The 72,089-nt window shown below is 38.1% G+C and overlaps 1 pseudogene; it reads right to left on the bottom strand.

Moving 5' to 3' along the window:
* Positions 1 to 15,989: 15,989 nt before the first annotated feature.
* LOC105035195 (WD repeat-containing protein 26 homolog) lies at positions 15,990 to 45,139 on the bottom strand (annotated as a pseudogene).
* Between the last annotated feature and the right edge of the window lie 26,950 nt (positions 45,140 to 72,089).

Genomic DNA, 72,089 nt, shown 5'->3' on the forward strand with positions numbered 1-72,089 from the left:
TAATTGAAAGTATTCACCGACTCTCAACTGGTAGCTAGACAATCTCGAGGAGAATATAAAGCCCAAGGTCCTGTCCTACTTAGGTATCTTCAGAAACTCCAATCTCTTCAAATGAATTTCGATTATTTTGAGATTTTTCATATCCCTTGCTCAAAAAATACCCGAGCTGATTCTTTATCTTGATTCATGACTTCTGAATGCGACAAGTCGGATAAAATTTTTATTGAGTATATGGACACTCCTTGTATCGATGCTGCAGAAGAAGTTTACCAAGTCCAAGTCAGTCATAAATCAAGTTGGATCGACCAATTCGTCGAGTACCTAACTGATGGAAGTTTGGTGACCAACCTTTCTAAAACACATCAGATAAAGTGATTGATGACTCAGCATGTACTAATCGACAATCAACTTTATGGAAGATCGGCGTCCCTATCCTTGCTCAAATATCTTCATTCTTTCGAGGTTGACTATGCTCTCCAAGAAGTACATGAAGCTATTTGTGGTAATCACTTTGGGGGCAGATCATTATTTTATAAAATTCTTTAATAAAGATATTATTGGCCGACTATGCAAAAGGATGATGGAATGCTGTCAATTTAGTGCAAAAGTGCAACCAATGTCAAAGATTCATCAATATTCAAAGGCTTCCATCAAGTCATCTCAAAACCATTCACCTTAGTTGTTTGATCAATGGGGAGTCAACATACTTAGCCGTTTCCACTCACCAGTGGACAAAGGAAGCTTATCATTGTTGCCATCGACTATTTCACTAAGTGGGTGAAAGTCAAGCCACTGGAACAAATAACAGAAAGAAAAACTACAGACTTCCTATGAAAATCAATCATTTGCCGATTCGGTCTATCTCGAGTAATCATCACCGACAATGGTCAACAATTTAATAACGTCAAGTTTGAAGAGTTCTGTGTGAAATATCAAATTATTTATAAACTTACATTGGCTGAACTTTCACAATCCAATGGAGAAGCCGAGGTGACCAATAGGATGATATTACAAGGCCTAAAGATAAGATTAGGTCAATCCAAAGGTCAATGGGCTGATGAACTCTACAATGTACTTTGGTCTTTTCGAACTACTCCTCGGCTCCCACCCGAAGAAACTCCTTTTAAACTGGAATTGGGACAGAAGCTGTAATCTCAATGAAAATTGGCCTATCGTCGACTTGAGTAGAACAATATGATGAATCGATTAATTCGGACAAGCGACGTGCTGACTTGGATTTGCTCGATGAGATCCAGAGACAAGCTCAACTAAGGATGGCGTCATATCAACAATAGATAGCCCGGTATTATAATTCTTGAGTCAAGCTTAAGATCTTTTGAGCAGAGGATCTTATCCTTAGAAGAGCTGAAGTCTCCAAACCAACTAAGCAAAAAAAATTATCTCCAAATTAGGTGGGCCCTATGAAGTTTTTGAAATACTTCGATTAGAGGTATATAAAATTGAAAACTTGGATGGCACAGAAATCCCTTAGATTTGGAATGCTGAGAATCTATGGATGTATTATCAGTAAGACTATTTAATTTAAATAATTCAAAAATCTATTTTCTATGATGCTGTACCAATGAGTTCATATATTCAAAAATTCACCGAATAACATGGTTGACTAATGTCCAACCATACGATTATATTGTCGGCTGAAACCCGACGAAATATTATTCGGCTGACACCCGACTAATGGAAAAACAAAATAAAAGCTCACATTTGATTAGCTAATTTGAGGATTAAAATACCCAAAAAGTAGTTAGTCGGCCTAGACCTGACTGACTAAGGGTCGAACGATCTTAAATAGAGAAATTCTCTCTCATTGAGTACATTCTGATTCAAAGGATTGGTCTACGATAGGCGACTAGTTGACTTAGAAAAAGTTTTTCAAAGCCAATCTCATCTGTTACAATCTACAACTCTTTGCCAACTAACATACTTAGACATTTCACAAAAGTGGATGAACTTGAAAAGATAGAAGAATCGCACAAGACAAAGTTAAAAAAGGAAATTATTTTTTATTCCGAAAGGGTTTAGTACATGATTAAGCCACAGAAGGAAAATACAAGGAGTCTAAGGAAGATCCTCTAGGTCGCTCGCTTCCTCATCGCTTCCTGGGCCTTCTTCTTCAGGGGCATCATCAAGCTGCAGCCCGCTCAAATCTAGTTTGGACTGAAGACAACTAATGGCCCTCTTTCGATCCTTAAAGCCAACTCAGTAGGCAACTGTGGAACCTTTGATGACTTCATCCTCAAACTCTTGGGATGCTCAAAACACAGCCAGTGCCCGAGAAGCTGCTTCCTGGGTCTGAGTTTCTATCGTCGATAGCTTTTTCTTTGCTTCCTAAGTGGCCTTCTCAACATCCTGTCTTTTGCCCTTTTCCTCATCAAGGGCAGCCTTCACCGACTCCATCTCCTTCTTAAAGTCAGCCTTTAACAAGTTTAACTCTTCAGTATTCTTCTTCAACTAGGACTCTAGGTTGGCAGCTTTATCCTAGGAAGGAGCCAACTCAATCTCCAGTAGAGCAATCTTTTCTTGATATTTCTTCTTCCGCTCCTCGACAGCTTGGAGAAATTCCTTAGTGACCTCGGTCCAAGCATTGGCGGTCTAGGCCTCATCTTCTAGCTAGCGGTTGAGCTGCACAAATGCGGTCCATCTTTCATACAAAATTGTTACGTCATTTGCCAGCCGCAAAAAGGAAGAAGAATTTTACTAAGTCAACAATTCGACAGAGGGAATAATGATCAAACATCAAAAAGATAGTAAACTCATCAATATCAATGATGCATAAGAGCCCAATATGATCTCTTCGACTAGGCAGACCTTCCTTTTTTTTCGGTCAGTGGAAGCATCATCATTTTCATCAACTCCCCAATGAGTCAATGATCTCGGAGTGCCATGTCGATTGCCTTAATGCGCATTTTGAGGGTGATGTATGCCTCTTCGAAAGAATTCGAAGGGCCAAGCTCGGCAGTATGTGTGGGGGGCATTGGAACCTTCCCCCAACCGATGTCTCCATGCACCCCTATTTGGTCGACATCCAACTCACCCCGAGCTAGTAAGGCCTAAACTACACTAATGATCTTTGTCGGAGCCTCAGCAATGATGATGACATCATCATCTTGTTTGGCGGACACGATTGGTGCCAGTGGTGGAGGCGAAATCCATTATGGTGGAGGAATTCGGGGCAACGATGGCGGTTGTGTACTCCTTGGGATTCGGAAGGAGGATCCTTCTCGAGGTTTCTTCGACGAACCCCGAGAAGGTCCGCCAAGCCTAGAACCTGGCCTCTTCTTGATGGCATGGCGAATAGACTCTACCGAAATCCTCATGCCTGAAGTCAATGAAGAAAGTCAGTCCATGAATAAGAAGAAAATTGATAGAAAGTAACTCAGATCCGTACATCAATTAACTCCTCTCATCCGATCATGCTACAGCATCGAACTCAGGAGTTGGGAGACAAGTCTTGGGGTAAATCCTCGTCGCTTAGCCGACTAATATTTATCCTCATCTCTCCACTGACTAAATATGCGACCTTATGAATTAAGCCGACTTAGACCGACGAAATAAGACTAAGTTGGTAGTGACCGACTAAGTTCGACATACTATCGACGTCTGACTGATGACTTCCTCGATGTTTTACCGATTATCTCGATCCCGAAAAACTAGAGATTGAGCAATGGTTATTCGACGAAGGTGCTAACTACCCACGGTCGTGAGACATAATAGTCACCCATAAATGGTCCATTACTCGGCTTTAATGATTGTTAATGAGATAACCACTCAGTAAATGCCATGATCCCCACATCCCGAATTCTAGAGGCGGAAGTTACACAGCAACGGCACTCTCCACCCTATATAAAATGGTAAGTAGGGGGACTAGGTAAGTTTTTCTGATTACAAGTTTTTAGCTCTCGCTCTTTGGCTCTTTCAACTATTTTCTTTCTCCGGCTAACTTAAATATCGGAGGATCCCCCATCGGATAATTTTTGGCAAGCGGACTTCATCTTGCAGGTTCCTGTTATCAAGCACCCAAGCGCTACATTTCGGCTCATGGCTGACCAACTTGCCAGAGATCTACAGCAACAAACCCATAAAATTTTTCCTTCTTATCCTTGGTGAAATCAGTTGATAATCTTGTTGCTCCTAGATTGATTTTGATGATTACAAAGCAGATTGAACGGATACAAATATTTTAAATTGAAAAAGTCTTTATGCTCTTCAGGGGCAAAATCATAATTTTACTAAAATCCTAATTTGATAGTATCATTTGGTAGAACAAATGATTTGTAATCTATTGGTGAAAATTTCATTGTATTTGGACTTATATTTTTGAAGTTATGAAGGTTTGAAGTGCATGAGTCGACTCATGAGTCAACTCATGGCACAATGAGCTGATTGGCACGCAAAAATTTCCCTTGGCATGCTGGATTTTTGGCTTAGCATGACCTGTGAGTCGACTCATGAGTCGACCCACAAGGCATGAGTCGACTCATGAGTCAACCTCTGCTGATTTGGGCCATAAAATCCAGAAACCAAAGTCTCTGGTCTTTGCAACAGAGGTCGACTCATGAGTCGACCCCTGAAGCATGAGTCGACTCATGAGTCGACCCCTGCGACGGAAATCATCCGCAACGGCTAGTTTTTTGCCCGTTTTAATTGCCTTTTATGCTCCCTAAAAATGCTCTAACAGCTCTTTTTCTGCCTAAATTATTTTCTCTTGTTTCTTAATGCTATAAAAGATTTCAAAAGGTGAAAATACAGGACAGAGAAACAGAGGGATCCAAAATCTATACGAGAGAGATTGAGATCAACAAAATACACAAAAGAAAAAGAGAGGGGATCCACAATCCACACAAGAGAGACAAGAGATCTACAATATACACGAGAGATTGTGAAAGAGAAAAGCAAGAGTGTTCAAAAGGGCATTCAAGAGTATTCAAAGAGAGGATTTTTCAAGCCTATTTTTCAACCTTGATCAAGAGCTTTTTCAAAGCCTTCAAGAAGTCTTCAATCAAGTTCATCTTCTTCTCAAGCGTTCATTCAACTCATCATCCACCTTGAGAAAATCCAAAAGGAGATTCTTCATTTGAGTAAAGTGTTTTTATTGTTATATTCGCTCATTTAAGGAGCTACTCTTGTACTTATTTGTGCTCTAAACTGTCTTACTCTTTGTGAGTAATTGTTCTTGTTTTTGAAGGGTTTCCAAAACAAGGAAAGGTTGATCCGAACCTGAAATCGGAGTGTTTTGAGTTGGCTTGTACCCAGGAAACAAGTGGACTAGCTTGGGATAGCTAGTGTCGGAGTTTCCGACGTTTGTATTCGGGTTGAATACAAGTATAGTGGATTAGAATTCCCAAGTAGGAGCTTGGGGAGTGGATGTAGGTGCAAGGTTGGCACCGAACCACTATAAATCCTTGTGTTTGTGGTGTGCTTTATTGTTTCTCTTTATTTCTTTATTATATCCTTGCATTCTTGCTTTAGAAATTTAATCTTGATTTAAAATCTTTCTTCTCATTCATCAAGCTTTTAACAAATACCTTTCATAAGTAATTAGTTGAGCTTAAAATTTTTAGAAACCCAATTCACCCCCCCTCTTGGGTTGCATAGCTGGGCAACAAGTGGTATCAGAGCCCGGTGCTCTAGCCCTTCTTTGATCTAACAATCAAAGAGCCAAAGATCTATGGCAACCCATGTCGGTACTTCTCTAGCCGAGGGGCAATCTACAAACCGACCTCCACTTTTCAATGGGTCAAATTACACCTATTGGAAAGCTCGGATGAAGATATTCATACAAGCACTCGACTATGATATGTGGAGTATCATAGTGAATGGTCCTCACACACTCACCAAGATTATAGATGGTGAGGAGTCAACCAAACCTGAGAAAGAATGGGATGAGGTTGATAAGAAATTGGCACAATTAAATGCTAAAGCTATGAATGTTCTTTATTGTGCACTAGATGCAAATGAATTTAATCGCATTTCTACTTGTGCATCTGCTAAAGAAATATGGGATAGGTTAGAAGTAACCCATGAGGGAACAAATCAAGTAAAAGAGTCTAAAATAAACATGCTTGTGCATAAATATAAATTGTTTAAAATGGAGCATGATGAGTCCATAACTGCTATGTTTACTCATTTTACTGATATAATTAATGGTTTGAAGAGTCTTGGCAAATCTTATACTAACAGTGAGCTTGTAAGGAAGATTCTCAGGTCATTGCCAAGAACTTGGGAAGCCAAGGTGACTGCCATCCAAGAAGCAAAGGACTTGAACACTCTACCTCTAGAAGAGCTTCTTGGATCCTTGATGACTCATGAACTTAACATGAAGCAACATCAAGAGGATGAAGTCAAAAAGAAAAGAACCATTGCCCTCAAATCCACAGCTTCGCCTGATGATGAAACGGATGACACTGAAGATGAAGAACAGGATGAAGAGATGGCACTCATCACCCGAAGATTTAATAAGTTTCTAAGAAAAAAGAAACAGGGGATGAGAAAGAAGTTCACAAAAGGAGAACAAAGCAAAGAGAAAGAGAAAGATCAACCCCTTATATGCTACGAGTGCAAGAAGCCGGGACATTTCAGATCCGAATGTCCACAACTGAAGAAAGGTCCCAAAAAGTTCAAAAAGAAAGCAATGATGGCGACTTGGAGTGCGAGTGATGACTCAAGCTCCGATGAGGAAACCTCAACAGAACAAGCCAACCTGTGCCTTATGGCACACGAAAATGAGGTAACTTCTGAATCCACTAGTGAATTTACTTTTGAAGAATTGCATGAAGCATTCTATGATTTAATTGATGAATTAAAGAAACTAGGGATGAAAAATAAAGAACTAAAATTAGAAAATCAGTCCTTAGTGAAACAAGCTGAAAACTTTTCAATTGAAAAATCCTCCTTGATTCAAGAAAACCAAAGATTAAAGAATGAAATTAACAAGCTGAAACCTATAGTAGATAAGTTCACCTTAAGTTCAAACAAACTAAATATGATTCTCGATAATCAAAAAGCTGTATATGATAAGGCTGGACTTGGCTATAACCCCTTGAAGAAACAAAAATTTCTGAAGAATATTTATGAAAATTATTCAAGCAACAAGGCTACAAATATTACTTGTTTCAAATGTGGTAGAATAGGACATAAATCATATACATGCCTTAATAACAAATATGCAAACACAACTATAAAGAAAATATGGGTTTCAAAAGGAACCATTTTGACTAACCTAAAAGGACCCAAGAAAGCTTGGGTACCTAAGACAGAAACTTGATCTTTGCTTGCAGGTGTGTCTAGCATCCCAAGAAGGAAACAGAAAATGGTATCTTGACAGTGGATGCTCGAGACACATGACTGGTGATGAATCACAATTCATCACGCTTGACGCTAAGGATGGAGGGATGGTCACCTTTGGAGATAATGGCAAAGGAAAAATCATCGGGATAGGTAACATTGGTATCACTCCCTCCAAATACATTGAAAATATTTTGTTAGTTAAAGGTTTAAAGCATAACTTACTTAGCATTAGTCAATTTTGTGATAAAGGGTATAAAGTTGTTTTTGAATCATCTGTTTGCATTGTGACTAGTCCTATTAACGATGGCATTAAATTTATAGGACATAGGCATGGCAATGTTTATATGGTAGATTTGAATGATTTAGCCAAATTAGACATGCAATGCCTAGTATCCTTGAATGCTAAAGTTAATGAGACTAGTTGGCTGTGGCATTATAGACTTGCACATATTAGCATGCATTCTCTTTCAAAATTAATTAAGAAAGAATTAGTTCTTGGTTTGCCAAAACTAAATTTTGAAAAGGATAGAATTTGTGATGCATGCCAATTAGGTAAACAAACTAGAGTTTCATTTAAATCCAAAAATACTGTTTCAACTTCTCGACCTTTAGAGCTCTTGCATATGGACTTATTTGGACCAACTAGAACCACTAGTCTAGCAGAAAAATGATATGGCTTTGTAATTATAGATGATTACTCTCGTTTTACTTGGGTTTTCTTTTTGGCACACAAAAATGAAACTTTTCATATATTCACTAAATTTCACCGAAAAGTCACTAATGAAAAAGGGTTTTCAATTCAAAATATTAGAAGTGATCATGGAACTGAATTTGAAAATCAAAATTTTGAAAATTTTTGTGATGAAAAAAGAATTGGCCATAACTTCTCTGCTCCTAGGACACCCCAACAGAATGGGGTAGTTGAAAGGAAAAACAGAACCTTAGAAGAAATGGCCCGTACCATGCTTTGTGAAAGCAACCTTCCAAGATATTTTTGGGCGGAAGCAATTAACACAGCATGTTACATTTTAAATCGTGCTTTGATTAGACAATTTTTAAAGAAAACCCCCTATGAACTTTGGAAAGGAAGAAAACCAAATATTGCATATTTTCATGTTTTTGGTTGCCGATGTTTTGTATTAAATAATGGCAAAGAAAAACTTGATAAATTTGATGCAAAATCAGATGAAGCAATACTTCTAGGTTACTCCTCCACTAGTAAAGCATTTAGAGTTTTCAACAAAAGAACTTTAGTAGTTGAGGAGTCAATACATGTTGTTTTTGATGAATCTAACGATCTTCCTTCAAGGAAGAATGAGGGTGTTGATGATGCAGATCCACTAATAGAAGGTATGAAGGAGATCAATCTGAAAGATTCAGCAACTCCAGAAGACAAGGATCAAGAAGACGAACAAGATGAGAGAGGTGAAGAAATTCAAGAACAACCTCAAGGTACAAATGACCTACCCAAGGAATGGAGGTATGTTCACAACCACCCTAAGGAGTTAATTATTGGTGATCCTATGCATGGGATAAAAACCCATTCTTCACTTAGAGATGTAGTTAATCATTGTGCTTTTGTATCCCATCTTGAACCTAAAACTTTTGAAGAAGCTGAAAATGATCATAATTGGATTAATGCAATGCAAGAGGAACTTAATCAATTTGAAAGAAATAATGTTTGGACCTTAGTATCAAGACCTAAAAATTATTCAATAATTGGCACAAAATGGGTCTTTAGAAACAAATTAGATGAGCATGGAAATGTAATTAGAAATAAAGCAAGACCGATTGCTAAGGGATATAATCAAGAAGAAGGAATTGATTTTGATGAAACCTTTGCACCTGTTGCTAGATTAGAAGCTATTAGACTTCTACTTGCATATGCTTGCTTTATGAAATTCAAGTTATTTCAAATGGATGTTAAAAGTGCATTTTTAAATGGATATATTGCTGAAGAAGTATATGTAGAACAATCCCCTGGATTTGAAAATCATGCTTTTCCTAATCATGTCTTTAGATTAAATAAAGCTTTATATGGATTAAAACAAGCACCTAGAGCATGGTATGATAGGCTAAGCAAATTTCTACTAAATAATAGTTTTTCAAGAGGTAATATAGATACAACCCTCTTTATTAAAAGAAATCAAAATGATATGCTAGTTATACAAATTTATGTTGATGACATAATTTTTGGGTCTACTAATGAATCCCTTTGTTAAGACTTTGCTAAGCTTATGCAGGAGGAGTTCGAGATGAGCATGATGGAAGAACTCACCTTCTTCCTCGGACTCCAAATCAAACAATCAAAAGAGGGAATCTCCATCACCCAAAGCAAGTACACCAAGGAACTACTCAAAAGATTTGGAATAGAGAACTGCAAACCAATTGGCACACCAATGAGTCCCTCATATAAGCTTGACAAGATGATGAAGGTAAATGTGTAGACTTAAAATACTATAGAGGTATGATTGGCTCATTATTATATTTAACTGCAAGTAGGCCTGATATCATGGTTAGTGTTTGTTTATGTGCTAGATATCAATCTAATCCTAAAGAATCTCATTTGAATGCTGTTAAAAGAATCCTTAAATACTTAAATGGTACTCAAACTCTAGGGTTATGGTACTCTAAGGACTCACAAATTGATTTATTGGGATATTCAGATGCTGATTTTGCTGGATGTAAATTAGATAGAAAAAGCACAAGTGGAACTTGCCAATTTCTTAGAGTTAACCTAATCTCATGGTTTAGCAAGAAACAAAATTCGGTGGCACTGTCTACGGCTGAGGCCGAATACATTGCAGCCAGAAGTTGTTGTGCTCAAATCTTGTGGATTAAGCAACAACAGACTTTGGAATCAAACTTAATGAAACACCAATAAGATGTGACAACACAAGTGCCATAAATCTATCTAAAAATCCAATTCAACACTCAAGATCCAAATATATTGAAATAAGACATCATTTTATAAGAGAACATGTTCAAAACAAAAATATAATTCTTGAATATGTTTGCACTGAAAATCAATTAGCTGATATCTTTACAAAGGCCCTTAGTGAGGATAGATTCTGTGAAATTAGGAGAAATCTAGGAATTCTAGATCCATATGCCTAAATTTTTTTCAATTTCCAAGATTTGATGTCAAAATTCTTAAAACTCAATTTCCAACATCTATCCTGATCCCAAAAGCTCAAATTTATCATTCTAAAAACTTATCTTTGAGCAAAACTCCTTCTCCCAAAATTTCAAATTTTTTTAGAATTTATTCATATTTTTTCTGAATTTCTGAACTTCATGAGTCGACCCCCATGAGTCGACTCAATGGCAAACTTGTTATTTCCTCAAACTTCCCACGGGCTCATTGTTTTTATAAGGACCCTGTTCGTGAGACGACTCATCTTCTCATCTTCTTCCTTCCAAAAGCCGACTTCTCCAAATTTCTTTTGCTCCAAATCCAAGGATTTAGTTCGAGGCACTTCTCCCTCCTCCTCTCCACCAAAAATCGCCACCTTGGAAAGGATTTTTTGTGCTTTCTCCCATTGTTTGGCACGGTTGGAGCGTGCCCTAGCACTCCACCGTTCTTCCCAAATCTACTTCTTTTCTCCACCAAAATCCCTCTTCACTCTCTTGTGATCCCTCCTCCACTCATTCACTTGTTCCTCCAAGTCTTCTTGCCTGCTACTATAGTGAATATGGCTCCAAAGATGAAGCTTCCCCAAAGAAGAAAGTCAATCCGTGAGCCTGAAGAAATTGTCCGAAAGAAAAGGCAAGCTGGTCAGTCTTCCACTGCTCCCACTCCAGCTTCAGTATCTGCTCAAGGTCCCCCTCAATCCTTCCTAAGCCCCAGTAAGAATCCTCTTTCTGATAGAAAAGTCGAAACCGGAAAGAATATAGATTTTCGGTTCTTTGAAAAAGAGGGCTTTACTTTTGCAACTAAGATTAAAAACCAAGGATGGGAATTCTACTGCTCCCTTAAGGAAGTCACCTATGTTGACCTAGTTAGAGAATTCTACCAGAATCTACATTATGGAAATGGGTCGGTGACTTCAACAGTCAAGGGTATTGATATTTGCTTGGATTCAAGTATATTGGGAGAAATACTTCAGTTGCCTAGTGAGGGTTACTCTTATATGGAACTCCCAGTAAAAGAAGAGGGGATCAGAGTTATTTTAGGAGAAACTTATTTAGGAAGTTTAAACAAATTGGAAGCAAAGATTTTGTCCATTGAGATGAGGATCCTGCATCAGATGGTAACGAAGCTCTTCTTTCCTAGGAGTGGTAGACATGATTTACTTTCCAACAGAGATGTATGTATCATGTTTCATGTCATCACTCAGACCCCCCTGAACCTCCCTGCACTTATGATAGAGTCCATGAGAGAGACTTTGAACAGATCCAAGGCACACTTGCCTTATGGTATGGCCCTTACTAGAGTATTTAGGAGGTTTGGAGTCAGCTGTGAGGGGGAGGCTTCTACAAAGCTATCTCATGTGGACACTTTCAACCAACACACCCTACACCGAATGGGATTTACAAAGACTGATGGTGGTTGGATCAAGGGCTCTGAAGAAAGAGCTGAGGAGAGAGCTGAGGAGAGAACTGAAGACAGAGCTGAAGAAGAAGGTCCATCATCTCCTGTCCATGACTTCAGGGCAGCATCACCAAATATCCAGTTCATTCCTGATACAGAGGCTGGCCCTTCAGAGTTTACTAGGATGCCCACACCAGTGTATCAGCCAGAGAGCAGAGCACCTCAATCAGAGTTCAGACTGGCTGACGATCAGATCGAGCAGATATCACAGCGTGTGGCTGCCTTGCTATCTAGTCAGTGGAGCAGTACTACTTTTGCACCAGGAGCCACTTCTTCTGATCAGACCATGACTCCCCACATCTCCACTGTGTTTCAGATGATATCAGATCAGTCCGTCCGGATTCAGCAGCTTGAGGACACAGTCTGGAGACTGACTGGCAGAGTTCTTGACTTGCAGGGGCAAGTCCTTGCTTTGGCCCATCCTAAGCCACAGGAGTCCACTATTGAGGTCACAGACCTCACTGCAGAGGCTGGCAGGCTCAGAGGAGCACTAGAGGGTGGATATGAGTTACTGAGGAAAGAGATCCGAGGATCGAGTGAGCATGCAACCACTCAGTTCACTGCTCTACTACAGTCAGTTTTCAGAGCACTGAACGTACTTGATTCCATCAGACTCATCCTTTCTGTTCAGTCCTTAGCCTCTCAGCGTTCTCAGCCTCCCAGTTCATCTCGCTCTCCTGCTCGTGCCAGAGGCAGATGGGGTAGAGGACGCACTTCTGATCCATTAGCTTCTCATCCCATATCTGATGACTCCGATCCATGACTTCTCATGATCTTTACTAGATCCTAGGTATTAGTGTCTTGTTCTAGGATCTGTATTTTGGGGCCATGTATTGACAATTGGCTGGTTGACTTTTATATTAAGAACTATGTATTGAAACAATTATGGTTTTATGGTATCATCTTTTACTTATATTTCTACCTTTTGTAATGATGACGATCATATTTTGGTTATATATATTCTCCTTATTGAAATATTATCTTCTCTTTGTTATTGTTTGCTGTTAATAATTGCTGTATTAAGGGGGAGCAAACATTTGTGATAAACCCTAAAGGGGGAGAAATTAAAGAATGTTTCAGAAAAAGGAGGAGTTAACCATGTTTGATGATGTCAAAAAGGGGGAGAAATTAAACAAAAATTTGAAAAATTAAACAAAAATTTGAGAAATTAAACAAAAAGCAATCCAACAAAAGCAAAACCATAAATGATGAGCAATTAAAGAAAAAGCAACCCATCAAAAGCAAAACTACAAATTATGAGAAATTAATGAATGAATTGGAAAATTTAAAGAACAATATCAAAAATACAATGCTAAGTACAATGCAAATAAGTAACTTTTAAATTGCTTCTTTACATATGCTCTGATTTGCTTTAAAAATTTTAAATATGCTCTGATACACTTCAAAATTCTAACTTGCTCTGATACATCTTTTGAAATTTTATTTACCTTGATACATCTTAAGAAATTTAACTTACTCTGATACATCTTAAATTTTTTTTTAACTTGCTCTGATACATTATAAAATTTGCTCTGATACATTATAAAATTTGCTCTGATACATTGTAAAATTTTCTCTGATACATTGTAAATTTTTTTCTGATAAAATTGTAAAATTATTTTTCTTGCTCTGATACATTGCAAAATTTATTTTTCTCTTGCTCTGATACATCTTAAACTCAAAATGATCTAATACACATTCCAAATCAACTCTTAAACATGCTTTGGCACACATAATTATTTTTTGTATCAAAAGCAATTAAAGCACATAATTATTTTTTTTTTTTGCTCTGATGCTAAAACTAAAATCAAATGAGAATGAGCAAATTTTCAAAATATAGCTTAATCTGATAACAAAAATAAGTTTTCCGCTCTAACACCAAAATCACATAATCCAATGAGCATATTTTCAAATCTTTAAGAAAATGGACAAACTATTTTTGTATATGACCATTTATATCACATGCCAAAAGAATCATACTCTTTTCAAGCATATACACCTATAATGCATTCTTTTGAAATTATTGATTCACATAAATGCTTTTGTTCAAATGTTTTGTCATCATCAAAAAGGGAGAGATTGTTGCTCCTAGATTGATTTTGATGATTACAAAGCAGATTGAACGGATACAAATATTTTAAATTGAAAAAGTCTTTATGCTCTTCAGGGGCAAAATCATAATTTTATTAAAATCCTGATTTGATAGTATCATTTGGTAGAACAAATGATTTGTAATCTATTGGTGAAAATTTTATTGTATTTGGACTTATATTTTTGAAGTTATGAAGGTTTGAAGTGCATGAGTCGACTCATGAGTCAACTCATGGCACAATGAGCTGATTGGCACGCAAAAATTTCCCTTGGCACGCTGGATTTTTGGCTTGGCACGACCTGTGAGTCGACTCATGAGTCGACCCACAAGGCATGAGTCGACTCATGAGTCGACCTCTGCTGATTTGGGCCATAAAATCCAGAAACCAAAGTCTCTGGTCTTTGCAACAGAGGTCGACTCATGAGTCGACCCCTGAAGCATGAGTCGACTCATGAGTCGACCCCTGCGACGGAAATCATCCGCAACGGCTAATTTTTTGCCCGTTTTAATTGCCTTTTATGCTCCCTAAAAATGCTCTAACGGCTCTTTTTCTGCCTAAATTGTTTTCTCTTGTTTCTTAATGCTATAAAAGGTTTCAAAAGGTGAAAATACAGGACAGAGAAACAGAGGGATCCAAAATCTACACGAGAGAGATTGAGATCAACGAAATACACAAAAGAAAAAGAGAGGGGATCCACAATCCACACAAGAGAGACAAGAGATCTACAATATACACGAGAGATTGTGAAAGAGAAAAGCAAGAGTGTTCAAAAGGGCATTCAAGAGTATTCAAAGAGAGGATTTTTCAAGCCTATTTTTCAACCTTGATCAAGAGCTTTTTCAAAGCCTTCAAGAAGTCTTCAATCAAGTTCATCTTCTTCTCAAGCGTTCATTCAACTCATCATCCACCTTGAGAAAATCCAAAAAGAGATTCTTCATTTGAGTAAAGTGTTTTTATTGTTATATTCGCTCATTTAAGGAGCTACTCTTGTACTTATTTGTGCTCTAAACTGTCTTACTCTTTGTGAGTAATTGTTCTTATTTTTGGAGGGTTTCCAAAACAAGGGAAGGTTGATCCGAACCTGAAATCGGAGTGTTTTGGGTTGGCTTGTACCCGGAAAACAAGTGGACTAGCTTGGGATAGCTAGTGTCGGAGTTTCCGACGTTTGTATTCGGGTTGAATACAAGTATAGTGGATTAGAATTCCCAAGTAGGAGCTTGGGGAGTGGATGTAGGTGCAAGGTTGGCACCGAACCACTATAAATCCTTGTGTTTGTGGTGTGCTTTATTGTTTCTCTTTATTTCTTTATTATATCCTTGCATTCTTGCTTTAGAAATTTAATCTTGATTTAAAGTCTTTCTTCTCATTCATCAAGCTTTTAACAAATACCTTTCATAAGTAATTAGTTGAGCTTAAAATTTTTAGAAACCCAATTCACCCCCCCTCTTGGGTTGCATAGCTGGGCAACAAATCTGAATGAGATGATGATGATCAGAATATCATTTTTGTGGCTTTCCCATTCCTCAATAATTCCAGGCATCGGCAATGTTGATCGTTAAGTCAATGCAAGTAGCAAAATTAGTGCCAAGCACATTACGGATGCTTAAATAGATCAAGCAGCATCTCCTCCAACCCTCTCATTTGCAGATAAGAAATATAAAAGATTTTTGAGCTGCTCCTCTCAATTCTGGTGTTCAATGGTAATTTAGGATGGTCTAGGACTAACAAATGTCCAATGAACCATACCAAAAATCACTTGCATCATTTGGCTCGTAACTCTTTCTGCAAGTAGCAAGCAACAAAGGTACTGAAATCTGATATTGGGCCAGGTCTTACGTCTTCCGCATAATAAGTAAATGAGCATACCGTAGTGATTCAATTGAAAGTCATTATTAAGCTTGATGCAGAAAGCAAAATCTACCTAGAAGACACGAAGACCGATAAAATAACTTAATTTATGTTCTGCTTCAATCAAGAAATGAATGGAAGAACTAGATAATCATATTAGATGGTTTATGAGCTGGTAGCAGCTGTTCACGTTTACAAGATTCTTTGTTATGAGTGCCCACAAAATGGAGAACAAGGAATTTAAACGGTCAATGGACTAATTAAGGAATTTAAGAACCTGACCACTTCAATGTTCTAATATCATTGACAATTGCCATTGCAGTGGTGGGTGACTCCACTGCTGTAAGCTTCTTTGCGTTTCAAGTTAGCCCTGTTTAGTCCCCAGATGCGGATTGTATGGTCATCACTGGCTGAAGCGAGCATATGAAGGTTTGTCGGGTTCCAGTTGACACCACCAGAGTGTCCTGGTAGTGCCTGGATGAGATCTCCAGTTTCCCGATACCATATATACACCTAATATTACGATTATCCCATCATCAGTAAGGACATTGAAATCGTCTACTCTTGGACAGGTTATAAATTCACATGTGCAATACAGGCCACAATTTCCAAACAATTTTTTTTTTTTTTTTTTTGAGCAATGATATAGCCTCCTTTCTTAAGCTATATATGAAAGAATATAGCTTGCAATTAGAATAGAACCAGATAGGTTGTAAAATCATGTATTCAGATCTGTTGGGTTTCTTTGATCATCAATCCTCCACAACTAAATATCCCAGAATGACTGGTTGTACAACAAAGTATGTCATTCAGAAAGGAATTATAGAATTGCGAAATGATCAGTAAGCTTAGTGAAAGAAACATAAAGGAGGAAATTATTGATTGGACTTACTGTGGTAAAGATTATGTAAAACAGGTAGATTTTTTTTCAAGTTTATCCCAGTCATAGAAGCAGGACAAAAAATGAGGCAACAAAACTTTTAACTTTGCCCAAAGTTCATGTTATGAAAACAAATATCTGTCATTCATGACTAGTTTTATAGACATAATTGCATCGAAGAATTCATCTTACTCCATATCCACTAGTAGACAATCACAATATCATCATTCAATAACTCTCTATTGCTGCAACTATTAATGATCACGAAGAAGTCATACAGATCAATTGCAGTTCATGGTTTCCAAAATTAAAGGGCTCCAACTGAAAGGATCAGAAAATAGAAAACTTATGTCTACAGCAGGCTACATTATGTATCTGTGTATTATAATGAGTAAAGATATCATTCATTTTATAAGTCAACCAATTGAACATCCATATCAATCAAAAGATAACTTAAATAGAAACATTTCTCAGAAATTTAAGCAGTGTTGAGAGCTAATAAATGAACTTAAAAATGAACGATTTTGCATCCTCCTTATATGTATGCTAAAAATTCTTTCTACTTTATTGCCTTTTCAAAATCCAAATCTCTGAAAGAATTAATTACACCCGATATGTGAGTATGCCTTATCGAAATATATCCATGCACAGAGGTAAAGGATCAAATTATCAACCGAGACTTTCCAAGAAAGACAACCTGCATCCCATCTCCAGTGGGATAGAAATCCATTAACAACTTACCATGTTCACTTTTCTCAGTATATTGTCTTACTGAGGCATGCATTAGGCCAACATGGAGGACCAGTAATTCAAACCTGTGAATCTTCGGTTCCACTAGCAATGAAAGTCTGCTCATAACCCCCAAAACAAGACCTCATTAGAAATCGGCTGCGCTTGTGACCTCTGTATCTGGTGACAAGTATTGGATCATCCTTGATGCTCCACAAGTGAATCTCCTGGTTCACTAGATTTATGAGCAAAAAATTGTCATCTCCTGATAGTGAAAACGAAGTTACTGTCTTGTACCCCAAAAAAAAAAAAAGGGAAAGAAAGAAAGACACGAAGTAACTGTCTGGTCCTCTTCAATCAGCTTCTCCAGCTTTTCTTCCCGATCAAGCAACAGAAATGTAGTTTCCCTGCATATGCTTATCACCCCCCCTGCCATCTTTCGTGACTGCCATCTCGGTGCTCCTAATTGTTCGCTGCCCTTTCCAAGATTCCAGTTCTTTCCCATCCAAATGCCACAAGCAAGTGCTGTTATCTGCCCATCAGACAAAATTTGTCTTCCATATGGGAAGCAGCCACAAGAAATCAGGCCAAGACGACTTTCGCAGACATGGAGGCAATCTCCAGTATGAACATCTCAACGCCTCACGGCTTCTTCCATCCCGCATGTGAGTGGCTGGACGCGACCATCAGAACAGGTTTCCGATGACCAGTTAGCATGAGCTTCAATGACAGTTCCCTGCCTTCATGGTCATGGACCTAACAAGAAGAGAACTACATCTATCGTATTCCAAATCCGAAACATAACATGGTCATATTATCGAAGAATGAGATCTACAATAACATCAAGCCAATCAATCATAATCAGTTAAAATCTATCAAAAATAAGTTATAACAAAAGATTCAATTCTATTATTCATAAAGTAAATAAATCAATATTGGTTCAAAACATCTAAATCCAAAATCGAATATCAATTCATACCTTACAATTCATAAATAATTCACTACAAGTCCATAATCATCCTATAAATTATGATTCGGCTACAAAATCTTCAAGCTCACTAGTATAGACCCTCAAGCCTGAATCATCCTTCATTCTTAACTTTATTCGTCTGGACAGAAAAAGAAAAAGAAAAAAATATGAGTTATACCAACTCAGTAAGTAAACCTTACACTATCTTATTTTGATCAAGCATAAATTTGTGCATGCATCAATAAATCACTTAAAAAAGATGATGATCATTGTAAAATAAAATTTTCATAATAACTATGTATCATAAATCAATGATGCTCCTGCATATGTATAAATCATAAAATTTTCATAAACATAGTTTTCAATGCATAGTATGAATAAATTCATAAATCATGTTAACTTTGTATATAAAGTCACAAATCATTTATCATTTTGTCATATCTTGATTCTTAATAGTTTTCTCAGACTAAATGCTAAGGTCACTGTTATATCCGCGATAGGCCATAATCATGTATCAACTATTATTATCCGTTGGTAGGGTCGTATACTAACTACTATTACCCATTGATAGGATCGTGTGCCAATTATTATTATCCACTGGCAGGATCATTTGTAGCTACCTAAGTTTTTTATCATGTTTCTTAAAATAAGCATTCTTGAATTACATTTCATCGAATCACATTTTTTTAAATCTTGTATAAATAAAATACTAGATAATTTTATAAAATTCATAGACCATAAATAATTTTTAACAATAAAACAATCATGAAATCATTCTTTTCATAACGAGGCATATATTTCATAAATATAGAGTTCATATTTTATAAAAAGTCATTCATATTAAAATATTCATAAATCACTATTTCATCATGAATCATAAATTTCACAATGCATATACTTGATCCTTAATTTATGAAAATATAAAATATTTTTTTTCATGATAAAATAGTCAATAATTTCAAAAGTAAGTAAGAAGTGTCAGGATTACTCATCTTTTTCATCCTAACCCTTCAAATTTTGATAGATGAATTTATCAACCCTATTTAATATATTAAAAGCATCATTAATTTTTATTTATTAATTCAATCATAAAGAAAGGAGACTATAAATTAGGTGGTCAGTTTGATAGGTAGCCCGGATGCTGGGATAATTCAGGATCTTCTATATGAGGGTCAAATCTAGATGACTCAATTAAGAAATCATGAGGCATAGATGATCAATCATATGGTTAATCAATAGAGATTTTAAGAGTATTTGACATGACCAGGGTGGGGTCCGACATCTTGCTCGAATATTAAAGCAATTTTGAACTTTTTTGGGTACATCATCTCAAGTTCATACGAGGGTCCATGAATCAGATGGAGAGAGAATAGAGGGAGAAAAATCCTAAACAGAGAAAGAGAGAGAAAAGAGAGAGAAAACTATTTTTCTCTCTTTTTCCCTCTCTTTTCTTTTCTTTTCTTTTCTTCTTCTTCTTCTTTCTTTTTTTTCTTCTTCCTTTTTCTTTGGCCAAACAAGGGAGGTGGCTTGGGCTAGTGGCTTGTGCTCCGGTAAGGTGCAGCAGCACCTCTAGAGGTCCGACGATGGATGATGGGTGCGGCTGGCAGTGGATGGTCGACAGTGAGGGCCGAATGATAAGGAAAATCAAGGGAAAAATTTAGAAAAATAAGGGGTTTCTTCATCGTTGGTTTCCAACAAAATTGATGGCTGGCGGTGAGATGTGGGGCCATGGGAAGAAGGGAAAGAAGGAGAGGAAGAGGGGAGAGGTTTTACCTCGGCTTCAGTGGCATCTTTGGCATCGATTTTCGACAGGCACAAGTAAAGGGGGCTACGGCTTCAAAGGAAGAACAGAGGGAGATGGAAGAGGAAAGAGGACTAGGTTCATTGTAGATTGCTTAGGAGGTGGAGAGCGAGATTTATAGATATATCCTAAGGATTTTTTGTAGCCCTTGAGAGTCTGACTCCTAGTTGGCTACGGAGAAGAAGAAGACCTGCATTGGGAGTCTGTGTCTCAATTCTTTTTTTTCATTTCTCTATTTTTTTTTGGATCAGGTTATCACATTTTACCCCCCTTAAATGAGTTTCATCCTTGAAACTCGACGTATCTTCACTCTTTTATAATTAACAATACTTAGTCTTGAACTGATACACCACCATACTTCTGCTGTGCTACTTTGATCTAAACCAATTTTTTTATAGTACTCATCTTTTGTTTAATCCTATAAATCTTAAATTTAAGCTTAAGTTTTATCCATGATCAAACCTATTGCTCTGATACCATAAAATATCACGCCCCAAATTCAAGACATAACATGACCATGCTATCGAGGGATGGGGCTCACAATAATACGAAGCCAATCAATCATAATCAGCTAAAATCTATCAAAAATAAGTTATAATAAAAAATTTAATATCATTATTCATCAAGTAAATAAATCAGTATTGATTCAGAGCATCTAAATCCAAAATCAAATATCAATCCATGTCTTATAATTCATAAATAATTTTCTACAAGTCCATAATCATCCTATAAATTATGATTCAGCCGCAAAATCTCTAAGCTTACTAGCATAGACTCTCAAGCCGAGATCATCCTTCATTCCTAACCTTATTCATCTGGATAGAAAAAAAAGAAAAAGATATAAGCTACACTAGCTCAGTAAGTAAACCTTACACTATCTTATCCAAATCAAGCATAAGTTTATACATGCATCAATAAATCACTTAAAGAAGATGATGATCATTGTAAAATAAAATTTTCGTAATAACTATGTATCATAAATCAATAATGCTCTTGCATATGCATAAATCATGAAATTTTTATAAATATAATTTTCAATGCATAGTATGAATAAATTCATAAATTATGTTAACTTCGTGTATAAAGTCATAAATTATTTGTCATTTTATCATATCATGATTTTTAATAGTTCTCTCAAACTAAATGCTAATATCACTATTATACCCATGATAGGACCATAATCATGTACCAACTACTAGTACTCATTGACAGAGTTATATACCAACTACTATTACCCATTGGTAGGATCATGTGCCAATTACTATTGCCCACTGGCAGGGTCATATGTAGCTATCTGAGTCTTTTGTCATGTTTCTTAAAATAAGCATTCTTGAATCATGTCATCGAATCATATTTTTTTAAATCATGCATAAATAAAATACTAGATAATTTTATAAAATTTATAGTCCATAAATAATTTTTAATAATAAAATAATTATGAAATCATTCTTTTCATAACGAGACATATATTTCATAAATATGGAGTTCATATTTCATAAAATATCATTTATGTTAAAATATTCATAAATCACTATTTCATCATGAATCATGAATTTTACAATGCATATACTTGATCCTTATTTTATTAAAATATAGAATAGTTTTTTTCATGATAAAATAATCGATAATTTTAAAAGTAAGTAAGAAGTATCGGGATTACTTATCTTTTTCATCCTAACCCTTCAAACTTTGATAGATGAATTTATCAAACCTATTTAACATATTAAAAATATCATTAATTTTTATTTAATAATTTAATCATAAGAAAGAAGACTGAAGATTGGGTGGTCAGTTCGATAGGCAACCCGGATGCTGGGATAATTCAGAATCTTCTAGACAAGGGGCAAATCTAGGTGACTCGATTAAGAAATCATGAGGCATGGATTGGAATCATCAAGGCTAAGATCAATCATATGGTTAATCAATAGAAATTTCAAGGGTATTCGACATAACTAGGGTAGGGTTCGACATCTTGCTCAGATATTAAAGCAATTCTGGGCTTCTATGGGTATATCATCTCAAATTCATATGAGAGTCCGCGAATCAAATGGAGAGAGGATAGAGGAAGAAAATCCTTAGAGAGAGAAGGAGAGAGAGAGAAGAGAGAAAATTCTCTCCTTTTTTTTCTTTTCTTTTCTTTTCTTTTCTTCTTCTTCTTCTTTCTTTTCTTTTTTTTCTCTTCTTCTTTTTTCTTTGGCCGAACAGGGGAGGTGGCTTGCATTGATGGCTCGTGCTCTGATAAGGTACGACAGCACCTCTAGAAGTCTGACAACGGATGGTGGGGTGCGGTCGACAGTGGCCAGCAGTGGATGGCCTACGGTGAGGGCCGAACCACAGGAAAATCAAGGAAAAAATTCAAGAAAATAGAAGGTTTCTTCATTGTTGCTTTCCAACAAAACTGATGGTCGGTAGTGAGATTTGGAGCCATGGGAAGAAGGGAAAGAAGGAGAGGAAAAGAGGAGAGGTTTTACCTCGGCTTCGGTGGCATCTTTGGCGTCGATTTCCGACGGGCACAAGCAAAGGGGGTTGCGGCTTCAAAGAAAGAACAGAGGGAGAAGGAAGAGGACTGGGTTCATTGTGGATTGCTTAGGAGGTGGAGAGGGAGATTTATAGAGATATCCTAAGGATTTTTGGCAGCCCTTGCGAGTCCGACTCTTAATCAGCTACGGGGAAGAAGAAGACTCCCGTTGGGAGTCTTCGTCTTGAATATTTTTTTTCTCTATTTTTTTTGGAAAAATTAGAGAAAAATCTTCATTTGAGTTAAAAGTTAAAAGGAACTCTTTGTTTTACTTTTAAGTAAAAGCTACTCTCCTTTAAAAATATAAGTTAAAAGGGGCTATTTATAGGAATATAATTACTCTTATACCCTTACTATGGGTAACTACAGCATACATTAGTTCCCTCCCTCCCTTTGTCCAGCTATCTTCTTTCCGCTAAAAGGAGGAGGTGGCTGTGCTCTTGCCCCCCTCCCTTCTCTACTCCATAGTCTGTGCTTTTGCCCCCCTCCGTCTTTTTTCTGCCAAAAGGAGGAGACGGCTGTGCTCTTGCCCCCCTCCCTTCTCTACTCCACAGTCTATGCTCTTGCCCCCTTCCCTTCTTTACACGCCTTCTTCCCTTCTCTACTCCATAGTCTGTGCTCTTGTCCCCCTCCCACAATCTGGCTATGCCACAGCTTCAATCAAAGCTCTCCTCCTACCACTTCCATGGTGACTCTCTTCATAGCCCCCAACATCTACACCACGAGGATCGATATAGTTTTAGAGAGCAAGGTCCAGCTGAGAGAGGATGCTAGAGAGGATCCAGGGATAGGCACATCAATGTACTCCCACTTGCCCTTCTATATCATGGTTTCATGTTACATCATATGGTACTACACTATAAATTATCCATACAACAGAAATATGAAACCAAACTTCACTATGACATATATATACTGGACAACAAATGTGAAGTATATCTAGTTGATTTATTTGATACTGAGAAGACTTTTTTATTTACAAGATTTAGAATATATGCAAAATTATACTATGCTGTCTGTATTTCATACTGATTTAGCCTTTTCAGATACTAAGAAAGTCAATCTCCATACTACTATTAAGAAAGTCAATCTCCATACTACATCTGAAATAGAATTTTATACCAGATTACTTGTTTATTGTACCACATTACACGATTCTAACACCACGCAATCCTATTTATATATTTCTTAGTTAAGTAACTATACTGCATTACCCCTGTTAATTATGCAATGGTCACTTTTGATATTGCAATGTACCTTTTTGATACTACATTATTTGCTTTTGAAACTACAATTTGCTTTTTTTATACTACATTAGTTACTTTTGATACTTTGATAGCTCTTTCTATATTGAAAATCTATCATGAACTTTTTGTAATCGTCTTGATCAAAAAGGTGCAAATTATTTTAGAATGCTAAGAATGAGCACAAGTGGTACTCACTTGTTATTTCATCATTTTCTCGATAGGTTGGTACCAATTGGAAATGAGGATTATGACAATTTGGATGATCTCGATGATAATATCAGTGGTGTCGAGACAATAATTACATGGAGAGGGTTGATCAAAGGAGAGCGTCAGCACTTTCACAATGTGTTATCATTTTATGAATTATTTATATAGAGGGGGTTGATACTGTCCTAGTGAATTATTTATCATTTTATGTTAAGACCTCTAGTTATTATTTTATTTGCCTTATTTGTCTTATGTGGTCGATATTTTTCTTCAGCACTTCATTGTCCTACAATCATGATGAGCGTAATAAACGAAAGAAGGGTAGGATGCCAAGAGTGTACAAGGAAACAAAAAGAGCTAAGATCACCTTTTGAATGTGGCTATTGCACTATGTATCAATAATCATTTTATGATGTTGTTGTACCACTAATAATACTTTATTATAGAAGAATATGTGCCAAGAGTATGCTATGCTCCGTATAATATCGTACTAGTAGAAAATAATACTTTAATATAATAAAGCAATACTTTACTTTGGTAAAATAATACCGTACTGTGATAAAATAATACTGCACTGCACTATGATAAAGCAACTCCCCACTTGAGTTTAAAATTACTATATTTGGAGCAAGTATGCTGATTTAGAAAGATCATTAAGTGAGATAAAGCATGCTAGAGTAATATTTAAACTTATGATTGCTCAACCTACATTGAACATGTCAGAGTTGTTGTGGAAGGTTTACATTGACTTCGAGATATTAGGGGGTGAATACGAGAGAATAAAGCAACTCTATGAGAGGTTACTTGATCGAATAAAGTATTTGAAGGTATGAATTAGTTATACCAAGTTTGAGGCTTCAGCTAGTATGAAAGATGAAGAGATGGATGGGAAGGCTTCGGATACAGCATTCTTACATGGAAGTATGGTATGCTCCATACAATACCGCATTAGGATAAAATAATACTTTAATATAATAAAGCAACACTTTACTATGGTAAAATAATATCGCATTGTGATAAAATAATACTACACGGCACTATGATAAAGCAACTCTCCACTTGAGTTTAAAATTGCTATGCTTGGAGCAAGTATGCTGAATTAGAAAGATCATTAAGGAACTATTTGAAAAGGATAGGATTGGCCCAAATCCTATAGGATTTAACAATCCCAAGGATAAAAATCCTATTTCATATCTTAACTACTATTTGGCTATATTAATCATGGGATTAAAAATCTATTGAAAATGGCTAATCCCATTAGAAAAAAATAATCATCTCCATGGGTCTTTAATTTTTTTTACTGAGATCGTTGGGCTCTCCATAAAATACATGGACCAAGGCTTGCAACCCCCTCTCCATAAAATCTGTCAGGGTCTTAGTGCCAAACATAGGATAGGATTATTTACATGAGATTTTTTTTTTCAATAGAATTTTTTTATAATCCTATAGGATTAAATCTTATATCATATCATGATTTTTATCTTAGGTTTAAAAATCCTAGATATCCAAACAGACCCTAAGTGAGATAGAGTGTGCTCGAGTAATATTTGAATTTACGATTGCTCAACCTACATTGGATATGCCAGAGCTATTGTGGAAGGCTTACATTAACTTCGAGATATCATCGGGTGAGTACGAGAGAATAAGATAACTCTATGAGAAGTTACTTGATCGAACAAAGCACCTGAAGGTATGGATTAGTTATGCCAAGTTTGAGGCTTCAACTGGTATGGAAGATGAAGAGGTGGATGGAGAGGCTCCAGATACAGCATTCTTATACGAAAGTATAGTATGCTCTGTACAATACTGCACAATATAAAATAATACTTTAATATAATCATGCAACACTTTACAATGGTAAAATAATACCGCACTATGATAAAACAATACTGCGATGCACTATGATAAAGCAACTCCCCACTTGAGTTTAAAATTGCTATGCTTGGAGCAAGTATGCTGACTTAAAAAGATCATTAAGTGAGATAGAGCATTCTCGAGCAAGTATGCTGATTAGTAAAAAACTTTCAAGCTTTCTTAAGGAGCACCCAATAAGTAAGTTTACAATATACGAACTATAAAGAGTTATTTTTCGCTATGCGGTAGGTTTATGATCAAGTATTCCATATCCACTATGCCATATGGTTTTTGATCAAGGAAGTGGTCTTTATCCACTATGTAGAATGGTTTTATGACCAAGAAAGTATTCTTTATCCACTATGTAGTGTTGCCTTATAATAGCGTAGCATTGAGTTGGGATTGTCTAAGAGCATTAATGGTGTATCTCATTTATACTTGAAGAGCATTGTCGATTATTTTTTATTCATTGAATAATATTTATGGATATTAGAGAAACATATGGATATTGTACATGGTTAAAATTATGGTAATATTGAAGTATGCCATGGAGCCATACATCATTCTGCAACATCCAAATGTATTAGCAAAATATAATGGTTGAGTCGAAACATCACGTATAGTAACCTTAAAATGTGTCATAATATCTAACATTGTCTTAAATGTTCATCATGAGTTTTGTGTGCGAATCGGATGGTGCTTGGCATAAATGAACATAGAACGATATAGTATTTTTATACGAAAGTATGGTATGCTCTCATTGTAGTACCATTTTATAATAGTGAAGTATTTTTTTGTAATAGTGAAGTATTACTCTTTATCAGTGTAGTTTGCTTTATAATAATGTAGTGTTATTTTATAATAGTGTAGTATTATTTTATAATAATATAGTTGTTGGAGGCAGAAGTAGAGGGGCAACATCTGACAGATCATTCTGCTTAGGAAAAGACATTCAAGCTTTCTTAAGGAGAACCCGATAAGTAAGTTTATAATATATGAACAATAAAAGCTTTCAAACTATCTGATTACATGAACGTGACATTAAAATGCAACAAATATTCTCTACATCAAAACCAACACTATAGTACTAATATAAGACTACATTGCCGAGACTCTTTACTACTCAAACATTTTAACAACAAAAATTACTAATATTAAAACAACACATCGACTTAACCACTTAATCTGCTTTTCAAGTTTATTTAGTTTCCACTCGACTCTACTGATTTGGTATTTTAGGTCCATCGATTGGCAGTTGATCTCATTGCACCAAGCAAAATAATCACATTTATTGCCTTGAAATAAACAAACAAAATTATTAATATTCCAATTGCTATTTAAGCTAATATGTAAAGGCATAACACTTTATCTTCATACCCCTTTTCTAGGGCATGAATAGAATCTTCTATTAAAATTCCTAGTGGTCTGAGATAGTCTAACTACACATGCCCTCTTTCCACACATACATCTCATGTCGGAAGCCCCAGCCCAAGATGAACTCTATGCCAAATCCCTCAAAAATGAAAAATAAGTGATGATTGGGATATTCAAATCACCCCAAACACAAATGTACTTATCACTGTACTAATGTCTGCATCCGATCGATCCAATGTTCGATGATTTCTTTTGATGATGTTGTCGAATGTCTGATGAAACTTCCTCGGGCTCTCTTTCCTCAAAAATATGGGTTTAAATCTGGAGAAGAGGATAACCAAATGGTAGTGATTAAAACTCACATAGAAGATAAAATAAGAGATTAAAATTTTATCTCATTACCATAATTCTTCTAGGAATTGTGTGCATCAAGTGAGAGTAACTTTGAATTATTTCACCTTGAAATCGATGGTGTAAATCTGGATAGATTCCAAATAACATATTGACAAGCAAAATAAGAATTAATTACAAGAAAATTTATTATATATTAAAGTCTAAGATATCATAATTTACTTCTAGTTGACAATTTAACATTACAAGAGCCAATTATTAAGAGATTCATGCTTTCCAGCATCTTTAGTAAATTGGGATAAATTCTAAGTTTTAAAGAAATCATCATAGCCTCCAACAAAAAATCAAATAATGCATCAAAACCTATACTTCTAGCATACCATAGAAATGTCTAGTGGAGATCTTGGCATTATACGTAATGTACAAGAAAATATCTAGCACAAAAGATAACCCTCTTTTCTCATTTAAGGATCCTGAGCCCTAAAACCATGTAGAAACACTAAATATGCATAACAGTGTATGGTTAATGCACAATGCAGTATAAACTTATATCAATTAAGCATTATTAAGTATGCAATTTGAATTATTTCTCATTCAATCATGAACAACAAAAATTTGACCAACAAATGAAGGAGTTATGACTAAATGGAGCCAAGCTACCTTAAGAAACGATATTGCTTTAAGGAAGAGTGCAAAAACTAATCTTGCATATATACCTCTTGCTAATTTTGATAATAAAATGGATAGATCTTCTTCACATGCAAAGATTGTAATTCTTAAACCATATTCTGAAAGAAGTGTTGATATCGAAGAGTCTTTGGTAAGCTCACCTAGGAAAATAGAAAAAGAAAATAATATGCTAGATTTTTTGGAAGACGTAAGGAAAAGGCTCAATTTTGAAATCTGAGAAAAGTCTAGGCATGATAAAACAGCCAAATGGACTAATGTTGACACTTGCTCTAGGGAGAGACTAATTGATCCAAAACAAATAGCAAGAGACATAGCAAAACAAATAAGAGAGACTGTTTCCTTCTTTTTATAAGAAGTAGCTAAAGTTTGTATTAAAGAGAGAAATATTTATAGAACTTTACAGAAAAGAAGATTGCCAATATACAGAGGATATCCCATAGAACAAAAAATTATGAAACAACAAGGTACAAAATAGAACAAAAATGAATACAGGGATTGAGAATTATGTAGTTATGATCCTTTGCCAGAAGTAGTAGAACCACCAAAAACCATGGTAAGTTAAACAACAAAGCTGCAAGGTGAATCAACATGGTAGAAAGGAGGCCTATTGGAGTAGTAGCATACAGCAAAACGTCAACCTGTTTAAATAGCACCAGACACACCTACATATTGCACAAGCCAATCCATTGAAGCATCATATAGAATGATGAATGACAAGTTGTCAAACACAGAATCCATAAGGAGATGACCCTTAATTTCTTGAAATAGCTGTACAGTGAGTAAATGTGCAGGATGGTGCTTACTATAGAAGATTCTTAAGGACAAAGAAATGGCAATAACCCATTTATCATAGTAAAATGTATGAGTATGTATCTGTGATAGTAGGCCTTATGAAAAGAAATGAAAGGTAAAGCATTATGGCATGTGTTCCCAAGTTGTGTCAGATAGGATAGGAAGAGTGCTACAAATTGTAAAACTAGAAAACAAATATTCCACTGCCAATGGAAGGCCAGGTACTTCAGTCTCAAGGAAGAAAGCATACATTTTTAGGGTTTCAATTGGAAGAAAAAAGGCTTTGAGATTTTTTGTACCGGCCTCTAGGCATAGACATTGCTCTAGCATAATAGAGGGAGGTAGAAGCACCAACGAAAAGGTGAAGAGTATGCTCCTTCGATGTGATGGGAGGAGGTGGCAATCAGTGGGGGGATCAACAAGATAGAGAGAGGCAGCCACCGGCAGAGAGATCAACAATGTGAGAGAATCGTGTTAGATGGTAAGGAGGAAAGAGAGAGCACCAACTTGAGGAGATCAGAGGTTGGAGACGAGCGGTGAAAGGGAGGGTGCGCGGTCGCATTGGAAGTTGGGGGAGCGCACGGTGGAAGTTATGGTGAACAGGATGAGGGAGAATGAAAGTTTATATTTGTTTAAACATCTGTAAGGGCAACTGAATAATTTCACTACATTTGGGGAGCCCCTTTTAACTTATGTTTCTAATGGGGAGTAGCTTTTACTTAAAATTGAAAGGAGGAGTTGCTTTGGAGGAGTTGCTTTTACGTTTGAAGTGGGAATGGGGAATTTTCTCTAGTTTACTATTTTTTTTGGGATTAGGTTATCACAACATCCATAAAAAAAAATTAAGTGGGTTCAGCTGTCATTCTAAGGGATAGCATGCGCTTAGTTACATGTCCAATGCAAAGGCAACAAGAACCAAACCAAGATTCCTTTTTTGGGAACAAAGACTAGTGCTTTTGAAGTCCTATTTGGATCCACCAAGAAAGCCTATGCAACATCATGGGGAGTACCTAGCATTGATAAAAATTGATTAGATGTGCATATGTAATGTAAATTAGCATCCACCGAACCGGCCGATTTGGAACATGGCAAACCATACCAGTAGCTAACCGGCATAGTTTAACGCAGCATTGGCGAATATGAATAAGAATTCACACAAGATAAAAACCTTCAAGATACCAAAGAAAAATTCTAGACTCCAACTGGAGAAATAATCCTGTGATTTTTTTGATAAAAACTGAATAAACATGAAACAAAGATATTTATAGTGTCTCAACCCTCACATAGATAGTTTCATAAAATTAAAAATTAAATGAAAGCTAAAAACATGAAACTGAACTAAAGACAAACTCCCAAACATAAAACAGCCCCGATACCCACTAAAATGATGGAATTTGGGTCTAAAAACTAGGGTGAACAAGTAAACCCCATTCATGATTATAGAGCTCAAAAGAGCTTTCCGTTGATATATTATGTGCCCTAGAACATTTTCTGGATCAAAAGTTATGGTTGTTTGAAGTTTAGGTCACTGTTTTGATGCTCCAGTCCATTTATTTAGGCTTTCGCTACTTCCTACGATCCATCTGGCCCAAGCACTCTTCAGCCAGGTGTTCCGCATCATAGTTTCAGTGTCAAAAATGGTGCACCAGTTGGAGCAAGAAGAAAAGGGAAGAAAAAAGAAAGAGAGGGGGGGAGGGAAGGAGAGAAATGGCTGAAGGCCAACAAAGGCCATCGGAGGGCCATCGAGGCCTCTAGAGCTCCCCATCCTTCATACAGAGGAAAATAGAAAGAAATAGAGATAGAGAGAGAGGAAGAGGGCGGAATGGAAGGAAGAGGCATGGGTGGGGATGCTAGCAGTGGCCATGAAAGGGCACAAAGACCCTCGAAGAGCGGGATCTTCCTCCTTGCCATCCATCAGGTCGATACAAGGGTCACCATCTTTGTTCTGATTTGCCAACTTCACTATAGATCATGATAAAAAAAAATTATCACGATTGAAACTAGGACAGTCATTCCTATTTCAATTTGATGGAGGGAGGAGAGGAATATCCCACCCTTTGGGAGCCTCTGCGGCCCTCCGACGGCCACCACCGACATTCCTGTCCACTCCCCCTCCTTCCATTCCTCTCTTCCTTCCTCCCTCCCTCCTTCTCTCTCTCTCTCTCTCTCTCTCCATTTCTCCCTTTTCCCTATTTACTTTGCTGTGATGGATTGGACTGGGTACGAGATAGTATGGGGCATATCGAACTGTACCACCGGCCAATCGACATAAGGTTCGGTTTTGGCATAGCGAACCTTACATATGGTAGATACCTCCAAGTATTTCAACTTTCAGTTCTTTAAAGAAGTTGAGAGCAAGTCCAAGTTTGTTGGCGTTGATAGATATATACTGTATGCTACTAGATATATCTCAAAGAACCATTCACCTTGGCCCGTGCTCGTTTGGAGGGGAACATGAAGCAAAAAGGTTAGAATGGAGAAACGAAAATAAATGGGTAAGGATGGTTTCTGTCATGGAGTCCTTACGAGGGTTTAGGCGTTCAAAGTAACAAATCCTAGTTGAGGAAGAAAATATGTTTGTCGGAAGACAAAATGAATTACAACTTATGGAACATGGAGAGTTCTTGGTCCATAAATTGAACATGGCCGGTAAAAACAATCACCAGACAGTTATTTGGTTGTGGAGATCACCCACTTAACAATCTAGACCTAGGGACTGATCAATCCCTTAAACAAGGGTTCCACTCATTGGAAAAAAAAAATCTTCAAGCTATCCCAAAAATAGAAGAAAAATGTGGAGGACGGCAATTGAGAAGATAGAAGACTGGTTTTTCTTTCTTTGCTACTTTTCAATATATAATCAAAGATTATTCTCATCTTTTCATTCAAGGATCTTTTGTGTCAGTCCGTCTTCCACTCATCAGAAAAGAAATCTTCAATTTATCCCAGAAAAACAAAAGAAAATGTGGAGAGGCGGCAAGAGAGAAGACAAAAGAAATTGTTTACTTTGACACCTTTCAGCATGTAATCAAAGATTATTTATTCTTTTTGTTCAAGGTTGATTTTGCGTTAGTCCACCTTCAATAAGGAAAGTAGAAGGGGAATTTTGAGAGGTAATTGGGTTTCGAAGTTATAAAATTTTGTTCATGTTGCAAGAAATATGTACTTCTCTACTTTCCAAATGCTGTCTCATCTTTGTTGACTTTCCATAATATTAGGTTCGGGATCCACCATCAAGCAATATTGTTGGAAATGATCTAGCGCCAGAAATTCAGTTGACTTAGAGTTACAAGCCTTTCAAATCTGAGAGTGTCTTTCCTCCAAAATCTGATTTCAAATCAGAACTTAGAAGTTTAACAGATCTAGTTGCAGGAGGTATCATCAAAAAAAGAAAAAAAGAAAGCAAGATCCATCTTGGGATGGTCGAATTCAAGATTTCAAGTTTCAGACAAAACTGATGTGTTCTGGACAATACTGATCGGTTTCCACCAAGACCAAATAGAAACTGACCCAGAGTTCAGGTTTCAGTTTGTTTCAGTGGGTATAGTTAGTTTTAGCTGAAACTGATCAATTCAGCCAAAAGTAGCCATAGATGCTTTTTTTTTTTTGTAATTGTCTTTCGATGTTTTCTATCATATATTTGTTATTTCTTTGTTTATTTAAGTACATCGGCTATGTACTATGTAATGTTGAGATTCATTATTAAGTCCAAATCTAATTAGGATCCCTTTTTTAATTGGTCATTGATTTTAATGACTTTAAGATTCTATTCCTGTTGGGTATAAAATACCCGCAGCCGAAATCAACAGCAGAACGACTCCGCCCGGACTCCTACGGGAGCCGGGCTCCTCCATCAACAGCGGAACGGCTCCGCCCGGACTCCTACGGGAGCCGGGCTCCTCCATCAACAGCAGAACGGCTCCGCCCGGACTCCTACAGGAGCCGAGCTCCTCCATCAACAGCGGAACGGCTCCGCCCGGACTCCTACGGGAGCCGGGCTCCTCCATCAACAGCGGAACGGCTCCGCCCGGACTCCCATGAGAGCCGGGCTCCTCCATCAGTAGCAGGGCGGCTCCGTCCGGACTCCTACGGGAGCCAGGTTCCACCTGCAACTTCGGCTCCGAGAGGGTTCCACCCGGACTCCCACGGGAGCCAAGCTCCGACCTCAGTCTCCGACCTCAGTATCGGCTACTGGAACCGGACTCCACCCACGACCTCAACCAAAGGGGGGACTCCTCCCGGACTCCTGCAAAGGCCGAACTCCGACCACTACCGAGCCTTGATCAACAGATCCGCATCCCTTGGCAGATAACAATAACAGCCATGGACCTGTTCCACTTCCTGTGGCAGATTCCGCACAGCTCCACTACTCTCTGACAGGCTGTACAATGGCCACGATTCTGCTCCGCTCCCTGTGGCAGGTGCTGCACGATCCCACTACTCGCTGACAACTAGCGGCAACGGACGCCGCCCCACTACCTACAACAGGCCCTACGTGGCGGGCTATGGCGATAGCCACGGGTCTACCCCACTATCTTTCGCAATCAATTCCCCTGACCATGGGCGGCCCGCTACCAGGCGGTTACAAATGTCGCCATCAATCCTTTGCCTCCTCCGCCTATAAAAGGGAGACCCAGATATGTTATTCTTTAAGCTCCTTTTCTTTATCTCAAACCTCTGCTAAATTCTTCGTTCGGGCACTCCATTCTTGTTGAGGCAGAAAACTGACTTGAGCGTCGGAGGGTCTTGCCGGAGCGACCCCACCTCCGGTTTAGACTTTCCTTGCAGGTCCCGACGGCGACCGCGGCTTCCCCGACTCCAGCTTCTCCGGCGCAGGCGGATTTTTGCACCAACAGGATTGGCGCTAGAGGAAGGGTGCGTGTCTTCGCAGCACCCTTGTTCTTGAAGGAGCGCTCAACGGACCTGCTTCCGACCATCTTTTCCGGCATCCAATCCCTTTTTCCCCATCCGATGCCCTCTCGCGAGGTTTCTGCACAACTACCTCCGGCTATGGTTGCTGATAAAGGGTGGCCGGATGACCAGTCTTCGCCGGATCCCGTCAACGTCATCTCGGGGGAATCCCGGCAGGAGGCAATCAGCACATCAGCTGCACCCCTCAAGTGGTAAAAAGTTGAAGAGCCCATAGCCTTCACTGAAGAAGACGCCCAGGGAGTCCAATTCCCTCATAACGACGCGGTCGTAGTTTCCTTGAACATAGCAAATTATGACGTCCGTCGCATTCTCGTCGACAACGGAAGTTCGGCCGACATCTTATTCTACAGTGCCTTTTCGAGAATGGCCACTCTTGGCGGTCATCTAAGGCCGATGTGCTCCCCCTTGATAGGGTTTACTGGTGACGCCATTCCGACGGAAGGAATGATAGCTCTAACTGTGACCGCGGGTCAGCGTCCAAAGCAGTCCAGAGCCCTGGTGAATTTCCTGGTGGTAAAGGCGCCATCTGCCTACAATGCAATTCCTGGTCGACCCGGCCTCAATGCCCTCAGAGCCATTGTTTCAACCTACCATTTGAAATTAAAGTTCCCCACCGACGAGGGGATCGGAGAAGTCCGGGGAGACCAGGCGCTGGCCAGGCACTGCTACAATATTGCCCTGCAAAGAAGCGATCAAGCGGACCTCTGTCCAGTCGACGGGTTGGATGCGCGCGATGACCTCACTGAAGAGAGGGGCGGTCCGATTGAGGACCTAATACCAATTCCTTTGAATGATGGGAATGCGGAGCATGTGGTGTTAATCGGTTCCAACCTGGAGGAGGAGATGCGGACGCATCTCGTAGATTTCCTCCAAAGGAATGCGGATGTTTTCGCATGGGTCCCGACGGATATGTCGGGGATTGACACAGAAGTCATGGAACATCATCTGGCGGTCGACCCTAAACATCGGCCAACAAAAGAAAAAATCCGGAGTCATGCCCTGGAGCGGCAGAAGGCAATAGTCGAGGAAGTGGATAAACTTCTCAAGGCCGGATTCATCAGGGAGGTCAATTATCCCGAGTGGATCTCCAATGTGGTCTTGGTCAAGAAAGCAAACGGCAAGTGGAGGATGTGTATCGACTTCAAAAAGCTGAACAAAGCTTGCCCAAAGGATAGCTACCCCCTTCCCAGGATCGACCAACTGGTGGACGCTACCTCGGGCCATGAACTTCTCACTTTCATGGATGCATTCTCCGGCTATAACCAGATTAGAATGGCTTCGGAAGATGAAGAGAAGACTGCTTTCATCACTAATCGCGGCCTTTACTGCTACAAGGTTATGCCGTTCGGCCTCAAGAATGCGGGCGCAACCTATCAACGACTGGTGAACAAAGTCTTCAAGGAGCAGATCGGCCGGAATATGGAGGTTTATGTGGACGATATGCTCGTGAAAAGCAGGTCTTCCAAAAATTATGTCGCCGACCTCGAGGAAACCTTTGGCGCTCTTCGGAAGTATAGAATGAAGCTGAACCCGACCAAATGCGCCTTTGGGGTAACCTCAGGAAAGTTCCTGGGCTTCATGGTGTCGGGGCGCGGGATCGAGGCCAATCCGGAGAAAATTCGCACCATCCAAAATATGACTGCCCCAAGGTCGATCAAAGAGGTTCAATGCCTCACGGGAAGAGTCGCGGCTCTTAATCGCTTTGTCGCGAGGTCGGCCGAACGATGTCTGCCCTTCTTTCAAACCCTCAAGCAGCCGAAGAACTTCTGTTGGACCTCTGAATGCCAACAGGCATTCGAAGAATTAAAAAGCTACCTTAGCTCGGCCCCACTGCTGGCGAAGCCCGAGCCCAAGGAGGAATTATTTTTGCACCTGGCAGTCTCTCCCACAGCCCTTGCAGCTGTCCTTGTTAAAGAGGAAATGAAAGTCCAGCGACCGGTCTACTACATTAGTCGCGTATTGAGGGACGCCGAGACCAGGTATACTAAATTAGAAAAACTGACCTACGCCTTGTTGATTGCAGCTCGGAGACTCCGGCCTTACTTTCAAGGGTGCACGGTGATGTTACTCACCGACCAACCGATCAAGGCGGTTTTGCACCAAGCTGATATCTCCGGGAGAATGGCGAAATGGGCCATCGAGCTCACAGAATTCGACATCAACTACAAACCTAGACCGACGATAAAAGCCCAAGTGTTGGCGGATTTCATAGCAGAATGCACCATCCCCGAGGAGGCCGAACCTGAGCAAAACAAAATTGACGACCTGAGGACTCAACCGAACTCCCCCGACGAAGAAGCCAGTTCCTCCGATAGCTTTTGGACCCTCCATGTGGACGGATCGTCCAACATGGCAGGCGCGGGTGCAGGCCTGATCTTGACCAGCCCGGAGAGAGTCGTTGCGGAGTACGCTCTGCGTTTCGAATTCCCCGCAACAAATAATGGAGTGGAGTATGAAGCTCTGATCGCAGGATTGAGGATCGCCAGGGAGCTCGGGATAGGTCAGCTCCGGGTGCACAGCGATTCCCAACTTGTGGTGGGGCAAGCCAGCGGGAGCTTTGAAGCGCGGGAGGACAGTATGGCCAAATATCTTGAGAAGGTGAAGGAGTTCATCCCTGCCTTTGGCAATTTCGACATCAGGCAAATTCCAAGGTCGGAGAACACCAGAGCCGATCTTCTCTCCAAACTGGCAACATCGGCTCCGGCCGAATTGCCAAAAGGCATCCTCTTTGAAGTTTTAAAACATCCGAGTACGGAAGAACCGCGTCTCGTATTGGAGATCGACCACGAGCCCAGCTGGGTCGACCCGCTAATAACCTATCTTAGAGACGGGATTCTCCCCCAGGACGCGAAAGAAGCCCGGAAACTTCGAAATCAAGCCTCCCGGTACATCCTTTATGAGGGCAAATTGTACAAAAGATCGTACTCCTTGCCTCTCTTGAGATGCCTCCGACCCTCAGAAGCTGACTACGCTTTATGGGAAGTACACGAGGGAGCTTGCGGAAGCCATTTAGGTGCCAGGTCTCTATCCCACAAGCTACTCCGCCAAGGGTATTACTGGCCAACAATGCATCGTGATTCAATCGAATATGTCAAAAAGTGTGATCGATGCCAGAGATACGCCAACGTCCAGAGACAACCTGCCACCGAGCTTACACCCTTGAGTGCCCCATGGCCTTTTGCGCAGTGGGGGATGGATATTCTTGGCCCCTTTCCCATGGCGTCTGGTCAAAAGAAATTCCTCCTCGTAGCAATCGACTACTTCACCAAATGGGTCGAGGCCGAGCCGCTAGCCAAAATCACAGAAGCGAAAGTGCAGGATTTTGTCTGGAAATCGATCGTGTGCAGGTTCGGTTTGCCTAGAACCCTCATCACTGATAATGGGCGGCAATTCACGGGAGCCAGATTCGCTGAATTCTGTGAAGACCTAAACATCTCCCACAAATTCACATCAGTGGCCCATCCCCAGGCGAACGGCGAAGCCGAGGTAACAAACAGAACCCTTTTGCAGGGGATTAAGATCAGGCTCGAAAAAGCAAAAGGAACTTGGGCGGACGAACTTTATCATGTGCTATGGGCTTATCGGACCACCCAGAGGTTGCCTACAGGAGAGACTCCCTTTGCTTTAGCCTTTGGTACGGAAGCCATCATCCCGATCGAGCTTAAACTCCCGTCGGCACGAGTCGTGGCATTTGACGAACCCCAAAATGCGCAAAGTCTCAGAGCCAACCTCGACCTACTGGAAGAAAGGCGGGAGATTGCTCAGGTTCGAATGGCAGCCTACAGACAGAAAGTTGCCCGATATTACAACGCCCGAGTCAAGAACAAGGCATTCAAAGCAGGGGATCTAGTGCTCCGGCGAGCTGCTGTCTCACAACCACAGGGCCAGGGGAAGCTCGCCCCAAACTGGGAGGGACCTTATGAGGTCAAAGAAGTAGTCCGACCTGGAACTTATTATCTTAAGAAGCTCGGAGGAGCCGACCTTCTGCGACCTTGGAGCTCAGAAAACTTACGGATGTACTACCAGTAATTTCGTCCTAATCGAAAAATGCGTGCCCATTTGTCTTGGGACAATTCAAGCAGACGGTATCAAAAATGAGAGGGCAACCTTATAAAAGTCGAAGGCCCGGTTCTTTTAGACCGGATGGGGGGAGAGGCCTTGCAACACCCATATGTGCCCCCACAGCCCTGTTAGGGACAGGAGGAGAACCTCTCCCTAACTTGAGCAAAGTCGAAGGCCCGGTTCTTTTAGACCGGATGGGGGGAGAGGCCTTGCAACGCCCATATGTGCCCCCACAGCCCTGTTAGGGACAGGAGGAGAACCTCGTCCTAACTTGAGCAAAGTCGAAGGCCCGGTTCTTTTAGACCGGATGGGGGGAGAGGCCTTGCAACGCCCATATGTGCCCCCACAGCCCTGTTAGGGACAGGAGGAGAAACTCGCCCTAACTTGAGCAAAGTCGAAGGCCCGGTTCTTTTAGACCGGATGGGGGGAGAGGCCTTGCAACGCCCATATGTGCCCCCACAGCCCTGTTAGGGACAGGAGGAGAACCTCGCCCTAACTCGAGCAAAGTCGAAGGCCCGGTTCTTTTAGACCGGATGGGGGGAGAGGCCTCGCAACGCCCTAATGTGCCCCCGCAGCCCTGTCAGGAACAGGAGGAGAACCTCGTCCTGACATGAGCAAAGTGGAAGACCCGGACTCCTACGGGAGCCGGGTCCCTACGCCAAGAAGACTTCACCCGGACTCCTACGGGAGCCGGGTTCCGTCGCAAAAAAGACTTCACCCGCACTCCTACGTGAGCCGGGTCCCTACGCCAAGAAGACTTCACCCGGACTCCTACGGGAGCCGGGTCCCTACGCCAAGAAGACTTCGCCCGGACTCCTACGGGAGCCGGGTTCCGCCGCCAAGAAGACTTCGCCCGGACTCCTACGGGAGCCGGGTTCCGCCGCCAAGAAGACTTCACCCGGACTCCTACAGGAGCCGGGTTCCGCCGCAAAAAAGACTTCGCCCGGACTCCTACGGGAGCCGGGTTCCGCCGCCAAGAAGACTTCACCCGGACTCCTACGGGAGCCGGGTTCCGCCGCAAAAAAGACTTCGCCCGGACTCCTACGGGAGCCGGGTTCTGCCGCAAAAAAGACTTCGCCCGGACTCCTACGGGAGCCGGGTTCCGCCGCCAAGAAGACTTCACCCGGACTCCTACGGGAGCCGGGTTCCGCCGCAAAAAAGACTTCACCCGGACTCCTACGGGAGCCGGGTCCCTACGCCAAAGAAGACTTCATCCGGACTCCTACGGGAGCCGGGCTCCGCCGCCAACATCAGCTACAGGACAACTCCGCCCGGACTTCTACGAAAGCCGGACTTTACTTATGACTTTTATTGCAGAAAAACTTTGCCCTGACTCTTACGAGAACCGAGCTACTCCAACTTTCGGAGGGCTTCTCCGTTCGGACTATCAAGGGAGCCGAACTTAGCTCTGACTTCAGCAGAGAAAAATCCAAGTAAACCTGACAAGTGGGAATCTCCGAACGACATAAAAGCCGAAAAGAAGCTCGGCGAATGACGACCCCACATAAACTGAAAAGGTCGCCGACGACTTGGGAACGACGTAACACAGACAAAGAGAAGGAAAGGAAAATGAAGAAGTTCGGCAGACAACTATTTAACACAAGATGCAAACAAGGTACTGAAATCACTTTTTCGTTTAACAGAAGTACACGTTACAGGACCCGGTGGGTCAGGAAAAAAGAAGATACACGTCATCGCAAATATTGCGAGCACGGTTCGGGCAGGACGAACCGGAGGCCGCTCCGAGCTACGAACTCCGTCCCTATCCTTCTCAGTCACATTATCCAGTGCGTATAACAGCTCTCGCCCCATCTTGCCTCGTTCTGTTCCCGAAGTCCCAACCTTAGCGGGAAAGGGGTGGGATAGATCTCCGGAGGCGGTGGGGGTAACGGCGGCAGTAGCGAAGACCTGTTTCAAGAAGAATCGTAGCCACTTCAGGAGCGGTTGGGACACCAGAGATATGCCTCATCTCCGAATGCACCACGACGGCCGCCACCCGAGACGCTCCGGCAAGGTCGGCATGCGTTACTTCCACCGTCCCCGCAACAAGTTCTACTACCCCGCCGTCGACGCCGACCGCCTTTGGTCTCTCGGCCCCGACGGCGTCAAGGATCCCATCATGGCTTATGACGTCTATTCTGCCCTCTTGACCGGTATCACCCCGCCTTGCTGCCCCAAGATTCGCGGGCAGAATAGCTTCACCGACAGCCCCCGTTATTAAACCCCTGTTGTTGAAGGAATTCTTCCTTGAGCTCCCTTTGGCACGACGAAGATTCTCACCGGCCGCCATTCTCCTCCTCACCTTTCTCCAAACCCTAAAGGTTCCCTCAAGAACAGCCCCACGAGTAGAGAACATGGTGAGGGAAGAAGACAGGGACTGGGGCGAGAGAAGCAAGACTCTTAGATGAAAGAACAGCAACAGGATTGAAATCGCGAAGGGACCAAGGGGTTTAAATAGCCGATGGATCCTGGCGCAGTTATGACGGCGGGTATTCCTGGGCCAACTGGTGTGTGCCGCATGGCACGCTTATCCCCTCCACTGCCATCGAGGGTTGACCGCTCGCGAATTCCCGCAGAGCGACGCTTAGGATCGCATTTTGACGGGGGTTCCGAAAAGACTTTTCAAGTCACCTTCACCGAAAAATGGATTCTGATGTGCGCGCATTAAATGGGGGCGGCAGTGCGCAAGGTTCGAAGGGGTGATTCCGGCTGCGCGCATCTCTCTCTCTGTGTACTTCCTTCGCTTGAAATTCAAACTCGGAAGTAGGGGGACTGGTGTTGGGTATAAAATACCCACAGCCGAAATCAACAGCAGAACGACTCCGCCCGGACTCCTACGGGAGCCGGGCTCCTCCATCAACAGCAGAACGACTCCGCCCGGACTCCTACGGGAGCCGGGCTCCTCCATCAACAGCGGAACGGCTCCGCCCGGACTCCTACGGGAGTCGGGCTCCTCCATCAACAGCAGAACGGCTCCGCCCGGACTCCTACGGGAGCCGGGCTCCTCCATCAACAGCAGAACGGCTCCGCCCGGACTCCTACAGGAGCCGGGCTCCTCCCTCAATAGCGAAACGGCTCCGCCCAGACTCCTACGGGAGCCGGGCTCCTCCATCAACAGCGGAACGGCTCCGCCCAGACTCCCATGAGAGCCGGGCTCCTCCATTAGTAGCAGGGCGGCTCCGTCCGGACTCCTACGGGAGCCAGGTTCAACCTACAACTTCGGCTCCGAGAGGGTTCCACCCGGACTCCCACGGGAGCCAAGCTCCGACCTCAGTCTCCGACCTCAGTATCGGCTACTGGAACCGGACTCCACCCACGACCTCAACCAAAGGGGGGACTCCTCCCGGACTCCTGCAAAGGCCGAACTCCGACCACTACCGAGCCTTGATCAACAGATCTGCGTCCCTTGGCAGATAACAATAACAGCCATGGACCTGTTCCACTTCTTGTGGCAGATTCTGCACAGCTCCACTACTCTCTGACAGACTGTACAATGGCCACGATTCTGCTCCGCTCCCTGTGGCAGGTGCTGCACGATCCCACTACTCGCTGATAACTAGCGGCAACGGACGCCACCCCACTACCTACAACAGGCCCTACGTGGTGGGCTATGGCGATAGCCACGGGTCTACCCCACTATCTTTCGCAATCAATTTCCCTGACCATGGGCGGCCCACTACCAGGTGGTTACAAATGTCGCCATCAATCCTTTGCCTCCTCCGCCTATAAAAGGGAGATCCAGATATGTTATTCTTTAAGCTCCTTTTCTTTATCTCAAAACTCTGCTAAATTCTCCGTTCGGGCACTCCATTCTTGTTGAGGCAGAAAACTGACTTGAGCGTCGGAGGGTCTTGCCGGAGCGACCCCACCTCCGGTTTAGACTTCCCTTGCAGGTCCCGGCGGCGACCGCGGCTTCCCCGACTTCAGCTTCTCCGGCGCAGGCGGATTTTTGCACCAACAATTCCTATTGTTATTCTATTTAATTATTTCCTTCTAAAGGTTGGTAGTTCATGTTCTGGTGGGTTCTGATTTTTTAGTTAAGGTAGAAGTCAAACTCTCATCTATGTGATGCTCTATTTAAAGGGATATTTGGTATCTCCTTTGTATGTAAAACCGAATGGAAGATGGTGAAAAAAATTATAGAGAATCTTTCGTGAGGCATCTTTATGAGGTTTTTGTTTTTATTCTTCTTTCAATAAATTATTTTTCTCTCTTTATTTTTTCTTCATCTATAATTTTTTTCTCATGATTCTTTGCATATATTTCTTTTGTTTGATATTTGTTTTGAATCTTGGGCCAGCACGGTTGATCTACTATATTTAGCATGCCATTCTACATGATATCAAAGCAAAAATTTTGAGATTGGTGGCTCGTATATTTGAGGCTTCACATGATAGCAAAGTTAAGATCTCAAGATTGGTGGCTCGTGTGTTTGTAGCTCTACATGATATTGGAGCCATAAGCTTGGAGAGTGATTGAGTAGTTTGCGGCTTTGATTAGATTTATTAGGAGCATAGTATTTTTGGAGCGGCAACTTGACCGTTAGTGGTTCCTATGTTCATAGCTCGGCATGGTTAGAGAGCTTCCAGTAATTCACTGTGTAGTGGTGCAAGCATTCGGACTTTTATTTGGTAATTCAAGAAATGAATCATTATGGTTGATGTTATTATTATCTCTATCAATGGATTTAGTTATAAGATGTCTGATCTTACCAATGTTAATAAGACTGCTTTTACTACTATGACTTGTTTTCATAAGTTGAATTGTTATATATATTAGAAGGGTCTTGTTAAGCGTTATTTGAAAGATTAAGATTTATGGGATATTTTGGATGAGAGGATGCCAACAGATAAGATTGCGAGAAGAAAATGAAATATGAAATCTAGAAAGGTAACATGGATTTTTCAAATTCTAATTGATAAACAAAATTGTCTCCATATTCAAGATGCAAAGAAGTCGAAGGAAGCATGGGATATTCGTGCGGTTGTCCATTCAAATTCATGTAATGTGAGACATCTTAAATGAAAATTATCTAAAGAGTAGATTATGGTTCTAAGCTTCCTCAAAAATTTCAAAAAGGGTCAAATTTGGTTTAAAGATGAAGATTTGAAATAGGAGGAGCTTGATCAGTTAAAGACTGGATCAATTTCTGAAGACTCAAAGTATGGCAAGATTGATCAACTTGAAGATCAATCATGTCCAGAAGAAAATCTTGAGTAAGAGAAACTTGATCAAGATGATGCTGTATCAGAAGAGATCGTAATTGAAAAACCCATTGATTCTAAAATTGCTCAAAAAAAGTCAGAGGATGCTATAGTTAATCCTATATGGAGATTTGTATTAAAGAATTAAATCATAAGGAGCAATCTTATGTTGAAGCTATCCAAGATTTGGATATTTCATGTGGAGGTTTAGCCAGCCATGAGCACAAAGAGCTAACTAATTTTGTTGTTTTAGAGATCGAGCAATAGGGAAATATGCTAGGTGGAGATGATTCTTGTTGTGCATTGGTATTCAACAATATTTTTGGTATATTAGTTAATTTTGTAGCTACTTCAAACTTCGAGTAGTTAGAAGACTCGATGCATGAGGAGTTGATTCCATATTCAAAAAAAGCCAACTATGTTCAAATACCTAAAGCAACACAAGTGGGAGCATGTTTATATGACCAAATTTTTGTTTTTGATTTTACTTGTATGCAGGTAATAGCCAATATTCATAGTTATTGCAACTAACAACTAGATATGAGTTGGAATAAGCTAGATGCTGAAAGGAATCTCGATATTGTGGCCATGAAGTTAGTGTCGAGAGAAAGTATTGCAGGACATCATCGATTTCGACATACACATCGAAGACGATGAACTAGTGAAGGAACTATTATTTGAGCCAATAAAGGAGTTTCATTATTCAATTATTGGTTTGATAAATTATTGTGTTGCTATTACTACAGCAATGATGGCGATGGTTATGATGGTGATTCATGACATCGACAACTTTAGTATTGTTGGCATGGACTTTCTAATTAATGAGAGACAGTATTGAGATTCATTATCAAGTCCTAGTGCCACTAAAATTTCATTTTTAGTTGGTCATTGATTTTAATGACTTAAGATTATATTTTTATTGTTACTCTATTTAATTATTTTCTTCTAAAGTTTGGTAGAGTTTATGTTCTAGTGGATTCTAATTTTTAAGTCAAGATGGGAGTCAAACTCCCTATAAGAATCTATCCCATTAATTTTGGTTTGGCGTGAAGCCAGCGAAGCTTATCAACTTCATCAAGACTATTTAGGGAAAAAAAAAAGAGAAAGAAGGGAAGAAGTCGCATTGATCAAAATAGGGGGACCTTATCCCCTACTTGATCCACGATCGAGGGAAAGGATAAGGTCGTGAGAGAAATCGGATGGGTGCCGTACGATGATGGGAAAGAGTTGAAGGGTGTTCGAATGGGATACACCAATGACAACTGGCTTATCCAAAGATAATCAAGCCTATCCCCTTTCCTTTCTCTTCTTATAAATCCCCTCCTCTGTCATTCGTTTACGACCATTAAAGCCCGCCCTCACCTCCCTCTTCCTTCTTCCTCTCCTCCGGCAGTCGCCAAACATTGCAATCAAGCCACCAATGCCCCCCTCCCTAAAAAAAAAAAACTGACCTTCGTCCCTAATCCTCTCTATCTTCCCTATTTTGAAAAATATTTGGATGTTATACCTATCGGATTCTGCCCCATCGGTTGCAATTCATCATCGCCACTGCTGCCACCGATAAGCCATCTCTTTCTTTTCCTTGGCTTGGGTGCTGCCACTATGATGGAAGGGGCAGCACCTCGTCTCTCTCTTGAATCCCCTACACCTTCCAAACCACCATTGTGCTGTCGCCATTGTGCCACCATCATCGCGCCACCACCGTCATCACCCCATCCCCTCCTCTCCTCTACCCTCCCCCTTGGTGGAACCCTTTATGGCTTGGGAAGAGAGAAAGAAAAGATAAAAAGAAAGAGAAGAGAAAGAGAATGAGAGAGAGAGGGAGGAGAGGGAAAAAAAGAAGAAAAAAAAGAGAGATAGATCCAAGACGTTTAGATTCACCCCATGATCCGACCAAAATCGTGATCTAGACCGAACATCTCTTTCCTTTTTAGGTTAGTTGAGTTAGATCAAATAAATTGGATCTTGATCAATTTTTTCCTTATATCTTTACTAATTGACCAGATCAAGCCTAAATAGTTTAATTTTTCTTGATCAATAAATTAAATCTGATCTAGGGTTTTGATCTGGATTGAGAGGAGCACGGGTCTGAGGATAGGCCATGTGCCGACGCTCATAATTTTTGGATTCGACTGACTGTAAGGTTTTTATGTTCTCTACGATTTTTGTCATATATTTCAAATTGATTTTTAAAAAATAGTATATATAAATATTTAAAAATTTAAGAAATTATTTATGTTCTACATGCTCTCATGAAAATAATTATTCAAATTGTGGATCAGGCATAAGGTGACTGATATGATTGTTGCAAACTACAATTTGAAACAAATTAATTTTTCTATTTTAAATCTATTCTGCGATACTTGGAAAAGAGATTAATTAATATTGCATGATTTTTGAAAATAAAAATTATGCATGTTCATCCCTGTATGAGTTTTTGAATAAAAAGTATTTTGTTGTTTTTTTTTGAAAATAAGATGTGAAAATTTGAATTACTATTGTTATAAAAAATAGTATAATCATACTATGAAAACTAGTTATTGTAAAAATAATGAAAAAAATTCTCTAGTTAGACTATGATCTGGGTCTAGCCAATGGGATTGATTGTTGGCCACACGTCAAAATATGTTTCTTCTGCATCTAGCTTGTTGGGGCTAATCACTGGCAAAGTTAGTCCTTCTAGGCTTAGCCAGTCGGAGCTGATCGCTGGCACATGTTGATACATTTGCATATTTATTTCAAGACTAATCTTTTTGTTTTATCATAAGGCTAATCATGGTCGTGTGATTTAGAGTTAGTTCCCTTCTACATCTAGCCAATAGCCAATGGGGCTAATCACTAGTATATACTGATGGATCGGATGTTCTGTATTTAGAAGCTAGTCTCTTCTAGGCCTTATCATGGGGCTGACATGGCCGTAGTCAATGAAGATCAAGAGAGATTTTTTTTAAAATCTTGCTGTTACACATGGCATATTTTAAAAATTCAAATTATATTGGTATTTGTATCTGCTATTACATGTTTGTAAAAGAATTTTTAATTATGCTTGATCCCTCAGAGATATTGGTAACTTACTAAGCCCGTAAAGCTCACTTTTTTTTTTTATTTTTTTCAGATCTAGAAGATACTATGGGGCTTGGAATCGAACAGTGAGGAGCATAGGATTGTGTATTGATAAAAAGATAGGCTTTGCATATTCTTTAAGGCCTTATCCTAAGGAGTGTGCGGCCATCATGTACCCAAGCCAGGTACTGGATTCGTAGCATAACAGAGTCATATCAAAGCTTAGGTTTAAGATTATGAGAACTTAAATTTATGAGAATGGCATAGAATTAGGGTTTTGATTGAATATCTAGAAATAATTACTAGTACTAGAAGTATAATGAATTGTTTCATAATGTCTGGTTTTATTTTATGGATATAAATTGAGTTACTTAGAACTTTGTTTTGGATAAGTATGGAAGGTTTATATTGTTAAGATTCTAGTTAAATACTTCAAGCCTAGTTCTAGGAAGAATGTAATCATGACTAAACAATTGATATATAGAGGTATACTTTGAGTGATAGATGGGTTATACTATGTTGTATTAGCATTGGATTTATTTAGAAATTTAATTTTGATATGATAGCAATCTTGAATTTATTGGAAGTTATTTTGAATTAGAAGACTATAATTGTTTTGATTGATAAAGAGAATAGAAAGAAGATAACCAAGTGATTACTTAAAGATATTGTAAGGAAGACATCTATGATCATGGCAAGATCTAAGTAATGGAAAGGTATTTTATTAATAGTTATTAGGAATAATTTCTTCTACCTGATGTTTTGAGTGGATTCTCTAAGTTAAAGTAAATGGATCCCTTTATTTTTGATACTCTAGAACATGATAGATAGATTACAAATATATATATATATATATATATGTTTGCAATATTGGAAATAGAAATATATATATTTTAATTGGTGAAATTGATCTTGTGGTGAAATTATAAGAGCCTATGTCTTGGTGGAACATATTTTTTTTGTAAAATCATTTTGAAGTCAAATATTTGGTTTATAAGTTGATCATAGATATTCTATTATCAATGATGATTGTTAACATAATTTTATGGAATGATTTTGAAATGTTAAATAAGTTTAACCTAGATGAGAATATTTTAGAGGATTGATTATGCTCACAAACGAGCTAATTTGGAACTTCTGATCCAGTGGAATATAAAATTGATTTTCTCAAAAGAGAAAGATTGATTGTGAATTTTTAAATTATCTAGGGTTTGCCTACCTAAAATTGGTCTAGAATTTAATATCTTGAACATACAATGGTATGAATATGGTAATTATCTTGAAGGATAACTATGATCTAACATACATAGACAATAAAATTTTTAGTTAGATTTTATAGAATTTTCATCTGGGATCATAAAAAAAAATTGGAGAATGTTAATCAAAGTTGCGTAGTAGAAGTGTGGTGGTTGAGTTATTTAAAATTGATCAAAAATATTGATTATGATTTGAAATGCATTATGATGAAAGATATGACTCTCTAATAAAAGAGGCTTTTTATCATAAAGGAAATGTGAGTACTATGGATTCTTAAGCTAATCATGACATGGCTATACTAGTTGTGCTAAGAAAAGTTTTGACCACCTTATATCTAAGATTAGTTGATTGTTAATTAAATTTGATCTATTTATCAAGTATTTGAATAAATCCAATGTGATTCATTCCCTCCTTATGATCTCAACTCAAACATAGGAATCATGATATCGATATTTTATATTCTTGGATTTAATTTCTATGATTCAATTCTGAGATCATTTTCATAATTATGATGGATCATTTTTGCCTAAAGCCATTACTATATTATCATAATCATCTTTACAGTCATTTGATTATTTGATTTTAATCAAGATGGACCATTATCTTTTATGGGATCAAAACTTTATCATAGTGATTGGGCCTAAATCATTTTGAGCCCTATTCTAAATATATTTGATTTTAATAATCAACCTTGCTATAAGAATTTTGCATCCAATTGATTCCAACTCAATCTTAAATGAACATGCATTTATCTCAAATCTTGGTCACTTAATTAGTGCTGATTCATTTAGTCTGTATCTTGATTTTAAGTGTGATAGAAAGTCTTTGATCATACTAATTTCGATCGAGGAGATATGAGATATTTGATTGTATATTGAAGGGGTAGAATGCCAGAATTAATGTGAAGGTGTTGAACTATGAAGTATTCTTGGAAAGAGTCTTTGCTTTGGTATAGAAATATGCATGAGCATTGTGGTTGACCTAAGGGGTCAGATTGCTTGTGAGCATTTTAGTAATGTGATCATGTGTTCTTTTTGACAAAAATACCAAAGCTAAACAAATTGGTATAGTAAATTTTTGGAGTTCAGCACCTTTAACTTTGGAAGATCTTGATTTCTCAAATTTTAAGGATGAAATTTTTGTGAGGGGAGAATATAAGAACCGATCCCATTGGACCCGATTCAGTGTGAAGCTGGCAAAGCTTGCCAACTTCATCGGGATTGTTCAAAAAAAAAGAGAGAAGGGAAGAAGTTGCATTGATCAAAATAGGGGGACCTTATCCCCCACTTGATCCATGATCGAGGGGGAGGATAAGGCTGTAAGAGCAAGTGGATGGGTATCGTACGACGATGGGGAAGTAGCCAAAGGGTGTCTGGATGGGATATGCTGGTGAGAACCAGCTTTATCCAAAGATAATCGAGCCTATCCCCTTCCCTTTCACTTCTTATAAATCCCCTCCATCGTCGGTGATTTACCACCATTGAAGCCCCCCCCACCTCCCTCTTCCTTCTTCCTCACCTCTGGTAGCCATTGGATGCTGCAATCAAGCTGCCAATACCCAAAAAAAAATCCACCTTCCTCCTTAATCCTCTCCATCTCTCCTGTTTTCAAAACTATTTGGGTGTTATACCTATCAGATTTGGCCCCATCGGTAGTAATTCATCGTTGCCGCTGCTGCTGCCAGTAAGCCTTTTCTTTCTTTTCCCTAACTTGGGTGACACCACCATGATGGAAGGGGTAGCACCTCGTCTCTCTCTTGAATTCCCTACACCGACCAGACTGTCACCGTGCTGCTGTCACCGTGCCACCACCGCCATCACTCCATCCCCTCCTCCCCTCTGCCCTCCCCCTTGGTGGAACCCTCTATGGCTTGCGAAGAGAGAAAGAAAGAAAAAATAAATAGAAAGAGAAGAGAAAGAGAATGTGAGAGAGAGAGAGAAGAGAGGAAAAAAAAGAAGAATAAAAAGGGGGGCAGATTCGAGATGTTTAGATTCACCCCATGATCTGACCAAAATTGTGATCTAGACCGAGCATCTCTCCCCTTTTTAGGTTAGTTAAGTCAGATTAAATAAATCAGATCTTGATCGTTCTTTTCCTTATATCATTATTGATTTACCAGATCAAGCATAAATAGTTTAATTTTTCTTGATTAATGAATTAAATTTGATCTAGGGTTTTGATCTGGATTGAGAGGAGCACGGGTCTAAGGATAGGCCATGTGTCGATGATTGTGATTTTTAGATTTGACTAACTATAAGTTTCCTATATTCTCTGAGATTTTTGTCATGTATTTCAAATCGATTTTTATAAAATAGTATATATAAATATTTAAAACTTTGAGAAATTATTTATGTTATGCATGCTCTCTTGAAAATGATTGTTCAAATTATGGATCAAGCATAAGGTGACTGATATGATTATTGCAAACTACAATTTGAAATAAATTAATTTTTTTATTTTTAATCTATTATGTGATACTTGAAAAGAAGATTAATTAATATTGTATGATTTTTGAAAATAAAAATTTTGCATGTTCACTCCTACATGAATTTTTGAATAAAAAGTATTTTGTTATTTTTTTTGAAAATAAGATGTGGAAGTTTGAATTACTATTGTCATGAAAAATAGTATGATATTGCTATGAAAACTAGTTGTTGTGGAAATAATGAGAAAAATTCTCTAGTTAGACTATGATCTAGGTCTAGCCAACAAGACTAATTGTTGGCCACATGTTAGAAACATATTTTTTCTGGACCTAGCCAGTCGAGGCTGATCACTGGCATACGTTGATGCATTCACATATTTATTTTCAGGACTAATCTTTTTGCCTTCTCATGGGGCTAATCGTGGCCATATGATTCAAAGCTAGTTTTCTTCTGGGCCTAGCCAATGGGGCTGATCACTAGTGTGCACCGATGGAGCGGATGTTCTGTATTTAGAAGCTAGTCTGTTCTGAATCCTATCATGGGGCTAATCATGGCCATAGTCAATGAAGACTAAGAGATATTTTTTTTAAAATCTTGTTGTTACACATGGTATATTTTAAAAATTCAAATTATATTGGTTCTTGCATCTATTATTGTATGTTTGAAAAAAAATTTTAATTATGCTTGATCCCTCAAAGATATTGATAACTTACTGAGCCTGTAAAGCTTATTTTCTTTTTTTTTTATTTTTTTTAGATCTAGAAGATACTATGGGGCTTGGGATCGAGTAGTGAGGAGCATAGGATTGTGCATTGATAGAAAGATAGATCTTGCATATTCTTTAGGTCCTTACCCTAAGGAGTGTGCGGCCATACATGCCCAAGCTGGGTGCTGGATTTGGGGCATGACACTCCCACTCACATAATGCTCTATTTAAAAAAGTCTTTGGTATCTTTTTTGTATGTGGAATCGGATGGAAGATGGTGGAAAAATTATATATGAGATTGTCTGGGAAAAAAGAGAGATGAGAGATTATTTATGCATATGGAGATTCTTTTATGAGGTGCCTTTGTAAAGTTTTAGTCATATTCTTCTTTGAATAAATTATTTCTCTCTCAATTTTTTGTTTGTCCATAATCTTTTTCTCATAATTCTTTGCAAATATTTTTTTGTTTGGTGTTTGTTTTGAATCTTGGGTTGGCACAGTCAATCCACTGCATGTAGCATGCCATTCTATATGTAATACATGAGCTAGACCTCTAGCCAGTAATTGGCTTTGCTAGATCTGAAAGAGTTTTAACATATGATATTTGACATATATATCTTTGGGTTAGATTGAGCTCAACAAGCACTAATTGCTCGAGGGAAAAGCTTAATGCATTGACACTTGGCTGTTAGATTTTTCTTTTACTTTTTTCCCCATATTTCTTCCACTATGAGGAATTTAACTTCTTAAGATGAGACAATTTTTGATATTCAAGTAAGCCATAATTGTTATATGTCAGGGCTGCATCTAAATTATTGGCAAGCTAGAAAGTTTGGTTAGGAGGTTAGTGTATGAATTTTGATCCAATTTTTTACCTATTCAAAAATAGAGACAAGGGAAGTCCATGAAAGAGAGAATTTGTACTATCCATCAAGTTTTTTTGATTCACTCTACCCAATTCTTACAAAGTTTGGACTAGGTTTGTGTTTGAGTATCAATTATATAGGTGTCATTACTAGAAACAATTAATTACCTTTATATTCTAAACACGTCATTAATAACATATGTTTAAAGTATAGCTACTATTCTAAGACATGTAAATTATGGATAGGGGTCAAGAATGGTAGATTTGACATAGAGTTGCCACTAATTTTATTTTTTAAAAATGGAAAAATTATTGAAAAAATCCAAAAAAAATGGGGAAGATATCAAACCAGAGTAAGGAAGCACCAAGCGAATAGTGGAGGAAAGGATTTGCCACCTCCAATTGTCCTAGCTAGAGGCTAGGCTTGTACTCACTTAGACTAGGATCTTATAGGTCTACTTCTATGAGTGTCAATGCATTAAGCTTGACCTCAATGTAAGTGCTAGCTTAATGAATCTCCTCTTGGTTTGTTGGAACACAGAATCAATGGTGGCTATTATTTCCAATTTTGGCCTCTCCCATCGAGCTAGCAAAAGCTGCCTAAGATGGGAGGATCTCACTAGTTTTGACTTTGATTTCTTTTGTGAAGAGATTGAAGATGTCCCCGAGATGGTTGAGGTTATAGTCAGGTCCTTTACCTATAACATCAAGGTAAGAATTAACTTTATTTCTAAGCATGCTCCTCCAGGTAGTTCCTCCACCAGCACAGGCTCGGATGATGATAGTGAACACTAGGACTTTTGGTTTAGGTTAGAAGGGACGCATCTCCTTTAGAGTCAAGGAAGTGCCATGTTAGCCAGCTAGATAGTAATCTATCATAAAGAAAAATCATCGAGCTTAAATGGAGGATAGTTAGGCATTGTCTGATCTACCACTCACCTCACTGCATTGTGATCCAACTCCTCTCTTCCAGTCAGAGGTGTTGAAAGTGAATTCTGCTTTGGGCCGCAAACTCAGAACCTAACTGCTAGCACATCAAGCCACTACTCGCCCTCTGCAACCTACTTCTCTATCATGCCCTCGATCTGAGATCATGAGCTAGGGGTCATGGTAACCCTTGATACTCATGGAGAACTCTTCCCACAAGCATACAAAGCATCTCATCATAATCTCATAAAGCAATAGCAGAACTTTAATTCAAATAACTAAATCGAATATCTTACAAAATAATATTCCATAATTATGCATTAAATTTTAAGAAATTCTAATCCAAAATTAAGATATTAAAGTCTACCTCTAGTTCGCTCTCCCATATAGAATCTGATATCCACAATTCGTATCGTGTGTTTTAATATACCACAAATGCATAATTATGCAAAGTAACACTTCCAACGAGTACGAGTCAATCCCATAGAGACTTGTGTACCTTATGTGTCATCTAACTTATGTGTAGACGAGTTTTAAAAAAATAGTTGAGATTGTTGGATTAAAATCTATTAAACTTAAAAGTAAAGACAGAGAAAATCAATTTATGAAAGATCTAGGATTTGTTGAATCCACTAGACCAAAAGTTAAAATAATAGTTTTGATTTATTTCTCTTATGAACTCAGTTAAGATGCATAACATAAACAAAAATAGGTTATGAATCAATGGATTGTAATAATAACCTATCAAGCACCTCTCATGTATGGATTCAAGCATAAGTTATGAAGTGTTTTAACACAACTATAAGCTATCAAGCCTCACAAACAAGATGATGATGCTTTTGAATTAAATAAAAGATATTCTTTTCTTGGGTAGATCCAAGCATTGGTCATGAAGTGTTTTATCACAATATGACCTATCAAGTCTCTTGAACAAGATAAGGGTAATAGAAAAGATTCACAAGAATATCATCTCTTCATCTAAATCTTTACATACCATCTCTAAGCATAGGAAGAGCAAACCAAAGATGTACTAACCCTATCAAATGTTCAGATCTATGGAAGAGAGATTAAAGTACAAGCTCTAGAGAAAATTAAAGAAAAATATATCAAAATTAAAGACCTAGCTTCATCACAAATCCCAGAAGGGAAGTTTAACTAAACATAACGAAGATAAAAATAACAAGGATGTTCAAAGACATAAAGAAAACTTGCTTCACTGCTGAAAATAAAATATGTGCTAACAATCAAATCCAACTCCTAAGCCATCTACTTGCGGCATGGAGTTAGCATGAAAATATAAAGAAAACAACTCAAAACATAAACCTAGAACCTTCAAGAAGACCTCTCTTCTCTTGGATGCCTCCTCTTCCTCGGATGGGCATGGAAGAACTTGGATGATCCCTAGGTTGAGGTGTTGGAGGCTTTTTATAGATGCTAGGAGGTGTGAGGATTAATTGGTTTGGCAATGTTGGACTAAGGATGGGAGCAAGGATGGGGTAGCTTGGGTTTTTTGAAGTGGCACTGTGAATCTCAACCATTGATTGGAGTATCTCTTCTAAGTCCTTGGATCTATTCTCCTATTTGCTAGCCCTTCAAGTGGTTGCTCTAAGCCCCTTGGTGCTTGAGTTTTGCTTTGGGTTTGGACCAATTTGGTTCTTGATTAGTATAAACTTTTAATTTTCTACAAAAGAGGACAAGAAGTATCAAATTCTACATAATATAGATAATTACTAAAGAATTTAATGCTTTTATGTCCAAATTAGTGCACTATTTCACATTTCACAACTTAGACTTTACTCATCTTCAAGTAAAAGAAAAAGAAATATTTCACATTTGTGAGATGAGTTGTAGGGTGTATGAACATATTTGGAGGTGCTATCCATAACTATCAATGTCATATACATGCTTGCTTGGACTTAAAGAAAGTTATTTCAAACCATTTTATAAGCAAAGGATATCCCATCATAGAGTTAGTGAAATATATCATTGGAATATTAATATCATCCAGTAAAGTTGTTAAATAAAGAATCCATCATTTTTTAAAGATATCTTTTCTACCAGCTCTCTATTTTTTTTTAAAATCATCTAACTTTGAGATGTGCTGAGGTATTATTTTTATGCAAGTTTTTATTTTATTTTATTTTTTTTTATACAATCAGTGCAATGCCTTAATCTCTTAAGTTTTCTGTTTGATCCTTGTAGTGAGGTTTCAACCAATGACTCCCAAACCAAATGGCTTTAGGATATTAGGTATAGCACATCTCTCAGACTTACTGGCTCGAATCAAATAGGCTTCAGATTAAGACTGACTGTATAGCAGATTTTTTCATATTTTTTACTATTTGACACAAACACTCAATGCTTGCTTAGGCAAAGAGGTCTGTTTACTAGGTGAAAAATGCTTAGAGCTAAATATTTTTTTAAAGAAAAATGGTATTTGTTAACATATTACACCCATACATACCCAAGAACTAGATTCTTCTTTAATGTTAATAAAGAGGGTTAGAGTCATCCAAAAATTGATTTAGTTCTAACTTAACCCTTTTATTAGATCTTATTAATATGTGACCCCTTAATATTTTAAAAACTGTCAAGGCAGTACATCAATTCTTATCAAAATATATGATTCACCTCAAGTTCGAAGCATGACGAGTATAAGAACATGAATGAAGAAGGTAGCTCCTAATAGTATTATTATTAAAAAAAATTGAATTAAAATATAATAGGGTATATGGAAATGAAGGCACATGAAGATGAAGGTTCTTCATTTAGCTTCCTCCTCAACTTAGCTGACATTATCCCTAATGGAGTAGCATTCCTACAAAAGATACTTAAGTAAGACCCGATCAACCTAAATAAAATGCAAAAGATATGAATTAAAAAGCAGGAGCTGGGTTGCCTCCCAGAAGCATTAAGTTTAAAGTCTTCAGTCGGACTAAATTTTAAATTCATGGTTGACATCTTCATTGCTAAGGTCAATTGGTTCATAAATATTATCTTAGATCAAGTTCACATTAACGTGTTTGTTTGATTTCTTTTCTAGGTTGAATGCATTGAGCTCAATGGTCATATTCCCAAAGGCAAGCTTCATGAGCCCAATACGGCAATTGATTTCGGTATAGGCAGTAGGTAAAAATAGTCTACCTAGGGTGATTGGGATATGACCTTTAAGATTTGGGATGATTTTGTCTCTAAGATTACAAAATCTACAGGAAAGATGAAACTACCAACCTTGATCAATACATCCTCTACCGCTCCTTTTGGGACCCTAAAAGATTAATCTGCTAGTTTCAAGGCAATCCCTGTTGGCTTCAATTCTTTCAACCATAATTGCTCATAAACAAAACATGGCAATATGTTCATGCTAGCCCCTAAGTCTAACAAGGCTTTATCAATAATGGTGTCTCCAATAACAAATGAAATTATGAGGGAACCAGGATCTTTGCATGTCACTAATATGTGACTTGAAAGGTATGAGCTCACACTAGCCACCAAGAAGGCTTTCTTGGGCACATTGGTGTTCTTCTTTGTATGTAAGTTCTTGAGGAATTTGGCATAAGTTGAAACTTGTTGGATCATATCTAGTAGAGAGATGTTCACTTTGATTTGTTTAAAAATCTTTAAGATTTGATCCAAATGGGTTGAGTATCTATTGGACCTAAGTCTATTTAAAAAAGGAGCTACAGGATTAGTGGTTGATGTATCGACTCATTTGAACCTTGGTGTGGGCTCTACGAGTGGCTTGGGTGGCTTGTCAATCTCTGAAGATTTGGGCTCCTCAGATTTGGTCTGATTGGTCAGTTGTTCAGAAGGTGGTTCAGATAGTGGAACTTCTTGATTCTCAAGTATACCCATATTATTGTTCACCTATCTCTCAGACCTTAATGTATGAATTGCATTCATCTGATTTACCTGATTTTCGAGTTGGGATCTTTAACCATACTTGGCTCTCAAGTTAGGCTCATGTTGACTCGGTAATCTATCTTTTTCTTTTTCACTAACATTAATGGCCAACTGACTCAATTGCATTTCAAAACGGACTATTGCTTGGGTGTTAGCTATTAGTAACTGGCCCATGGTTTGCATGAAACTATCAAGGGTAGTTGTGGTATCTGAAGCAGACTTTACCAAGACCTCTAACCCTTTTTCCAGTGTGCTAATCTTTTTCTCATTACTAAAGCTTGGTGGGTTATTCAATGCTTGATTGGGTCTTAGGGGGGGCTGATTGAGGGTACATCCACTTAAGTTTGAACCTTGTGACCACAAAAAATTGGGATGATTCCTCCATCCTGGGTTATAAGTTGGTGCATAGGGGTCCTTTACAGGTCTTTGGTAGGCGGCATTGACTTGTGCCATTTCATTCTCGATTGAGCCCATCAAGGAAGGACATTCTTTGATAAAATGATTTGGTGCATTGCTTCCATTACACATGGGCACTGATACTTGGTTTACTTGGGTGTGTCTTTGAAGTTCTAAGGCCTCAATCCTACAAGCCAAGTTTGTAATTTGGGCTTCTACAGCTAGGGATGTTTGGACTTGATGCACTCCACCTCTTGAGGGTGTGGGTTTTATAGGTTTCCTAGTTATTTACCATTACAAACTCTTTTCAGCTAAGTCCTCCAAAAATTGTCAGGCTTCATCAAGCTCTTTATGCATGAATTGACCCTGACACATTGATTCTAACATAGTTCTAAAATTTGGGTCAACCCTTCATAGACAATCTGACACAACCTCCAAATTTCTATTTCATGGTATGGATATTGACTCAAAAGGTTCTTAAACTGGTCAAAACACTTACAAAAAAACTCTCCCCCTAGTTGGTAGAATTGGTTAATCTCATTTCTGAACTTGGCAGTCTTATGGTGTGGAAAAAATTTCTTTAAGAATACTTTGACAAAGCTATCTCATGTTGCTATTGATTGATTAGAAAGACTGTATAACCATTTCTTGGCACTATCTTTGAGAGCAAAGTTTATGAGCTTAAGTTTAACAGCATCTTTCGTAAGTTGTTGAAATTTCATAGTGGCACACACTTCTTCAAATTCCTACATAAAAGCTTATGCATCCTCGATTCCAGTGAATTTGAGAAGTATATTGATGATTTGGGGTTTGATTTTAAAGTTGGTAGTGGTTTGGGATAGTCGAATACATGATGGTCGGATAGAACCAATTGGGTGATATAGGTCTTTAAGGACTTATGGTTGATTGATTTTGCTCATGGTGACTCTAGAGACTGCTGGACTTGGTGTAGGATTTAAATTGCTTCTAATTAGTCGTTTGGACATTGTTTAAGAAGAAAGTTAGAAATTTTTAGTTGTTTTTGCAAGTTTTAATCTAAAACTAAACTTTTTATTTATTTATTTTCTTTTTTCAATTGCAAATAAGTTTTCACTATAATAGAATCCTAACTAGGGTTTAGCCTAGACCTAGATAGCTCCTAATTACTCCAAATCCACCTTCAAGCCCTTCAAGTTCAAAACTAACCAACTAACTGACCAAATAAGTGTAAGATTGGTGGGAGGCTTCTCGTGCTTTTGTAATGGTCCTAATTAAATAATCACTATTCTTCAGGACTGAGTCCCTCAACCACTTTTCTTAGACACCAAATAGTCAGTCAAATTCAAACTCAATCCAACTTTTAAGTTTTCTTGTCCTTCTGAGCTTGAATTCCTTAGGAACTGACATCTAATTGATTTTAATTAGGTTTAGGCTAATGCAAAATGATGGACTTTGTTTGTGGGCCAAGAAAGGGTGATGAATTTTCTATCTTATCTTGTTTAATGGGTTTGTGCCCTTAAAATTGATTATGTAATGAAATGCAAAAGCAAACAAGATGTCCAATCAAATAAGTTCTCTCTTCTCTTTTTTTTTTCTTTTTTTTTTTTTATTTTGTTGAAACAACCGTGTTAATTGTCCCCAGCAACGGCACCAAAAATTTGATGTCCACGATTTGTGTTGTGTGTTTTAATATACCACAAGTGCACGGTTATGCAAAATAGCACTTCTAGCAAGTATCGATCGATCCCACAGAGACTTATGTACCTTATGTGTGTTCTAACTTATCACAGGTGAGTTTTAAGAAAATAGTTGAGATTGTTGAATTAAAATCTACTAAACTTAAAAGTAAAGATGTAGAAAATCAATTTATGAAAGATCTAAGATTTGTTGAATCCACTAGACCAAAAGTTAAGATAATAGTTTAGATTGATTTCTCTTATCAATTCAGTTAAGATGCATAACATAAACAAGCATAGGTTATGAATCAATGGATTGTATCAATAACCTATTAAGCACCTCTCATATATGGATTCAAGCATAAGTTATGAAGTGTTTTAACACAACTATAACTTATCAAGCCTCACAAACAAGAGGATGATGTTTTTGAATTAAATAAAAGATATTCCTATCTTGCATAGATCCAATCATCGGTCATGAAGTGTTTTATCACAACTATGACTGATCAAGTCTTTTGAACAAGACAAGGGTAATAGAAAAGGTTCACAAGAATATCATCTCTTCATCTAATTCTTTACATACCATCTTTAAGCATAGGAAGAGCAAACCAAAGATCTACTAATCCTATAAAAGTATGTATGCATGTTTAGATCTATGGAAGAGAGATCAAAGCATAAGTTCTAGAGAAAATCAAAGAAATATGTATCAAAATTAAAGATCTAGCTTCATCACAAATCTCAAAAGGGAAGTTTAACTAGACATAGCGAAGATAAAAATAATAAGGAAGATCAAAGACATAAAGGAAGCTTACTTCATTACTAAAAATAAAATCTACGTTTACAATCAAATCCAACTCCTAAGCCATCTACTTACTATTAATATGTTCCAAAGTCAATCGTCAGTCTGTTGATAATTATGCTCATCTTGTAAATGTATATGAATTTTTATTAATAAAAATTATTTGATATTTTTCAATACAAATTGTCCATCTTTGAACTCCTATATTATAATGAAGTCATTAAGACTATAATTCATTGACAAAGGAGGATTTATCATTTAGTCTTTAAAAATATTCACAACCAAATGATATGCTATTAATAGGATGATAGCAATATCGAGTATAGGTCATTGTGTGCCATATGAGTTGGTTGTCCTCTTAACCAAAGAGTATAGAAACACTGTTATGACATGCAGATGGAATGTAAGAGTACATTCATATCGAACATGATCATATATCGAATACTTTGCTGTCAAGAATAGTTCGTGAAGGATATGGGTATAAATGCCCTCTGACCTGAGACCACCACGGTGACTTGTAAGAAACTCATTGTAGTTTAATATCAAACCATCTGAGTTTCTAATTCAGTGATAAAAAGATACTGGATGCAGTCAAGTACTTATCAAGTCGATGAGTGAGTCAAGATGGAATTGATCCCTCTGAATTAGTAGGAGATATGCATCAGTATATTTTAATTTAGTAAAATCTTGGTCAGGGTAATCTATGTGATGGATTTGAAAGATTGAAATACAATGTGGTCGACTAAATTAGGATTGATAGTTAAATCTTAGGTCACCTTGAGTTTTAGGGTCAAAGGGATAAATTATATAGTAACCATACGTCAGTAGGTTCTAGAATGTTGCTTTGCAATAATTCGATCTATCTGATCATTGGGTCACCATTACTAGATGGTTACATCGATTGGTATAGAAAGTTATTCTTATGCTACTGACTTAGGTTTGAACCTATGAGGTTATACGCATTAGAAGATTTGGTCAGATCTGATGGCTGAAGAGTCCAATTAGATTGTGACTCTGGTGAGGAGTCCCACTGGGACTGGGACTCTGGAGGAGAGTCCCACTGGGATTGAAACTCTATTATTTATGAAAAATTAATTAGTAATTAGATTACTAATTGATTCAATTTGATTGAGTAAAGAGCTTTGGATCAAGTCTGATTGAATTAGATTTAGTTTGACTCAAATTGGGTTTGATATGATCCAACCAGATTACAAGAAAAATTTGATCCTAATTCGATTAGGATTTTGACTCAGCTAATTTCTAATTGGGTTAAAAATTTATTGAGATAATTAGATTTCTAATTGGATTAGATCTATTTCTACACTGGGTTCAATACAAATTTAATTTGGATTAAGATCAGATTAGAAATAAAGAGTCCAAGTCGACTAGGACTCTATACTTATCTCCTTGTGCCACACTTGGAACAATGCCCTTATCTCCATGGCAAATAAGATTTGGCTTGTCCTTTTTTGATGTCAAAGTAGTAGACCCAATAAGGGTGGGCGGTAATAATTGATGACTCATAATCCTATCTCTTGTCAAATTTGAATGCGATCTGAATTAGAGATAAGATGAAAATAAGGAAAGAAAATTTTTATAAAAGGAAAGTTTTTTGTGCCTTAATAATTTTTTTTCTACTTTTCTTGGAGAGTTCTTAGGTGTGTGAGATGCTAGATTCCTTCTCCACACCATAGAACCTTTTCTAAAAATTTTTGAGATGCCAAAAGGTGTTTGGTGTGGACTCTTGAGTGCCCTCTTCTTTGGATTAAAACCCTAGACCTTACCTGTAAAAAGGGGTCCCCTCTTCTTGGCATCACACATTAATTCCCTTGCTGGTTTTTATTTTTTCAGAGTTTTTCTCCTCCTCCTCTCTTCCTCGTCCAGATCTTTTCATCCTTTGGAGCATCCAAAGTATTTGAAGAAGAAGAAAGAAATCAGCCATCGAAGTTGCTTGTAGGCTAACACCTCCAAGCCCCTTATCTGCGCCAGTCTTTACATGGATTTTTTTGTAGAGGCCAGACAACTTCATGTGGCTGTGAGTGACCTGAGGAACATCTTCTCCAAGTGTTGGATCAGCTAAGATCAAGATCTTCTTGGTTTGATAATTGTTTCTAACCTGTCTTGATCGTATTGCTAGATCTAATAGTTAGATCTAGGATTTTAGCATCGATGAGATCGATGTGAGTATTTATATTCAGATCTAAAGTATATCATATCTCATATATTTTATCATAGCATGGTAGTCTAGTTTGATCTTATACATGTAATTTAGATTAAATAGTTTAATCTTAATCTTTCATTGCATAAAAATTTTGAAATTACATGTATAGAACTATCTATATTTATTCAATTGGTATCAGAGCCATGGTTATTTTGATATGATTTATTATACCTTTAGATCTGATTTCATGATGTTAGATTTGATTATTTATGATTTAGATTAGATCTAAATATGTTTATTTTCAGATCTGATTTTTATCATATTTAGATTAGATATTCTGAGTAGCAAAGTACACAAATTGGATAATCATCACCAGGCCGTCCGATCATACGAGCAAGTAGGGTTTTATGACCCTCTCTTCCCATTCAATAGGATGCTTTTATGGCATGTAGAGGTGCCACTATGAGGTCCCATGAAGAAGAAAGTGAAATGAGAAAAATTTACTTTCTTGCAAAATCCTAGATCTTGAAACCCTAAGAGTTGTTGTATGTGATGCAAGTTGCAAAGAAACTAGTTACATCTAATCTTGATTAATCAAAATAATTTTGATTTAAAATCATAAAAATTTAAATTTGATCTAAAAAGATTTTATGATTTAATGTAAAAAATTTACATGAAAAAATTATTTCAAAATCTTAACCATGTTGATGTAAAACTTAATTAAGAATTAAGTGTTGGATTGATTAGATCTAGAATTGTAATTTAAGATCTAATGATATTGCATAAAATATGGGGCATGGATTAGCTCAAATCAGGTCCTCTTTGATTAGGTTAGACCTGAGGTTAGAATCAAAGAATTGATTGACCATGTTGAGAAATTAATTAAATCTAACCAAATATTGAATTAGATTAATCAAGATTTCTCTAATACAATAGTTGTAGATGGTCAAGTCCATATCTTTGATTAGACCAAATGGACCTTGATTGTGGTTCAGTGGTTGAACCCAAATTATTAGGTTGCTCAAATCAAAACTAATTAACCAATTGGTGTCTATAGGAAGTTTGGCATTTCAATCAATGGTTTTTAATTAGAAGCAGCTTACCTGACCATTTCGATGGTGTCTAAGGCAAGCTTAGCAGACCCTCCCACCGATCTTACTTACCTGGTCAATTTGGTGAATTAGATTTTGATTAGATTGTTTAGTGATTCAAGTTAACCCATGCCATTAAGATTGATTAGTGTGACTGATCTAGGTACCATTTCAATCAGCAGGACCCTAATCCGATTCAGTGACTTGATGAAGTCAGTGGGAGGATTATGGTCTACTGATTGATCTCTTCTCTTATTTCTTCTTAAATTAATTAAATCTTCTAAATTATTAGGTCTCTAAAATAAGTTGGTTATGGTGATAACTAGATCATAGCCTCCCTTTAAGTTGAGTGATAATGGATCCATTAGTATGATGATCATTGTAGGCCCAAAGGCTTGGTGCTCATCTACTATTAGAATTATCATTCATAATATGATGACTTAGTCGAGTCTCTCGGTCAGGTGGTCAGGTTAGCTGGTCAAAATCAGATCTGATCATTTGGTAGTTGGATTCGTAAGTATGATCATATTAATAGTTGGATTTAACCAGGGACTTGCAGAGAAGATCAAAGTCAACTGAAAAGTTATCTGGGGCTAAATCAACTACTAAAAATTATTTGGTGAAACAATTGGTTGGTGAACCTACCCATGAATGCACATGGGTGAGCTGGTCAAAGTCAAGCTCGTGTGCAGTCTGTGTGGATTCTAGTACCCGCTAAGGAATTAAAGTAATTTCTCGAATTAGAGATAAAGACTATCGATTTGTATAAAATAGTGGGAGAACCTTTAGACTTTTCAAAAGTCCATGTCTTTTGGCTTAATAAATTTATATACTAATTAGATTTTGATTTTTCTTTGTGTGTGCAGATATGACCTCAAACTTGTCGCTCTATTCACTATTGAACAGTAAAAAATTGATGGGACCTAATTTCGATAACTGGTATCGAAAGCTTAAGATCGTCTTGAAGCATGAGTAGATCCTATATGTGATTACGGATCTGACACTTGAGGAGCTTGCTTCCAATGCCTGAGAAGCGATTTGAGACACTTGTTTGAAGTGGCTTAAGGACTGCACCATGGTTTGTTGCGTTATGCAGGCCTCCATGAACGATGAGTTCAGCCAAAAATTTGAAGAAGCTCCGCTAAAAGAAATGCTCCAAGTATTGAGAGAATCCTTTGGTACTCCTGACAATGTTGAGCGAAACAAGACTAGTTGCACTATTTTCAATGCTCGAATGAGAGAGGATGCATCTGTCACCGATCATGTATTGTACATGATCAAATAGATCGAGAAATTGAGCAAGCTCGACTTCTCCTTGCATGAATAGCTGAGGATGGATGCGATCCTAAACTTCCTATCCAAATCCTACCTACCATTTTTCAGTCATTTTAGAATGACAAAGCATATAGTCAACTACCACGATCTGTTGGAGTTGTTACAGACTTTAGAGAAGGATCACCAGCTCCACAAGGAGATGGTGAATTTAGTGGGAGGATCTTCTTCGGGTAGTCGTCATCCCTTTAAGAAAGGAAAAAAGAAGAAAAATAAAAAGATGCAAAGTGCTGGTAGTCAGATTCAGAAGCCCAAGTTTAAGATCGATCAGAGCCATATAGAGTACTTCTTTTGTAAGAAGCAGGATCACTGAAAGAGAAATTTTCCTCAGTATATAGCTTTCTTTGATCCAAACAGGCAAAAAAAAGAAGAAGCAATCAGTTGCTGTACAAGATACTTATGTGATAACACCTTATAACTTCTCTCTTTTTGATACAATGATCTGGCTATTGGATATCGAAAGTCCTATTAATATTTACAAATTCTTGTAGGATCTTCAGATTAGTGAGAGATTCCTGAATGTTGGAGATGGAAGATCAGTTTCAGTTCTAGCTTTAGGAATCATCAAGCTTGTATTCGAGTCTCATTCTATTATTTTAAATGAATGTCATTACTATCTTAATTTTCTTTTAAATATTATTTCTATAGGAATCTTGGTCAATTCAAATTATGAAATATCAATAAAGAAAAAATTTTGTAATATCATTTTGAATGATGTTACAATATTGCATGGACAGTTGAACAATAGAATTTATGTTGTATCTAGGCCTAATGTAATGTACATGTCAAATAAATACCCTAAGATAGTTGATGTCATGGATGCCTAACTTTGGTATTGTAGGCTAGGTCATATCAACAAGAACAGGATGAATAGGCTAGCTCAAAAAAGGATTATTGATAAAGATGATTATGAATCGTTATCTACCTATGAGTCTTATTTACTTGGAAAGATGATCAAGTCACCTTTTACTAGAAAAGATGAATGAGCCAGTGACGTTCTGGGTCTAGTACATACTGATATATGTGGACCCATGAACACAAGTACCAGAGGAGGGTATCACTATTTTATTATGTTCACAGATGACCTATCAAGGTATGGATACGTCTACTTGATGAAACACAAGTTCGAATCATTTGAAATGTTTAAATGGTTCTGTAATGAATTAGAAAAATAAACTAGAAAGAATATTAAAATTCTTCAATCAGATCGAGGAGGAGAATATCTTTCTAGTAAATTTTTGACATATCTTGAGGAGAATAGGATTTTCTCTCAATGGACACCTTCTGGAACGCCACAACATAATGGTGTGTCGGAAAAGAGGAATCGAACCTTGTTGGACATAGTTTTCTACTCTATCGATATCTTTTTTGGGATATGCACTCGAGTCGGCTTGTTATGTGCTTAATAGAGTTTCTAGTAAATCGATAAGTAAAACACCATATGAGATATGGACTGGATGTAAGCCAGCACTCACTCACCTTAGGGTTTGGGGATGTTCGGCTTATGTCAAACATTTGAAAGCAGACAAACTAGGAGTCAGGTCTGATAGACGTAATTTTATTGGGTATCCCAAAGAAACTAAGGAGTATTATTTCTATCTTACTGATGAACAAAAAATATTTGTCAGCCTTAGGACAGTCTTTTTAGAAAAAGAATTCCTTGAGGAAGGCTCTTAATGCCTCTAAGGTTGAACCTGAGGAAGTTCAATAGGTAGAACTGACATAGTCTAGTAAACCCACAGAACCAGATTTGATGATGTCAAACTCGAAACCTGTTGTAGAGGCACCATTAAGGAGATCCATAGAGTATCGCATCAACCAGACAGATACTATGATTTTTTTATCCGAAATGGAGATCCTATTGAACTTGATGAGAACAATGAGGATCCGATCACCTATATGGATGCAATGTAGAGGTCCAACTCTGATAAATGGCTTGAAGCCATAAAATTCAAAATGAAGTCCATGAAGGTCAATGATGTATGGACATTAGTTGACCCATTTGAAGGGGTTAAACCCATAGGGTGTAAGTGAGTCTTCAAAAGGAAGAGGGGCGCAGATGAAAAGGTGGAGACCTATAAAGCCCATTTGGTTATCAAGGATTATCATCAACATTATGGTATTGACTATGATGAGATATTTTCTTATGTGGAAATGCTCAAATCTATTCGGATTATGCTTGCGATAGCGGCATACATGGACTATGAAATCTGGCAAATGGATGTGAAAACAGTTTTTCTAAATGGAGAGCTGCAAGAAGAGCTGTATATGATATAGGCTGAGGGTTTCACATCCACAGATGAGTCCAAGGTGTACAAGCTTTAGAGATCCATCTATGGATTGAAGTAGGCATCCAAGAGTTGGAACATATATTTTGATAAGGTTATCAGAACGTATGGCTTCATTAGGAATGGAAAAGAATCTTGCATTTATAAATGAGTAAATGACTCTGTGGTTGTATTCTTCATTCTGTCTGTGGATGATATTTTCTTAATCAGGAATGACATCCTTGCATTACAAAGGATAAAAGTCTGGTTATCATCTTAGTTTTGTATGAAGGACTTAGGAGAAGCATCCTACATCTTTGGGATGAAGATCTATAGAGATGGATCGAAAAAGTAGCTTGGATTGTCCCAGTCCACGTACATAGACACCATGCTGAAGCGATTCAGCATGAAGAATTTTAAGAAAAGCTATCTTTTGATAGGCCATGGAATTTTTCTCTCGAAGAGGAATTATCTGACAACTTCTCAAGAGAGAGCGTATGAGTAAAATTCTATATGCTTTGATAGTAGATTCTATAATGTACATCATGACATGTACAAGATCAGATGTAACATACTCACTAGGGATAGTGAGTAGATACTAGTATGATCCAGAAGAACTACTGGAAGGTTGTAAAGATCATCTTTAAGTATTTGAGAAATACTAAGAATCAGTTGCTTGTGTATGGTGAAACTGACTTGAAACTAGTGAGGTTCACCAACTCTAGCTTTCAATTAGACCATGATGATAGTAAGAGTGTATCGGATTATGTTTTTACCCTGAACGATGAAGCAATCTACTGAAAAAGTTTCAAACAGCACACTGTGGCTGACTCTGTTTGCGAAGTGAAGTATATCGTGGCATCCGATGCTATGAAGAAAGCTATATGGTTGCGAAAGTTCATCGACGAGCTCGGAGTGACACCCTCTGTTGATGATCTTGTCTTGTTATACTGCGACAACACTGAAGTCATTTCTCAAGCCAAGAAGCCAAAGTTCCATCAACGCACCAAGTATATTCTGCACCGCTATCACCTTATCCAAGAGATCGTGGATCGAGGTAATGTCGACCTACAGAAGATCGATGGAAAGAAAAATCTGGCCAACCCATTTACTAAAGCTCTCGGGATCAAGAAGTTTGATGATCACAAATTGAAGATGGGTATACGATACTGTACCAATTGGTTTTAGTCCAAGTAGGAGTTGTTAGAAAATATGTCCCAAAGTCAATCGTTAGCTTATTAACGATTATGCTCATCTTATAAATGTATATGAATTTTTATTAATAAAAGTTATTTGATATTTTTTATTACAAATTATCCATCTTTGAACTCCTACATTGTAATGAAGTCCTTAGGACTATAATTCATCGACAAAAAAGGATTTATCATTTAGTCCTTAAAAATATTCACGATCAAATGATATGCTATTAATAGGACGATAGCAATATCGAGTATAGTTTATTATGTGCCATATAAGTTGGTTGTCCTCTTAATCAAAGAGTGTAGAGATACTATTATGGCATATAGATGGAATGTAGGAGTACATTTGCATCGAACGTGATCATGTGTCGAGCACTCTGCTGTCAAGAATAGCTCATGAAAGGTATGGGTATAAGTATCCTTCAGACTTGAGACCATCAGGTGACTTATAAGTAACTCACAGTACTTTAGTACCGGACCATCTGAGTTTCTAATTCAGTGATGGAAGGATACTGGGTGCAGTCAAGTACTTATCAAATCGGTATGTGAGTCAAGATGGAATTGACTCCTCTGAATTAGTAAGAGATATGCATCAGTATATTTCAATTTAGTAAAATCTTGATCAGAGTAATCCATGTGATGGATTTGAAAGATTAAAATATAATGTGGTTAACTAAATTAGGATTGACAGTTAAACTCTAGGTTACTTGAGCATTAGGGTCATAGGGATGAATTATACGGTAACTATATGCCAGTAGGTTCTAGAATGTTGCTTTATAATACTTCGACCTATCCGATCGTCAGGTCACCATTGCTAGATGGTTACATCGATTGGTATAGAAAGTTATTCCTATGCTATCAGCTTAGGTTCAAACCTATGAGGTCATACGCATTAGAAGATTTGGTCAAATCTGATGACTGAGGAGTCCAATTGGATTGTGACTCTAGTGAGGAGTCTCACTGAGACTGGGACTCTAGAGGAGAGTCTCATTGGGACTGAGACTCTATTATTTATAGAGAATTAATTAGTAATTAGATTATTAATTGACTCAATTTAATTAAAAAAAGAGTTTTGGATCAAGTCTGATTGAATTAGATTCAGTTCAACTCAAATTGGGTTTGATATGATCAAGTCGGATTACAAAGAAAATTTGATTCTGATTCGATCAGAATTTTGACTCAGCTAATTTTTAATTACGTTAGAAATTTATTAAGATAATTAGATTTCTAATTAGATTAGATCTATTTCTATCATTGGATTCAATCCAAATTTGATTTGGATTAGAATCAGATTAGAAATAAAGAGTCCAGGTCGATTAGAACTCTATCCTTATCTTCTTGCACCACACTTGGACCCATGCCCTTATCTTTATGCCAAATAGGATTTGGCTTGACCTTTTTGGCATCAAAGTAGTAAACCCAATAAGGGTGGGTGGCAATGATTGATGACTCATAATCCTATCTCTTGTAAAATTCGAATGCGATCCGAATTAGAAATAAAATAAAAACAAGGAAAAGGATTTTTTATACAAAAAAAGTTGTTGGTGCCTTAATAATTTTTTTCTTATTTTTCTTAGAGAGTTCCTGGGTGTATGAGATGCCAGATTCCTTCTCCACACCCTAGAGACTTTGTTGGAAATTTTTGGGATGCCAAAAGGTGTTTGGCATGGACTTTTGGGCACCCTCTTCTTTGGATTAAAACCCTAGACCTTGCCTATAAAAAGGGGTCCCCTCTTCTTGGCATCACACATCAATTCTCTTGCTGGTTTTTATTTTTTCAGAGCTCTTCTTCTCCTCTCTTCCTCCTCCATATCTCTTCATCCTTTGGAGCATCCAAAGTGCTTGAAGAAGAAGGAAGAAATCAGCCATTGAAGTTGCTTATAGGCTAGCAACTCCAAGCCCCTGATCTGCATCAGTCTTCACATGAATTTTTCTGTAGAGGCTAGATGACTTTGTGTGCCTGTGAGTGACCTGAGGAACATCTTCTCCAAGTGTTGGACTAGTGAAGATCAAGATCTTCTTGGTTTGGTAATTATTTCTAACCTATCTTGATCGTATTGCTAGATCTAATAGTTAGATCTAAGATTTCAACATCGATGAGATTGATGTGGGTATTTATATTCAGATATAAAATGCATCATATCTCATATATTTTGTCATGGTATGGTAGTCTAGATTTGATCTTATGCATGTGATTTAGATTAAATAGTTTAATCTTAATCTTCTGCGATATAAAAATTTTGAAATTGCATGCATAGCACTACCTATATTTCTTCACTTGTGGCTTGGACTTAGTATAAAAATATAAAGAAAACAACTCAAAACATAAAGCTAGAACCTTCAAGAAGACTTTTCTTCTCTTGGATGCCTCCTCTTCCTTGGATGGGCATGGAAGAACTTGGATGATCCCTAGGTTGAGGTGTTAGAGGCTTTTTATAGATGCTCGGAGGTGGAGGATTAATTGGTTTGGCAATGTGGGACTAAGGATGGGAGCAAGGATAGGGCAGCTAGGGTTTTTTGAAGTGGTGCCATGAATCTTAGCCATTGATTGGAGCATCACTTCTAAGTCCTTGGATCTATTTTCTTATTTGCTATCCCTTCAAGTGGTTACTCTTAGCCCCTTAGTGCTTAAGTTTTACTTTGGGTCTGGACCAATTTGGATCTTGATTATTACAAACTTTCAATTTTCTGCAAAATAGGATAAGATCGAAGCATCAAATTCTACATAATATCGATCAATTACTAAGAGATTTAATACTTTTATGTCTAAATTAGTGCACTTATCAGAATCCCGAAGTCAAGCTAGTCCTCTGAATCTATAAAAGCAGTAAAATATAGAGTAATAAGCTAGATAGCTTAATAAACAATGATTATCTTGACTAGACAATTCACGTAATAATATAAGTTATAAATATCAAAATATAATTTATCATTAATCAGTGTACAAATATAATCAAATTTATTTTCAAAATATGAATTCAGTAATGATAATATCTTTTAAATATTTAAATACATATCATTTATCAAATTTTGAAATGATTCATATTTAAAAATTTAATTTAAAATAAATTTCACTCAGCTCATCAGCCTTTAACTATGACCATACTTATATCCTGTGGTCGAGCCAAAATGCCACACTTATATCCTATAGTAGGGTCAGAATACCATACTTGTAACCTACAGCCAAGCCGGAGTACCACACTTATACCCTATGGTGGGATCGCAATACCATACTTATACTCTATGGCCGGGCTAAAATACTACACTGTGGATAGGCCAAAATACCATATTTATGTCCTATGGCTGGATCGGAGTATTACACTTATACACTATGGTAGGGCTAAAATACCATACTTATAACCTATGGCTCAGCTGAAATACTACACTTATACCCTATGGATGGGCTAGAAAGAAAATCATGAGCTCAGAGCACTAATACATAACCCCTAATTGGTAAGATTTAGAATATAATTAGGCTAAAAGTTCAAAACTAATTCGTATCAAAATTTTTTCACAAAATAACACATATTTCATTATGCATATATGATTTCAGATTAGTAAATAGTTGTAATAATAGTTCATGAAATATTACTTCAAAATTCTATATCATTTTTCATTCAAAACATATTCTCATGAGATTGATAAATCACATATAAATTAATTAATAATTTATTTCATGTTAAAAATAATATAATATAAATGAAATCTTTAGAGAAGGTGGATTATTACTTACCTCACATGTACTCCAATAAATCTACATATTCTAAAAATTTTTTCTTTAAACTCTAATATCCAAAATCATACTTTTATCAAATTTTAATCATAATTATTTTTAAAATAAAAATCCTAAATCCTCACAGGGCTGACTATGCAGTAGTACCCAACATCCAGTCAATTTAATTTAGGGCCTCAAATCGATTAACTACAAATCAAGGGTCTAGGATGTTAGCATGCAATCGATGATGAAATCTCATAATGCTTAGCTCGATCAAGATAAGGATTGGCAAACCGTCTAATAGTCAATGATCAAGATCCCTTCACCAGAGGATTTTTCTAAGATTCAAAAATCTTAGAAAAGAGACCCCTTTAGAGATAGAAACTTGTTGAGAGAGAACATGAAATTTTTTTAAAGAGAGAAATTAGAGAGAAAGTGGAGAGAAAAGTGGGAAGAGAGAGGAAGGAGAGAAGAGAGTGGCAAGAGAAAGAAACTCCCTCTCTCTTTCTTTTTTTCTTTTTCTTTTCTTTCCTTTTTTCTCCTTTTTTTTCTTCCTTTCTTTTTTTTTCTCTTTTTTTTCTTCTTTTTTTTTCCTTGTGAAATAGGGGACCTTCTTGTTCCCCTTATTTCTTGGAATAGGGGAGCTCCCCAATGGTAACAATGGCTAGAGATGCAGGCCACAGTAGTGCGGACAAGAGACCACGGATCAGCAGTTGGCAATGATGATTGCCATCAAAAAAACCTTTAAATCTTATGGAAAAATAGGGAAATTGGATTTCTAAGAAAAATCTCACATTTACCAGCCAAAAACTATAGCTTAGGGGCTAAGAAAGAGACAGTGAAGGGTCAATGAGGTTTGTTGGCCTCTTATCTGAC

The sequence above is a fragment of the Elaeis guineensis genome, chromosome 14, assembly GCF_000442705.2.
Source record: "Elaeis guineensis isolate ETL-2024a chromosome 14, EG11, whole genome shotgun sequence".
Taxonomy (NCBI): domain Eukaryota; kingdom Viridiplantae; phylum Streptophyta; class Magnoliopsida; order Arecales; family Arecaceae; genus Elaeis; species Elaeis guineensis.